The sequence below is a fragment of the Lepidochelys olivacea genome (assembly GCF_965140295.1).
Source record: "Lepidochelys olivacea isolate rLepOli2 genome assembly, chromosome: 24".
Classification (NCBI taxonomy): Eukaryota; Metazoa; Chordata; order Testudines; family Cheloniidae; genus Lepidochelys; species Lepidochelys olivacea.
Window position 1 is genome coordinate 1,863,978 of NC_140434.1, and position 67,800 is coordinate 1,931,777.

Here is a 67,800-nt window from a genome sequence, read left to right on the forward strand (position 1 = left end):
GGACCCCAGAATAGGCTGTGTGCTAGTGGTCTCCATGGGATGCTCTCACTGAGATGTTTTCTAAAGCAGCAACATCTCCTCTGCTCCTGCAGCAACGCTCCTGGGTGGGCTGGCAGCAGGGACTGACCCCCAACCTCTCCATGTGAAGCCCAGGGCGTTACCACCGGAGCTGGGGGATCAAGCCCATTAGCTGCTGGCAGCAGTGGGTGGCTTTCCTCTGAGGCTGGAGGGAGTCGTAATGTGCTCTGCTGGCCTGTGACTCTCCAAGCCCTGCCCCAGAGATAAAGCCGACCCTGAGCCCAGACCTGGGCATCTGACCCCATGCCCTGTCCTGTTGGGCGTGGGGCTGATGTCACAGCTTCCTACCCCGTCCTGTCTCTCACCCATCGGGGGTGGCCAGGTGTTGGTGGACCATGGCTCCTGTATCACAGACTTTGGCTCCTCTGCTCCAGCCCCATCCCTTCCTGCCTCACTGGGAGCTCCCCTGGGGGCTCTGAGGGGACGTAACGGGCAGGAATGGCCTGGAGCTCGCGCTTGTGTGCCCGGGAAAAGGCACCCTAGGAACAGAGCACAGGGAAATGCAAGCACTTCATCTGGAGCCGTGTCCCCGTGGCGAGGCCCATGGCCTAGGGCGGATTCCCTCCTGGAGCAGAGTGCATCGCATGGGGCGTTTGGAGCGAGAGCAGGGCGAAGTGGGGGGAGGCACTGCCAGGAGAGGGCGACCGTGTGCCGGCAGGGAAGAGGCAATGGACTAGCCGCCTTCCTGTGCCCAATTCGTCTGAGCTGGGTCCTGCTCTCGCCGAACCCAGCAAACCCATGGAAGCCAATGGGGTGACAGGGGTGAGGTGTGGGCCCTGGGACGCTAGGGGCAGATCCTCAGCGGGGTCAATCGGCAGGTCTCAGCATGGGATGGCCACATGCCTTTGGCTGGGCAGGGTGCTGCCCGGTGAGCGGGCAGTGCGCTTGGCCGGAGCAGGCCGGCCCCTGGCAGTGGCCGCCTGCGGGCAGGAAAGAGGAAAGGCGAACAATGGGATGCACTTCCCTTCCCGCACATCCTGTGCTGGATGCGGACGCCACGCTGCAAGCCCTGCCTGTCGGCTTGAGTGTGCCGCGCGCCCCGGGCTCCGGGAGCTCCAGAGGAGCGGGGCAGAGCGGAGCTCTCTCCCGAGGGGGCTGGCCTTTCCCCCCAGAGGGATCCAGTCTGAGGCTGGGGTTTTGCAGGCTCGGCTGCAGGTGAAAGGACTAGCTGAGAGCCGCCTGGCAGCAGCAGGTAAAGACCCTCGCGTACTAGACTCTGCGTCCTGCCCAAGGCGCTGGGGACAGAGGCCCCCCTGCACTTCCCGCATAGCAGGACAAACCAGCACAGCCCACTAGGGGCAGGGCGAGCTTCCCCCTGCCTGCATGATCTGCTCCCCCTGGGTGAGCCACTGTCTAGAGAGGAGCTGGGTCTCGGGTGGCCTTCTGCCCCTCGCCCTGCACACGCAGGGGCGGCTCCGCTGGCTGCAATGGGGCCGTGCCAGGGCTGCCATTCCCCGGGCGGCTCCCTCTTCCCCCGTGCAATCAGGGTTGCCTCATCCCTTGCCCTGCCTTGTGCCATGCCGCTGGGCTGGGCCGGGCCGGGCTGGGGGTTCCAGTCGGGAGGGTTTTGGCATGAAGCATCTCCGGTGGGATGTCACCCAGGGCGGTGTGGCAAGACAAGGACTGGTGGGTAATTACAGCCCATTGCATCTTCCCCTCCTCCTCCTTCACCGCCCTCTCTGATCTGCTGGGAACCAGCCTCATTCCTTTCAGATGAGCGCTGGGCAGCAGGTTACGCCAGCCGGGTAATTATTGTTGTCATCGGTAGCTAGGAGCAGGCAGGACCCTGGGGGAAAGGAGGCGGGAGTGGCAGGAAATGGGAGGAGCCAGACAGCGGCAGGGGTTGGGAGCTGTACGTTCGCTCCAAAGGGGTCAGGGTGTTGTTCCCATCGCAGCCTGAGGAGGTGCTGTAGCACAGAGGAGTTCATAGATTCATGCACAAGGGTGAGGCCAGAGGGGAGTATTGGATTATCCCGTGTGACCTGCACGACCCCGGCCAGAGAACCCCAGTCACAGATCCTGGCATCAAATGCTAAACCCCAAAGGGACGGCTAACAAAATCCAGCCTGAGCGCCTGTGTAACCCAGGCCGGAGAATTCCCCCAGCCTGCCAACTGGAAACATCCCAAAACCATGGGATTGCCTTAAAAATGCTGAGATTAAAATCCCGCCCCCGGCAACATTTGGGTTTTTTTTTCTTCATTGTCCAGTGTCGGAGCCTTTGGGGCACCCCCGGGGCACACTGTCCCACTCTCCCGTACAGCCCCAAGAGCTAAAAACGGCTGGAATTGTCACTGATTATAGACTCCTGGCGAGGCCACTAGTCCGGCCCCCCACCCCGAGGCAGGACCAAGGACCCGCGATAAACTTGCAAGTGTTGGCAACAGTGATTTCACCCTGGGCTGCTGGCTCTGTCCCCAGCGGCTCGCTTGGGGCCCTGTTGTCAGCCCAGCCTTGTTGCCAAGTTCCCAGGCTGGAGCCGCCCCCAACTCTGTTTCTCCCTGGGTGTTTCTTTGTGCTCCGCACCATGGACATGATCCTCCAGGCCTGACTCCCGGATGTGCCCCATCTTGTCCCTTTCCCCTTTGGCTGAGCCCTGGGCTGCTCCAGGGTGAAGAGATCAACGCACAGGAGCCAGACGGCGCTCCCCACCCGCTCCCAGGGAGAGGGCAGCAGCTGGGGTGGGGGGCCTGTCAGGCTGGGATCTCTCCCTTAAGGAGAACCAGACTCACTGGGAAAGGGGACAAGCCCCCTCTGCTCTTGCTGCCCCCTGGTTTGGGGAGGGGCTCGCACACTAGCCTCCGGCATGGGGCTGGTTGGACATAAGGCAAGGGGACGGTACGGGGGTGAAAGGACCCCCTCTTGTTGCTCCCATTTGAGCATTTGGCTGCATCTGCCGGGTGGCGCAGAGGGAGACAAAGGCAGTGACCCGAGAGAGGCTCTGCTCCAAGGCCAAGCAGCTGTCCTGACATCGGCGATGCCGGATTTACCGGGGTTTCACTGGGAGCAGCAGCATGACGGTGGGGGCCTGCACTTTCTCCTGCTGCTTGGACCCGGCTTCTCTGCTTCCCTCTCCCTGCCCCATTCTCCCCTTCAAACCTCCACCTGGCTCAGAGCCTCCCACCCCCTGCCTCCTCCGAGCGTCTCCCATGTCCCCTGATCGCTCCCCACCAGAGCCTCCAGCAGCCTCCCCACTAACATCTGTACAGTCCATCCCTGCACCCCCTTTTGAAATCCCCGAGTCCGTTTTCCACCTGTAATGACCGGGTCACACGCTGGGCTTGTCCTGCCAGGCGTGCTTGGCACAGCGCCCTGCTGCCCAGCTTCTGGGCACACATCCTGTATACGGCCCATAGAATAACGAGCCCTGCAGCACTGAGAGGTGCAGGCAGGTTATACTATGGGCCGTATTCAGAGGGATATTGACCAGGGATGGGCCAGGGTGAACCAAGATCAGAGACGGCCCAGATCAGGTGAACTCTCACGGGGACACCCTGGAAAGGAGAGCCCTGCGTCCATTGCCCCATAGAACTGGGGTCACTGCCAGAGTCTGCGGCACTCGGCCTTTCCCAGCAGGTGACCGATGCCCACCAGGCAGCGCGGACTGGTGCTAATGCCCGGCTGCACCGGTGCTGGGACAATGAGCCCCCCGCTGCCCTGCTCAGGCATCGGCTCCGTTACCGTTGCAGGGACTAAGGAGACAGAGATGTCGGGCAACTCGTCGGAGCTGGAATGGGCCCTCCAGGTGCTGGTGAAGAACTTTGACAAATACGCCAGCGGGTGCTGCAAGAAACCCCGGCGCATCAGCAAGAAGGATTTCCGCAAGATGCTGAGCCGGGAGCTCAACCACATGCTGACGGTGAGACTAGGGGGACACTAGTGTGTCAGTGTGAGCCCACGGGCAGCGCCCAGTCCCGTCACGGGGAACCCTAGTGTGCGAGTGTGAGCCCACGGGCAGCGCCCGGTCCCGTCACGGGGAACCCTAGTGTGTCAGTGTGAGCCCACGGGCAGCGCCCGGTCCCGTCACGGGGAAACTAGTGTGCGAGTGTGAGCCCACGGGCAGCGCCCAGTCCCGTCACGGGGAACCCTAGTGTGCGAGTGTGAGCCCACGGGCAGCACGAGGCCCTGCCACGGGGAACCCTAGTGTGTGAGTGTGAGCCCACGGGCAGCGCCCGGTCCCGTCACGGGGAACCCTAGTGTGTCAGTGTGAGCCCACGGGCAGCACGAGTCCCTGCCACGGGGAACCCTAGTGTGAGTGTGAGCCCACGGGCAGCGCCCGGTCCCGTCACGGGGAACCCTAGTGTGCGAGTGTGAGCCCACGGGCAGCGCCCGGTCCCGTCACGGGGAACCCTAGTGTGCGAGTGTGAGCCCACGGGCAGCGCCCGGTCCCGTCATGGGGAACCCTAGTGTGCGAGTGTGAGCCCACGGGCAGCGCCCGGTCCCGTCACGGGGAACCCTAGTGTGCGAGTGTGAGCCCACGGGCAGCGCCCGGTCCCGTCATGGGGAACCCTAGTGTGCGAGTGTGAGCCCACGGGCAGCGCCCGGTCCCGTCACGGGGAACCCTAGTGTGCGAGTGTGAGCCCACGGGCAGCGCCCGGTCCTGTCACGGGGAACCCTAGTGTGTGAGTGTGAGCCCACGGGCAGCGCCCGGTCCCGTCACGGGGAACCCTAGTGTGCGAGTGTGAGCCCACGGGCAGCGCCCGGTCCCGTCACGGGGAACCCTAGTGTGCGAGTGTGAGCCCACGGGCAGCGCCCGGTCCCGTCACGGGGAACCCTAGTGTGTGAGTGTGAGCCCAACACTACCTCACGCTGTCCCCAACCAGCCTCCTTGCTGGCAGCCTGAGGAGGGACCTCGGTGACCCCCACCCCCAGCTCCAGTGCTGAGCTCCCTGCCCCTCGGGAGGGGGTGCCCCGGCAGCGGCTGACCTAGGTGCCAGGCTGGAGAGTGCCGCCCCCCGGGCTCCCCAGCCCCTCCTGGCGTTCAAACGGCTCTGCGCTCTCTTCCCAGGACACCGGGAACAAGCGCGCGGCCGACAAGCTCATCTGTGACCTGGACGAGAACAAGGATGGGCTGATCAGCTTCGAGGAGTACTGGACCCTGATCGGCGGCATCGCCGGCCCCATCGCCTGCCTCATCCGCCAGCAGGAACACGGCACCAAGTTCGCCAAGTAGCGCGGCCTGAGGGCGCCGGCAGCCCCCCAGATCCCAGCTCGGATCTCCTCCTTTGCTGCTTCTCCCGAGGCCATGAGTGATCCCCTGCCCCCCACGGCGCCTCTGAGGCCGGCTCCTCCCGGGGAGAGCGGATCTCCTGCCAGCTGGGGCTCAGCCCCCACTCCATCAGCAACCCCCCTTAGCCAGCGCTGCCCTGGCTAACACCGATGCCCTGGGAAATAGCCAGCACTGAGGGCAGCTGCCTTCGAGGGGCTCGTTCTTCCCTCCCCCCCACTGCTGGGCTGGCCCACAGGGCAGCAGAGATATCATCCTCCTGGCCTTGTTAGCAAGCCACCTGCTGCGTCACGTGGCAGATCCGTGGCCTCCTGGACCCTCATCCCTGAGCCAGGGCCCGTGCTGCTGGCAGTCACAGAGCCCTAGTTAATGGAGGAGAATCACCTGTGGCTCTCTGCAGTACAGGGCTTATGTGACACACGCTGCAGTGGGTCTGACGTGCCAAGAAAGCAGATTCGCATTGTCCCAGAAAGGAGTGGGGCAGCGGGGACACACGCAGACACGCACATGCCAGTCAGTTACAGCCTGGTCGCTGCTTTTCCCAGGCTCCCCTGTAGCTCGCTGATGCTGGATTGACCTTTGCCGCCCTCCCGCCAAACGCCCTGGGGTGGCTCTGGGGCTGGGCTAACCCCTCGGGGGGAGGATTCAGGGTGCTGGTGTACCGGGGTCCTGCAGGGCTGGGATGGGGCCCTTTTGTTCTGCTCTTCGGAGGCTGTGCTGGTTTTAACCCTTCCTGATCTGCAGCTGAGTGCTGAGCCTTGCCTGGCTCCAGGCTGGAGAGATCTGTGCTGGCAGGGAGGGGTAAAATTCCCCCCCACCCCCAGCAACCCGCCAAGGCCCCAAGTGGGACAATCCAAGTTCCCAGCCATGCCTGTCTCCTGCCGTGTCACTCTGTGTAGAAGTCCCGCGGGACTGGCTGGGGGTCTAGGCCCATACCGGGGCGAGGGAGGGATGCAGCCCCTTGGTGACTCTCCTTCTTGGATCCATTGTGCCAAACTCTGCCCTCAGTGCCTTTCCTGCAGCCCCCCCTGGGCTGCCCCCCAGGTGGGGGTTCCAGGGCATTGTCCCCCATCTACGACTTGAATGGTTCCCGTTCTCAAACCTCTGTCTGGCTCGGGATTCCAACCCCCATGCTGGTTAGAAAGCAACCCGTCCGAGCTGGTAAGAAATCTGTCCTTCCCCTTTGCTGACCATTGCAACAGTTCTGTGGGGCCCATGCGGCTCGCCTGACCTTCCCTAACGCCCTCCAGGGGCTGGCGCTTGAGCCAGACTGTGAAATTCATAACAATAAAGTTTGGAGTGGGATCGGTGTCTGGGTCTGCCTTCCCCCGGGCGGGCGAGGAGCTCATAGCGCCGTGCCAGGGCTCATTAGCTGAGCCCGCGAGGTTGGAGAATATCACCGTCAGCCCGGGGCCTGTGTCCCTGACCATGCTGTGCCGGAGAACCCCCTCAGCTGGTAGCAGGGCGAGACCCCAGAGTCCCCTGCTCCAAAAGGGCCTCCATGGCCTGCCCCACGGGGCCATTGGGACTGGCTCGTCTGACCAGCCGCATAGGCCAGGCCCGAGAACGGCCAGACCCCAATTCCCAGTGCAGAGCTGCTAAAAACCAGCCCATCTCGATTGAAACACGGGCAGCGATGGAGAATTGACCATAAACGTCGGTAAATTGTAACCACCTCCCTCCGAAAACCGTACGTCTTGTTTCCAGTCTGGAGTCGCCTCACTTCCACTTCCAGCCACTGGGTCGGCTTAGACCTTCCTCTCCTGGACTGAAGAGGCCTTGGTCAAATATTTGTTCCCTCTGTGGGTACTTGTGAGCAAGTCACCCTGGCCCTTCCCTGCGTGCAGCGAAATACACTGAGCTCCTTGAGTCTGTCGCTGTAGGGCCGGTTTTCTGATCCTTTCATTGTTCTCCTGGCACGTCGCTGAACCTTCTCCAAGGTACACACCTGCCCTCTGACACACAGGTAAGCAGTTCTCGCCCCATGCAGCAGGAGGCAGCGGTGCACACACGTGTGCACACACAAACACACACACTGTAGCCCTGGTCATTATCGTGTGTTACCCCCATTGTACAGAGGGGGACACTGAGGCAATATGGGACGCGGTTTCCTGAGTGTCACACAGTGAGTCAGGGGCAGAGCTGGGGATGGAACCCAGGAGTCCTGGTTCCCCAGCCCTCCACTCTAACTGCTAGACACCAGCTTCTTCCCAGGGCTGGGCACAGAACCCTTCAATCCTGACTCCCATTCCCTCTAGCTATTAGTCCATCCCCCTCCCCACACAGACCCCACAAGTCCTGGCTCACTCCCCTGCTCTAACCCACTCAACCCCACTGCCCTCCCAGAACTGGGAATGGAACCCAGGAGTCCTGGCTCCCAGCCCTTCCCCACCCCCCTCACTAACGGTAATAAAGGCTCCGGTCCCTTCATGGGGGGCCTGATGAGCGATGGGTCATTTCCCTTCTGGACAGGTGGAAATGCAGAGTCTGAGGGGGCTGGATCCCCAGGGTGCAGCATGCCCCCTGGCTCCCACCCGCAGAGGGGGCCTGGGATGGGCGGGACCTGGCGCCTGGGGGAGGGATCTGAACAGGAGCGTCTGATTCAGGGGGGCTTGTGCTCTGTCCCCCCAGGGAAGGATGTGGGGTCTCCAGCACAGAGGGGGACCCCAAGAGATGTGTGTGTGTGTGTGTGTGGGGGGGTCACAACCAGGCCAGGGACAGCCAGGGCCTAAATATCTCCTGCCAGGAGAGACGGGCCTGGTCTTGGAGCTTTCTATTGGCCTGGCCCATGGGGCTGAGTTGGGAGCTGGGGGAGGCTGGGCGCAGGCAGGGCCTGTGATCCCCTCTGCCCCCCAGCCTGCAGCGCCTGAGGTGTGACCCGACTCCTGGCCTGGACTCAGCTATTCCAGCCGCACTGTAGCTCTACACCTCCAGGGGGCGCTCTGCAGGCGTGGCCCCGGCTCCTCTCTATCGGCAGGACTCAGCCCTCCGGGGCCTCGCGAAGCCACGGAGACGCCGCAGTCCGCTGGGCTGTCGCTGCGTGGTGCAGATGGGGCACCCCTGGGAACCGAGCCCACAACCCCAGCTCTAAAAGCCAGGGCCCTGCCGCGTGAGCTAATGGAGAATCTCCATCTGTTGTTTGCGACGTAGGGGCTATGACACAGGGATGGGCAGTTGTGATCCCATCCAGCAGAAGGCAGCAGTGGGTCTCTCTCTCACCCCCCCCCCATGCACTATTAAACGGAGCTCCTGCCATGCTTCAGTGCCTCCACTAGGTGTCAGCAAACACTAGCAGCAGCCGTGAGCTCGGCAGGCCAGTCCCCATCACACGTGGGGGCTCAGAGCGGGTGCCGCTGCCCCCCAAGTCCCTGTGCACTGACCCCCCCGCTCCGAGCACCTGTAATAAACCCGGGCCCCCGATGCCAACTGGAGTCAACAGAGAGACGCCCAGGCCCGTGGGCTTTGACTAATAGGGAGAGGCCGAGCTGGGGCAGTCTGGACCTGTGGGGGTGGGGGGAAGTGTTGCAAAGCAGGCCCGGGGTCTGCCTCTCTCTGCTAATTCATCTTCACAACCTCCCCCTGTCCACACAGTATTGTCACCCCCTTTTGTCCAGATGGGGAAACTGAGGCTCAGAGGGAGCACATGAGTGGCAGAGCTGGCATTAGGGTTGGGGCCCCGGGGCCTCTCCTGTCCCGGTATGGAGCAGCCCCAAGGATATTCCTGCTGACCTTGGTGCTGGGGCTAAGCCCCTCAGGTTGTGTGGGGACGAGATACTGACAAACAAGCCACTGCTTGGCTGCAGTGGGAGCAGAGGCCCGGAGGCTCACTGCTTTGGGTCCAGTGGCTGACAGGCAGCATTCCCTGTGGCTCTGGGGGGTGCGATGTCTCAGGGGGGGTCCAGTGTGTTTTAGGAGTTTCCCAGTGTGTTTTAGGAGCAAACAACACAGAGGAATCTGCTGCACAGGGAGGAGATGCTGCCCTGATGCCAGCTCACGCATGGGTCCCTGGGAACGGGCAGCACCAGCCGGGCTGCAGAGCGTCCCCCAGGACATAGGCAGCCGCGGGTCCTTAGAATCACAGAATATCAGGGTTGGAAGGGACCTCAGGAGGCATCTAGTCCAACCCCCTGCTCAAAGCAGGACCAACCCCAAATAAATCATCCCAGCCAGGGTTCTGCCAAGCTGGGCCTTAAAAACCTCTAAGGATGGAGATTCCACCACCTCCCTAGGGGACCCATTCCAGGGCTTCACCACCCTCTGAGTGAAATAGCATTTCCTAATATCCAACCTAGACCTCCCCCTCTGCAACTTGAGACCATTGCTCCTTGTTCTGTCATCTGGCACCACTGAGAACAGCCGAGCTCCATCCTCTCTGGAGCCCCCTTCAGGTAGCTGAAGGCTGCTGTCAAATCCCCCCTCGCTCTTCTCTTCCGCAGACTAAATAACCCCAGTTCCTGCAGCCTCTTCTCGTAAGTCACGTGCCCCAGCCCCCTAATCATTTTCTTTCCCCTCCACTGGACTCTCTCCAATTTGTCCACATCCCTCCTTAGTGGGGAGCCCAAAACTGGACACAACACTCCAGGTGAGGCCTCACCGGTGCCGAATACAGGGGAATAATCACGTCCCTCGATCTGCTGGCAACGCTCCTACTGGTACAGCCCAATGTGCCGTTGGCCTTCTTGGCAGCGAGGGCACACTGCTGACTCGTATCCGGCTTCTCGTCCTTCTCCCCAAGCACTGGGCATTAAACGTCTCTGCTGGGCTGGGGCCAGGGATGCTCAGGGTGGGAGGTGGGCGAACGCCTAGTGCTGGGGGGGGCTGGCTGTTCCCGGGCGTTTGTCTGTCCCCGTGGTGTACGGTGCGGTGGACTCCAGCAAGCTGAGTTCAAATCTCGGTTGGTCCCACATAGCCCACCTGCCCCCAGCTGGGGTGCCAGGACCTCACCCCGAGAGCAGAGCGGGGTGTCCCTGCAGTTGTCCCCTCAGGCCTCAGTGGAAAAACTGGCTGAAAAGCTTTAATCCCTTGGGATCGCGGGGGGCTGCGGGGAAGGATTGAGGGGCAACACAGGGGATGTTTGCAGGCTCCGTTGTTGCTTTAATCCCATCTGGGGTTGACAGTTCCTTTGTTGCGAACCCCACCCAGTGGGCTCACCCCCCCCGGCACTGGTACGACACCCCCAATTTCACCCTGGGTAACCAGAGCCTGTTGGGCACCTCCCCTGTGCCCCCCTCCATCCGGTGCCTGGGAAGCTGCCCCCCAGACACAGACACACCCTCCCTCCTGCTTGCCTCCTCCCACGCACTGCAGAGTGCTCAGAGCCAAGTGAAGGCAGGTGCCCAGGGTGGGGCCAGGTGACTCATCTGGCTACTCCCGGGCGTCTTTGAGAGAAAAAAGACACATGGGAACTCCCGGCTGGTGGGCAGCGCCCCAGGTGCATGTGTGTGTGTGTGGGGGGGGCCTGTAGTGGGGTCAAAGCACCAGGGGTGTGGAGGACAAAGATCTTGGGTGTGTTTGGGGGGGTGTATCAGGGGCCAGAGCCCCAGGGGTGTGGGTGGGACACCCCCATTTTCTTTTCTTACATTCCCCTGGGGGAACGGGCCCTACCCTGCTGCCAGTGACGGCAGCGTCCCAGCTCCCCCTGACTTCAGCGGCTGGAGGATCCGGCCCAGATTGTCTGCGTGTGAAACCAGAGCTGGGAAAAGCACCGGCTGAGTGACACAGAGACTTTCGGTGCGAGCGAGGTGCTGAGGCAAGGGGTGACGTGTGAGCCCTGCCGCAGATGGGGGGCACCAGTCGGCTGATTCTGCAGCCCCCCAGGCCCAGCGAGAACACAAAGGGCTTTGCAAAGGGGCAGCCACATCTATGTCGTTAATCAGTTTTACTCTTCACTGCTGCAATGCAGCCACCTCTGGGGAGGGGAGGGCAGGGCAGGGGCAGCTGTTTGACAGGCCCACAGCAACACCGCGCGAGAGTCCAGGCCAGGGCTCAGCGCAGGGGGTGGCGTCCCGCTGACACTGCAGGCAGGGCTGAGGGGCAGAATGGACTGAGCGGAGCTGGGACGTGGCCAGGACACCGGGGTTCAGAACCCAGCTCTTGGGAACAGAGCCAAAGACCGGGGATGAGCAGGAGGGGGCAGGACGTCCACTGTAAAGCTCATCGGACGCCCCCGACTGAGCCCCTAATTCAGTGCCTCGTGTGTCTGCAGCCCCCTGCAGTGCGGACACGTGGGGGGGTTCATACGCACACAGGGACGGGGGTCTGCGGCGGCCCCCTGTGCTGGTGCCCTTCCCACAGGGGGTGCCCTGGACGGGGGGTGGATTTCCCTTTGCATCCCATTGGCGGACGTGGAGAACCCGACTTGGCCTCTCGCTGCCAGAGGCTCTGGGGCAGGAAAATCCGCCCCGTGCTCCTGGATCTGGCCCGGTGGCCCTGCCCGGATCCAGCCGGGGCCCCCCTCCCGTCCTGCGTGTCTGGCTCCCCAGAGACCCAACTCCAAGGGCTTTTCCTGCCATCGCACTTCCCTCCTTGGGGGAAAATCCTCCCCGAAAGGCGGCTCGGAGAGACAGCGGGGCCTTTGTCTCCCCAGCCCCAGGTGCCTGCCTGGACCCCAGGCCTCAGCTCTACAATGGGTCCTCCCCCCAGCGGCGCGAGTTGGTTGCATGGGGTGGGATACATGCTAATCGCCCTGCACCCCCTGCTAGCCCAGCCCTGGGCTCCCCCAGCTCTGCTGTGACCCTCCATCCTGACCCACAGCCCCCTGCTAGCCCAGCCCTGCGCTCCCCCCAGCTCGGCCAGTGCCCCTCCAGCCTGACCTGTGAGTCTAGGTGTGCCCCCCATAAGTACGACCCGTGCATCTTGGCCCAGCCCTGCAGGGCCCCTCTCTCTGGCAGCAAGAGGGGACCCAAGGCAGCCCTCGGTCTCTGTGCTGAGGCTGCCAGAAATCGGGCCCAGGGGTGTGTGTGTGAAGCTGCCAGAAATCGGGCCCAGGGGTGTGTGTGTGTGTGTCTGAGGCTGCCAGAAATCAGGCCCAGGGGTGTGTGTGTGTGTGTGTCTGAGGCTGCCAGAAATCAGGCCCAGGGGGGTGTGTGTGTGTGTGTGGAGGAAGCCGATCCTGGATCTGGCTTGGGGGACTGGGCCCTCTCTGGGTGGGGGGGTTCCCGGATCTCCTCTCTCAGAGCCCAGCAGCGAGAGCAGCAGCCCCCGCTTCCGGCCCCAGGTTGGGGCCCCGCCCGCGGCGCTGGCCGGGGGCCTGGGAGAGCCTGGCTGTCCTGCTGGGGATTTTCCACTGGTGGGGGAGGTGTGGGGGGAGCAGATCGCAGTCTGCCTGGGCTAGAGCCAGGGCCTGAGCTGCCCCTGGGGTGCAGACGCTGCCCCCCCAGCTGTCCCCTATCCCCCCCCTCACCCCCCGTGCCCCCACGACGGATCCTGCTGGGAGCAGAGCGCAGGCCTCGTGGGGAAGGAGCTTCCCCTGCAGACCAGGGGCCCTGCCCCACCCTGAGCATGACCCCCCCGGGCCGAGCCCGGCATCACCGCCCTGGGCAGGCACCTGGAAGAGCAGCAGCCCCCAGGCCGCCCCACAGGGCCCTGGCACAGCTGCACCCGCTACCCTCCAGGCGCGTCCGTGGGCACCCGCTCGCCCCCAGCCCCGGTGCCCCGTGGGCGCCCCTGGCTCCGGGGCACTCATGAGCTGGGGGGGGCCGTGCAGAGAGCGAGGGGGCTGGGCACGGCACGGCCCCTCTCCTGGCAGCGGGGCCAGGGCGGCTGAGTCACTGCCCTGGAATCTGCCTGGGAAACCACAAGGCCGGGGCAGGGGCCACCACTTCTGCTGCTAACCGAGCCCAGCGGCCTGGCTGGGCGCTGTGGGGGGAGGGGGAATCCAGCGCTTGGGGGGGGATACAGGACTGGGGGGGTGAAATCAGGCACACAGCAATGGGGGGGGGAATCTAGCACCAGGGGGGGAATCCAGCACACAGCACGGGGGGGGGGGGGGATCCAGCACGAGGGGCGGGGAAATCCAGCACACAGCACTGGGGGGCAGGGGGAAATTGAGCACACAGCAGAGGGGGAGGGCAGGGTAGGGGACCCAGGGCACACGGCATGGGGAGGGCAGACCAGGGAGGAGGGGCAGGGGCAGGGGATCCAGCGTGATGGGGGGGGGATCCAGTACTCATGGTGGGCTCTGGGGGGGGGGAGATGCGGGGGATCCAGCAGACCGGAGAGGAGGGGCAGGGGCAGGGGATCCAGCACACACCAGGCGGGATGGAGGGTCTGAGCCGTGGGGGCAGCTTGGACGGTGACACTGCCCAGAACTGCCTTAGCGCTGGGGCTGGTGCCAAGGGGGGCGGGTGGCCCCCCAGACCCCAGAAATGCTCACACCTGACCTCGGAGGGGAGGTAAAAGTCCGCGGCAGGCTGGGGGGGACCCGAGACCAGTCTGTAAGCCCGGGCAGGGCTGGTCCAGCGAGCCGGGCCCGTGCCCTGCAGGTAGCACCAGGGGCAGGGCCGCACCTGCAGCCCGGGGGACGGAGGTCGGAAAAGCTCCATTTCGCTCTGGAGCAGGCGGCCGAGGGTCCCCGGCCCTGGAGGTTTCCGAGACTGGGCCAGACAAGCCACCATGAGGGCTGGGCTGGGCTCACCTGGCCCTGTCTCAGCACTGGGGGCTGGTGACCTCTCCAGGTCCCAACCAGCTGCACCTTGCCAAGATCCTACGCAGTACGTGATACATCGGGCAGGGCGGGCAGGGCGGGCAGGGCGGGCTACCTTTCCCTACCAACCCACCCCTTTTTCTGGGGTGGGAGGGCAGTGAAGGGGGACCTGCTCCCCCTGCTGGGTGACGGGTTCCACCAACCAGCCCCCACGGTTGTGAGACACCATTTGTAAGAGTCGCAGGAGACACCTCCCGCTGCCTTCTCAGTGGGACCCAGGCATCCGGGCCGGTGCTGTGAGCAATGTGCTCCCGAGCTGGGTTTATCATCCCACGCCCCAGGGACCATCGCTCAGCACAAAGCGCCCGGAGCCAAGAGACAGCGCCAGAGCCCCCGGCCGGCACGGGACCTAGCGGGGGAGACACAGGGCAGACGGGGTTGCGTGGCCATGGTGTGTTTCATGCATGTGCTGTGCGTGTGGCTCTCTGTGTGTCCGCACCGCAGGCTCTTTGTGGGGCGTGAGTTGTGGATCCCCGGTGTGTTGCGTGCAGGAGCTAGGTGATATGGTGTTGTGCATGGCGGGGGGGTGGGGGGGTTGCATGCAGGAGAATGGAGCCTGCTAGAGCCCTGCCAGAGCGGTGCACACGCGTTCACACACACACACAAGCACACACACTCTTGCTCTCTCACCCAGCACTCGGGCAGGGGCACCCTGGGGGGCAGACAGCCTCAGCGGCTCAGAGCTGCTGGGAGCCCAGGGAGTGAGAGTCCCCCGCCCCCCAGGGGCACCGCGTCCTGGCACATGGGGGGAGACGCCAGAGAGGCTGGGAGCTGGGTGTTGGCTGAGGGGGAGGCGTTTGCAATGGGGGAGCCCCCGGAGAGACCCACACAGCTAATATTGGGTCGGCGCTTTGGCCCTGGAGGGGCCTGGGTTTTCAAACCCCTCCAGCACCCCACCACTTCTCCAGCTGTCCTCGGCGCAAGAGTCTGCGTCTCTGCAGTCCCCTCCTTTAGGGGAGCCCCCTTCTGTCTTCTCCAGCCTCCCTCTCCATCCCGGCACCACCTCCCTGCTGCGGCTGCAAGGACCGCTCCTGCCAGCTGGCTCATGCCCTGCGTCCTCCTCTCTCTGCTCATCCAGCACCGTCCCCCCCCCTCTGGCCCCTGTAAAAGCGAGAGCCTTCCCCGACGCAGTTTCTGCTGCCTGGAGCAGCTCTGAGTGGGGACACGGCTCATGGACAGGGCCCGGGGAGGTTAACCTGGGGTCTTGTTGATTGGGGCCCCCCCTCTTGTGCCTGCTTTTGGGCTGGGCTGGAGCCACCCTGCACCCCAACAGCCCAGGGGGAGGATGGGTAGGATGCAGCGGAAGCCCTCGTGCAAAGTAGTGTCGCTCACCCGCCTGCCGTGGGAACCTCAGTGCACCGGGCAAAAGGGGGTGTGTGGAGTGGGGGGGCAGGAGCTGGCAGGCTCGGGCTGGGCCAGCTAGCGTGGCTTAAAGCACGTAGGAGAGCACAATGTGTGAGCACCCCAGTCGCACGGCTCATCACGCCATGGCTGCGCCGCAGTTGACCTGCCTTGGTGATGATCACCCTCGTTCGCTCCTGCCCCGGACTCCGGGCTCCCACAGCCCTTCCCCCCTGCGATCCCCTCCGTCCGCGCCAGGGGAATTCACGAGTCCTGACCTCCCGGCGTTTCCTTCCCAGCCGCCCTGGCGTGGGCAGAGGCCGGGAGCCCACGTCATGGACGCAGAGGCCAGGAGCCCGTGGGCAGCTGTGTTCGTGGAGTCCCGCGGTGCGGGGCACGGCCCGGAGGCCAGGCCTGTGCGGCTAGGGTAACCTGGCTGGGTTTTCTCACCCCCCTGCGGAGTGCTGCCGTGCCCTTCCTGTTTGCTCTCAGAGCAGCCGTGCTCGCAGAGGGGCACAGAGGCTCCTAGTGCTGCTGCTTACAGCAGAGAAGAGCCAGTTGCCTCTAGGCCACAGGTTCAAATCCAGCCCAGGGTGGTAACGACCATGGGCCTGAGTCTCCGCTCCTCGGAGCTCTCTCGACTTTGCTCCTGGGTTGGGGGGCCCGGGCCGGGGCTTTGTTGCCAGTTTGGTGGCCTGAATGAAATGGGTCTGGGCAGGGAAGGGAAGAGTGGGAATTGAGCCCTATGGGGGACAGGTTGGAACTGACCCTCTTGGTCGCAGTCTCATGGCGGCTAGAGCCTGGGGCCCTGTTGTGCTGGGGTCTAGAGGGAGACAGGCCCTGCTCCATAGCGCTCACGCTCCCAATACACCAGCCACAGGGGGAGCATCCTGTCCAGTGCCATAACCCCTGGGCACCTCGTCTGCCGGACTCCCAGGCTCCCCTCTCACTTAGCCAGCCCCATTATGGCAGGGCTGGTTTGGGTCCTGTGGCTAGCGGCCTCGCTCCTGAGGGCCGTCAGTCGCCTTGCCGCAGGGCTCAGCGGGGTTGAGAAGTGCAGGGGCTCGAAGCTAGGCCCCCTGCTCTGTCCCCTGTGAATGCTGGGTGTGCAGGAGGCAGGGGCAGATGCTGGGGGTCGGTGGCCCACCCTGGCTGCATGCGGAAAGCAGTGTGTGTGGGGGGCAGCTGGTCATGTGTCTGGGGGCCAATTTAAACCGCAGGATTTGTCCCAGCCACACAAGCGCATCCCCTAGGTGGGGAGCAGAGATTGCCGAGGCTCTGGGAGGAAGCGTCTCCGCCTGGATTTGAACGAAAAGCCCCCGGCGCCGTGTGCGTGCGAGGGAACGTGGCTCTAGCGATGGGATCTCTGGGTCCCATTGGGTGGGAGTCGGTTGTTACCCCCAGGATGAAAGGGCAGGAGACTGCATGGGGGCGCCTGGGCCCAGGTGGCATGCAGGAGCAGCTGGGGACAGGGGGCACCACACCCAGACCCAGAGCCTGTCATGCAAAGCATCTGGGAGCAATTTGTGCAGCTTGGCAGCACCGATGCGGTGATCAGCATCAGAGAGGAAGGCCGGGGGGGCCGGGCTGCCAGGGGCACCTCCCGTTTACATGTAAGCTAGAGAAGGGCTCCCCACACTTTGCAATTGGCAGAACCAGGACCCGTGACCCAGCCACCCCTGCGCCTTGGGAAGGTGCAGATCCTGCTGGGAACTCCCCAGCGGAGGCCATTTCTGATGTCCCGGTCCCCCGTCCCCATCCCAGTGCTGTGTGAGAGTGGATGGGGTGCCGTTGGGCACAGAGGCAGTGTTTGCTGTCGGGACTGGATGTCTGGAGGAGAACTTGCTGCACTGGGTCAGTCCCTACGATGCCATCTGGCCCCATGTCCCCGGTGTAAGCGCCAGGCTCCCTGCAGAGCAGCGTGAGATTCCAGCCCCCTCACGTAGCTGCAAAGCCAAGGTGCTGTGTGGATCCCAGCTTCCGCCTCTCTGCCAAGCAGACCCCCCAGGAAGGGCTGAAACAGGGCCCCTGTGGTTCTCCTGGCCCCCACACCGCCCCCACTGCCCATGTCCAGCGGTGAATTTCACCCAGCACACCGACAGCATAACCCGCCCCGAGCACACCCAGCTTGGATGCAAATTGCAATTTTTGTGGCTTCCCGCCCCATCCCTGTGAAATCAAACCACCACTGGAGCATGCAAACCAAGCATGCAAATTCCTGCCCACTCCGTGCCCCCGGCCTCCAGAGTCACGGTGAGGTGAAGATGATTGCACCGCCCCCCCCCCCGGCCCCCGTACAAGGGCCTGGAGTCAGGAGCAGCTTGGGCGGAAGCCATGCCTAAGCCTTTGCATTAAGGAGGGATTTCACGTCTAGTGAATTTCAGGGCTGATGGCTGCTGCACATCACGGCTGCCGTCCCAAGCCCTTTCTTTAACATGAGTGCAGGCGGAGCATGAGCGATGCTCTGGCTAGCTCGCCCCAGCCCCAGGCCAGACCGTATGTCTGGTGGCCTCTCTCTCTGAAGGCCAGTCGTCCACCCTGCGCTCGTGAGATTTCACAAAATAACAAGCTCGGGCTCCGTTTATTCACCTGGGGGCTTCTGCGCCTTTCAGGGTTGCGTTTCCCACCCGTTCGCTGCAAATGACTCAAGCTAGAAAGTTATGGATCGTTTTACAACGAGACACGAGCTGCTGCTGTAGTGATCGGACTGTGGGAGCCGGGCCTTTCTGGGGAAAACCACCAACTGTTTGTGAGACGCCCCGACCGCGAGGGTGGCTTTTGTTACCCGGGCCCGTGTCGCTCAGAACCGGCCTGGGGTGAAACCAAGCTCGCCAGCTCTCTGGAGCAAGGGCTGTCTGCTTTGTCCAGCGCCAAGCCCCCTGAGTTGAGAGCTTGGAAAAAATGCCTGGAAGTGAGAGACGGGAGGAGTTCCAGCTGTTTAGCCGATCACAGGATCTAAAGAAGACGCCAGGTACTAAAGGGCCCATGAGCCAAGTGGAGAAGGTGGCACAAAGGTTCCTAAATGTCATTTTGGAACAAGGCACCAGTTTTTAACAGCCGGGGGGATTCACGGCTGGAACTAGCTCCTGTGGGCAGGGATGGAGAGTTTCCATTGCTTGAGGCCAGATCCAGGCTGTTGGCCTCTCTGGCAGAGATCGGAGTTGAGTACCCGGGCGAGCAGGTGAAATGCTCTGGCTGGGACGGTGTGTTAGATGGGCTCATGGTTCCTTCTGCTCTGAAAATCTAGGAAACACTGATCCTTGAAGGGGTTTCCCAGGCTCTGACATGACACCACGAGGAATTAGCTCAGCTCGCTACCCAGCATAAATTGGCTTCAAACCAGTGTCGGAGAGGTGAGAAAGAAAGCGACCGTGGGCCCAGCCCTCGAACCATCACCTGACCTGCCCCAGAGACGCCCCGGCCATGACTCAGCCCCCACGCCCTGCCCTGTGGCAGAACTGTGGAGGCCCAGCTCACGTTTCAGGATCCAGGCGGCTGCCACCTTCTAATCAAACAGCCTCTTGCTATTGTGGGGCTGGGTAAACAGGAGTGGGAGCTCGGCTGACAATACAGCCACCCAGCCCAGCAAACACTGCTGCTCCCAGAGCCAAGCGACTGGAATCAGCAGCAAACAGGGCACAGCTGCCCCAGGGCACCCCAGCCCTGTCACCCAGCCTGCCAGGGGCCTGGGAACTGGGGGCTAGCTGCGCCTTGAAGAGCAAGCAGAATTAGCCCCATTCTGCGGAGCCCGTGAGGTTTGATAGGGGCTGTTTGAAGTGCTGGTCACATGTCGGGCCACGTTCCTCCCTGGTGACAGGTGACAAGAGGGGCTGCGACCAGGAGACTGGGGCGGTAGCGCCCCCCCATCTGCCCCAGGTGCGATCGATATTTGAGCGGGGGGTCCCCACGTCCGATCTGACAGCCCCAGCGCACTGATGGTGGAGACCTTGCCTGCCTGTCTGGGCTGCTGGGAGCTCGCTGTGCTGGGGAGAGTCCCCCGGGCCAGTGGGATCCGGCTCCCTTGCCTGTAAGCACGGCCTCGTCTGTCAGCCACAGCTAACGAGCTCCCTGCAGGCCTCCGCGCCGGCGGGGGATCACCTGGCCTGCCGCGAAACGCTGGGGCGAGTCCTGTTCTAGTCAGGCCCAGGAACTCTGCAGCTCAGCGGGACACAAGCTGCACATCCTGCCCTGTCTGCAGACGCTCCAGGAGGGCTTCGGAGCTGGGGCTGTGCTTGCCGGAAGAAGCCACACGGGGCAAACCACGTGTGGGGCAAACCACGTGGCTCCTGCACCATGGCAGCTTGACCCGTTTCTGACCCCAGCGAGCTGGCAAGCCGGGCCTGAACCAAAGCTGTGATCGGAGACAAGCTGGGCTCTTGCTCCCCCGCAGCCTTCTACGGGCCTAAAGGGGAAACCGCAGCCAGAGCGATCGGGGAGGGAAGGTCACTTTGTGGCTAATCGACTCTCCCGGCCCCTTCCCGCCACGCCCGCCGGGCCCCTCACAGTCAGCCCGAGATTTTACTCTCTGATGTAGAGAAACCCCCCTCCCCCACCATTTTGCAGAGGGGGAATTAAGGCACAGGGAGGAGCAGAGACTGGTCCAAGGTCACCCTCAGAGTCTGTGGCAGCCCAGGGAACTGAGCCCGGGTGTCCCACGTCCCAGGTTAGACCCCGTCTGCTAGACCCTCCTTCCCCTGCCCCCGTGGTGGGTCGGTGACTAGCGAGGGAGGGAGGGTAAGGAAGGCACTGGCTGGCCCAAGCTGACCTTGGCCTCCGCAGAGACTGTGCCCAGGTGTCAGCTTGAGTCTCAGCCCAGTCAGTTCCACATCCTCACCTGCCAGCACAGGAGCCCAATGACCTGAGGGAAGAGCCAGCCACCCCCGGTAATGAGATCACATGGCTCGTTAGGCAAAACCGGGGCGTGGGTGAAACTGGCAGGGAGCGAATCTCCTTTACTCACTAGCTGCAGATCAGGGCTGGTTGGGAGGAGGCTGCTGTGGGATGAGATCCCGTGTTACTGGCTGTTGTGAAAGCTGCAGGGGATTTGGGTGGCAGGGCTCAGAGAGTATAAATGGCAAGTTCCCGCTGTGCACCAGCATCTCTGCTCCTTGGCGGCCAGCCCCTGCACTGATCTCAGTAAGCTGCTCCCCCCGGGGCTCCCTATCGATGGCCACTTGGGCAGATGGCTCTAGATTTAGGCCAGAGCTGCGCGTTACTACCTGCTGCGGCCTTCACCCAGATGTTGTCCCCAGCTGTGCTGCCAGGCCTCTCGCCAGCTGTGGAGATCTCGCTCCAGAACGTACAGCTGTGTGCAGCTGGGCCAATCCCTCGCCAGCTGCAGAGGCCCTTCCCCAGCCCTGAGTCGGAGACGGGCTCCAGCTGTGGTCATTCCTCTCCGGCACGGAGGACATTGCAGCCGGTGGTGAAAATCCCTTTCCAAGATGGTGGAGCTAGTTTGAGACACCCCCGGCACCATCTTCCCTCCTATTCTGTGAGCCTGGGCGAGGGGCAGTCAGCGCATGAGGACAACTCTGTTCCCATTGTCACCACCTTCCCTTCGCTCCCCTCTCCGGCTCGAAGCCTCGCCTCCTACTTCCGCTTCTCAGGTTCACGCGCGGTCCGTGATGGCAGGTCCCCTGGAGCAGTCTCTGGCCGTGATGGTCTTGACAAGTACTTGGCAAAGCAAGGTGACCAATGCAAACTCAGCAAGGCTGAGCTCAAGGAGCTGCTGACCAAGGAGCTTCCGAGCTTCGAGAGCCTAAGTGCCGTAGTGCAGGGAAAGACTGAAACGCTGAGACGTGTTGGGTGATGTCTCAAAGGGGCCAGGGGAATGCGCCACCTGTCCATGAAGGGTGTCAATCAAGGAGCGGGGAGGAATTATTTACCAGTGGTGGGTTGGTCTAAGGCTCAAGGCTCCATCTGCTTTGTGCTCTGGTTTCCAGATGGAGAGGTGGGCTCTGGTCCACTCTCCTCTGCGTAGAGGTCTGTGGTTATGCAGGAGGCCAGGCCAGATGGTCATAGTCCCGTCTGCCCTTAGCGTGGCACATAGAAGAGTAACTTGAATGGGAAGAGAAGCCGCAGACGCCACGAAGGTCCGTGCTATTGTCCTATTTCATGTGCAAAGTGCCCAGATACTGTGGGGATGGGCTCCACTACAAAGCCCTCAGGGAGATCGACAGACAATTGCAGCAGGAAGAAATTAAGAGAAGAAATAGTCGGGGTGAATATTAGGGGAAAGAATCAAAATGGTCACAAGTTTTTGGTTGAACTAGTATTTATGGTGAAACCTGACCATCTTTCAGAACCCGACATTTTCACAAAAATGTACTTATCTTCCTTCCTTCCTTCCTTCCTTCCTTTCCAACTCTGATTGGTCAGTTTAAACAATGTTTTTTTTTTTATTATAGAAGGACTTTTTTTCATTGTCAAAATGTTCATTTTGGAAATCCCCCCCCCCCCAAAGAAATCCCCTTGATTTTGGAAATAAAACAATTTGCATTTTCAAAAATTACCAAATTTAAAGAACAAAAACAAAATTTCAATAATAATAATAATAATAAAAAAGCTCCATGGGAAGACATTCAATACACAAAATCCGCCTGTTTCAAGGACTAATCAAATTACGATGCTTTCCAAATTGCCATAAAGGTTGGTCTTTTCCCGCAATCAGAACTATTCAGTGAGTTCTCCAGAAATGCCGGACGCACTCCCACATGAAGAACTGGGCCCCCTAGTCTGCGATTAACAAGGCCCCCGCACTGGTTACGTGTGGGAACAGAGCCTGGGGACTTTCAGCTCATGCTCCCAGATTCAGACTAAGCCCGTTAACCCAGAGGCAGTAGCAGACTTAGCCTTCCAGGTGTGGTGCTCCACTAAAGTGGGACAAAGAGCCAAACACGGTTAGCTCGGGTTACGTGAAGACGTACCATGATTTAATGTTTGGAGGGTGAGAACACCCCAAGGTCTCCACCAGATCAGGGGCTTGTTGTGTTGGGTGCTGCCCAGACATGAGTGATGGTCCCAGAGCCAACGTGCTCCTAGTTTAACTAGACTACAATCAATTCGTGATGGTGAATATTTTGGAAGGGCTAGCGAACCACGTGCTTCCGGACTTACACTAGTTAGACTGTAAAACAGCCTTTTGGGTGGACTGTCCCAGATCGGCCAGCTGGGGGTTTCCTGCACCCTCTTGTGAAGCTGCTGGTAACAGCCACTGTCAGAGGCGGGATACTGGCTGGTCTGATCCAGGCTGCCATGCTCCTAGACAAGACATGCCCAGCAGCTGAACCACCCAAGCGAGTGGTTAGGCGGAGGGAGGGAGATAGCCAGGATATTGGGATGCTCTACCATTGACCGGCTGAGCGTCCGATGGGCAGCCTGGTGGTGGCAGGGACTCCACGTCGAAGCAGGCCGCTGAGCTCACCCGGCTCAGTGCCGCCACCCCCTGCTTCTCACAGAAGCTCCCCCTGCTTCTCACAGAAACAAATGGACGACGCTGAATTCCAGAAGATCATGAACGACCTGGATGTCAACAAGAACAACGAGGTGGATTTCCAGGAGTTCGCCTGCTTCTTAGCCTGCGTGGCCATGGGCTTCAATGACTTCTTCAAGGATCATCGCCAGAAGCAGCTGCATAAGAAGTGAACCCAGATGCCTGCGGAGCCGGGATTCCCGTGCCTTAGCCCCCCCCCATGGCCCCCTTGTTTCCAGTGTAGTCACCTGGGCTTTCAATAAAAGTCTTTCTAAAGATGCTTATGCCAAGATTTTCTGTGCTGGTCTCCAGGGCTCTGTGATCCCAGAGTCTCATCTGAGCCTTTCAGAATCCATCTGATAACGAGGGAAGGGAGCAGTGGCCATGGTAGAGAAGGCTCAGGTCTAACCTCCTGGCTAATTAGCCTTTTAAAATTACTCATCAATTCCCCCTGCCAATTCCTTTCGGGCTAGGATTTCCCATGCTGCATCCCAGCCCGGGGGCGATTGTTTTGGAAACTTTGAGCCGTTTCTGAGTGACGCAAGCAGAAAAGGAAAAAAAAAGGACCCCACACACTTGGCTCTGTGTGCTCTGAGCAGAGCCTCGGCACGCTGGTAACTTGAACCATATGGCCCAATCTCGGGTCGACTCAGCTTGCAAAGCTCTTGGGGCCTGAGCTTTGGTGGCCCACATGCACGAGCAGTGAAGGGCTGTACAAGGCCAGCTTGGAACGATAATCTCGAATCCCCCAAGCTGGGCTGCATTCTCGGTGGGTTCTGAGGCCCCGGTCAGCCGCATAGCCCTGCGGCTAAAGCCTCCCTGCACTGGTCAGTTCCCTGTAGGTTCTTGTGCCGCCCTCTCCCGTGGAGGAGCTGAGCACCTTCCCACTGTGCAGTAAGCCACGGGACTAATGTTTGGAGGTCGCCTTCCACCGATGAGCCGGGTCGTTTCGCTTCCACATGATCTGTATCGAGAGAGCAGAAGCAGCAGGCTCATGCAGGGCTTTGAGTTTCTTCATTCACCCGTAGCTTCGCTCACACCGAGCGTCGGTTAATACACACATTGAACCTTCCTGGAGCCACGATTTAGAGCAGGGGGGCCCAAGGCAGGCGGACATGAACCCACGGGGCAACCCTGCCCATAAGGCGGGCATCCGGGCCATGCTGAGAAGGTGAGTGACTGAAGTGACCAGAGTGACCCCTGGATCTGCCATTTCCAAGATGCTGAAACTCTGAAGGCTGATGTGGGACCCAAGGCCAGGGCTGTTTGCAGCAGAGAAGCAGATGAAGGCTTGGAGAGGAGGTGTCCCCTAAGTCACTAGAGGGACTAGACCCCCTGGGAGAATCTCAGAGGCTGAAGAGGCAGGAATCATAGAAATGTCGGGCTGGAAGGGGCCTCGTGAGGTCATCTGGTCCAGTCCCCTGCACTCAGGCAGGACTAAGTGTTATCTAGACCATCCCTGACAGGGGTTTGTCCAACCTGCTCCTAAAACCCTCCAGTGACAAAGATTCCACAGCCTCCTTCAGTGATTAGATCCAGCGCTTAACGACCCTGACAGGCTGTTTTTCCTAATGTCTGATCTAAGTCTCCCTTGCTTCAATTTCAACCTGTTACTTCTAGTCCTGGTCCTAATGGTTCAGGAGAACAATTTATCACGCTCCTCTTTATAACAAGCCTTTACATGTCTGAAGACCGTTCTGTTCCCCCCTCAGTCTTCTCTTCTCTACACGAAACAAACCCAATGTTCCTTGTAGGCCGTGTTTTCTAGACGCTCTCCTCTGGGCTTTCTCCAGCATGCCCTCACCTTCCCTGAAGCGCAGTGTTCAGAACTGGACACCGCTCCAGGTGAGGCCCGATCAGCGCTCAGAAGAGCGGAAGAATTACTTCCTATGTCCCGCTTATAACACTCCTGCTGGTCCAGCCCGGAGTGACGCTCACTTTCTTTGCAATGGTATCATGTGGACTCATAGCCTGAGACCCACTATAACCCCCAGATCCTTTTCTGCAATATCCCTGGCTTGGCAGTCCATTTCCCATTCTGTATTTGTGCAACTGATTATTCTGGGAATTGATTCTGGGGTTGGTCTGAATTCCTGCCCCGTAACGTTTTGCACCCAAGCTCCTGGCACATGGAGCAGCCCAGCTGACATGGCTGGGTCTGTGCTCAGGTGTGTGGGTGTGGCTGCAGTTACCCAGGTGTGCCTCAGCTCTGCAATACCTGCTCAACAGGTCTCAGCTCGCACGCCCAGGGCCTCGTTAGCGGGCGGCAGGTCTATGCTGGTTAACAGGAAAAGCTGCTGTTAATATTCATGGTTTAAACAACAGCCACAGAGCCCAAAGGGGAAAATGCCTTTTAATTTTGTGGGGTGATACCCGGGGGTCTTGCTAGGCCTGGGAGTCAGTTGGGGGGGGAAGGATCCACCCCCGAATGAGGCTTTATCCCTGCATTTTCCACTGACAATTCTCGATCCAAACCACAAACGACTTGCAGTATTTATCCAGCTCCAAAGCACTCGATGGACATTAATTAACCCCGTCCAAGCCACCCAGCTTCCCTTCCCAGGGACAGGACACAACTGAAATAGAGACGCTGGGTGCTGAAGATTGAAATGCAGCTGGCAGAGCCAGCAGGAGGCATGAGAGCAGGGAGGCTGCAGGCTGGCGGGGGGGGGAGGGTGTCTTCGAAGGGGAATGCAGGTTCTTACAGGTCGGCTCTTCCCAGAGCTGCTGGAGAAAGCAGGCTGCATCCTATTGGGTGTAGAGCTGCATTTCCCCTGCCTTCATTCCCCTCCCTCGCTGCTTGGATCCCCTTTCCGCTTGGCTTGGTAAGTTTTCTGGGGATTATTTGGTTTCATTGCACGGCCTTGCTTCGTAGTTGGCTGCAGAGGGCACTTTGTGAGGCGTTGGGACTCCCTGGCAGGTGCAGAGTGAGAAGGCTGGGTCCAGCTGTGCAAAACCCACTCCGGACGGGCAACCGGGGCTGGGCCCAGAGCTGCAGACACGGGCTACACAGCCGCGCCCCGGAGCCCGTGGCGGAGTTCAAAGGGGGAGGGGTGTGGCCATTGGGCTGGGGATGGTTCTGACCCATCAGCTCAAGCTCTGCTTCCTTGTGTGTGTGCAGCAGAAATCCACGCCTGCATCTCTCACACCTGGCGCTGGCCAGTAGAAAGAGGCACAGTGGGGCAGCCTGACCCAGGATGCCTGGGTTCTAATCCCTGCTTTGCCACTGATTTGTTGCGTAACCCAGAGCCTGTCTTTCACCATTCTGCTTCCCCACAGGCCTCTCCTTCCCAGGGGCGCTGGGGGACGCCACTCTGCTAATGAAGGCACGAAGCAGGCAGGGGAATTACACAGGTTTTTCCAGCCCCATTGCTACTTTGCACTCTCCCTGTGCGGAGCAGAGACTGAGCACCGAGCCTTGCCATGGGGCCCTAGCTCAGCCATGGGGCCCTGACTGCCAGGCAGAGCCCTGCGCAGGACTCGCGGAGAGCCCTGCAGCAGAACTGGGATCCCGCGGGTTGTGCAGGACCCACTGCCGTAATAGCAGGAGTGAGATTAAACCCGTGCAGGGCCCAAGCTGCTAACCCATAACCACGGAGCCAGCCCCAGAGAATTCAGGTCAATGAGACTCGATGGGCAGGACAAAGCCTGTCAGAGCACCAGGAAAAGCCAGATCTGCTCTGGTATCGTCAGTCGCAGGCCCGGTTAGTCGATTTCCTGGCAGAGGGGCAGGGAAAAAAACCAGTCACGGCAAGGTCACCAGATAATGTAGCTTTTGCTCCATCAACGTGCCCCAGAGCACAGTGGGGGTGCTGCAAGGTGAGACCTTGCGGGGGGAGGCTGGAGAGTCAGGCCCCCCCCATGCAGCGCCATGGCCTCTCCCCCAAGCCCTGCACTCTGCGGTCCATAGAGTCATAGATTCTCTGGCCAGAAGGGACCAGCTAGTCCTGGATCACGTGGCCCCAGAACCTCACCCAGGGATTTTGGCATCCAGCCCAGCACTGCTGGCTGAGCTTCAGCTGCAGTTTGAGACAGGCACCCAGTCTTGATTCAGTGACTCCAGGGGACAGAGACCCCATCATAGTGGGTTAAAAGTTTGTGCCTTATTTCTAGGCTGAATGTATCGAGCCTTGGCTCCAGCCATTGGATCCTGTGATGCCTTGTTGTATTAAAGCAGTGCCCGCCTGCTCTCAGAAATCTCTTCCCCATGCGTGTACTCGCAGAGCGGGATCACCTCACCTCCGAACCAGCTCTTGGCTAAAGGGACGGAGCGCCATTCAGCTCCCACTGCGAGGCGGGTTTTACATCATTCTGGTAGCTCTTTTCTGCCCCCTCTCAGATCTGCTGGTGGCGGGATGGCGTCTCTGCTGGAACAGGCCCTCGCGGTGCTGGTGGGCACCTTCCACAAGTATTCTGGCAAGGTTGGGGACAAGTACAAGCTCAGCAAGGCAGAGATGAAGGAGTTGCTCCTCACGGAGCTGCCCAGCTTTGTTGGGGTAAGTTGAGGGAGATGCGGGTGGGGGGCTGGACCACGGCTGGACCACGGAGGCTGCGCCTGACACTCTCAGAGCCGACAGGCGTCAAGCAGCCAACCGAGGTAACAACAGTCACAGCTGATGTGGCACGTAGATCCATAGCTCTTCACAAAGGAAGTATGATATGGGGAAACTGAGTCGGGGCAGTGATTTCCTTAAGAGCATGCAGCAGGTCAGTGATAGAGCCCGGAATAGAACCCAGGAGTCCTGGCTCCCAGCTCTGTGCTGTAACCTCGACGCGATCCTTCCTCCTCCCCATCTATCAGCCCATGGAGCCCGGCTTCATATCTGACCAGGGTCCGGGGGCCTAGCTGCTCAGGTTTCACATTCGGTGCCCATGTTTCTCTCCTCCCCCTGCTGCAGGACCTGGTGGACGGAAGTGACCTGAAGAAGCTGATGGGGAATCTGGATGCCAACGGGGACGAGGAGCTGGATTTCCAGGAGTACGTGGTGTTCCTGGCCCTCACCGCCGAGCTGTGCGACGAGTTCTTCCGGGAGTGTGCCGACGAGAGGAACCGGAAGATCTGAACCTGGAGCTGCCTGCCTGGCCGCTGTGTGTGTACGCATGTGTTGGGGTCAGCACACAGTAAAGATGCTTCAGCCAGAGGTTTCCCTTGTGTCTTGTGAGCAGGGGCTGGGATCGGGCCCCCAGTAGGCTTCCCTTTCCCCCTCATGACGCCCCTGGCTTCCCGCCTGACCCAGAGGCTGCTGACACAGAGATGAAACCCAGGGCCTTCCGGCAAACAGTCCGCCATGCCTATGAAACCTCCGTGGCAGGAGGAAAAAGGAGGGGGTTAAACCATGTGCTGGGCAGAAAATCCAAGTCTGATCCGACTCACAGGGATCTCACACGCCAGGCTGATCCTCACACTCCCTCCCTTCCCAGCAGGCACTCAGATACCCCAGTGACGGGCAGGGTATTGGGACCTGGCTAGAACAGCCGGTGTCAACCCCCCTGAACCCGCCTCCCCCACCCCCGCTGGGAACCTCAGCCCGGCCCCACGAATGGGTGACTGGCTTGGCTTCGCAGACACGTGGGGGGAGTAGGCGCCTGCTTGCCTGGGGTTAGGCTCGGGGCTTTGCTTGGCGGGGGCCATAGATTCATTGATGCCAAGGCCAGAAGGGACCGCTGGGATCCTCTGGTCTGTGAAACCACTTCCTGCGTAGCTCCAGCCAGAGAACGGCCCCACAGAACTCCTAGAGCAGAGCGTTTTGGAAAACATCCCATCAGGATTCTTAAATTGTCAGTGATGGAGAATCACCCCCAGCCCCGGCCCCTGCCCCTTAGGAAATCGCCCCTCTGGGTAATTACTCTCTCTCTGAAAAATGTACCCCTTATTCCCACTCTGAATGCGGCCAGCTTCAGACTCCAGCCCCGGGCTAGCGTTGGACCTTCCCTGTGCCTTTGCTCTCCTGGGGATGCAGCCGGGGCCCAAGAACTCACAAGGCCGAGCTCCACGTCCCCCGGCTGCTCTGTTGGGTTCTGGGGCTGTTTGCAGCAGGACACGGTGAGCAGCGCTGGAGGGCTCCCAGACTGTTTAAAGGGACACTGCCCACTTCCGACCCGCCCCAGCCAGGGGTAGGGAATCTATTGCTCTTACACAACACCCTTCACCCCCCCGAGGAGCTCTGAGTGCTGCAGGACACACAGCTTTCAGAGTAGCAGCCGTGTTAGTCTGTATTCGCAAAAAGAAAAGGAGGACTTGTGGCACCTTAGAGACGAACCAATTTATTTGAGCATGAGCATCACTGGCAGCAACCCCACCTCGCTGCACAATTGAGCGTGGGATTTTACGAGCCATGGAAAACAGGCAGAGCATTTCCCTGATTGTGCTAGGTGGGACTCACTGATTGATCTCAGCAGGGGGGAGTCTGCACAGAGAGGGAGGGTTTCAAACTTCAGACCATGAGCCCCCCTCTCTGGCTTGGTGGAGTTATTATTATACAGAGCCAGGAACTTAGTTTTCTTGACCACTGGTCCCTTGCTGTAATAACCACTAGACCCTACTCTCGCCAAGTGCTGGAATGGATCCGAGTTCTCCAAACACCCCCTCCCCTTCCGCAGCATCAGAGCTGGGACAGGAGCCTCGCTGCGCTGAGGAGGGGCTAGAAGGCGAGAAAGCTGGGAAGAAGTGCCAAGGGCCTTTTAGGGGAGGGGACATGCACCTGCTGCTGAAACCTGCCGGGAACCGAGGATGGGAAGAGGACATGGGGGGCGGAATCTAGGGATGGAAGGTGAAGATGACATGTAGGGAACGGAGCTCCAGGGATAAGCTGCCCCTGGCAAACGTCTGCATCACTGTATAGCCATAACCCATCGCCTTCCCTGTCCCCCTGGGATCCGTTACAGCCTTGTCTATCCAGCCCATCATTCAGCTCATGAGCTACTCAGGGCTTAGCCTGCACACTCCCTGCAGGCCCCGTGTGTACAGGTACCCAGCAAGAACAAGAAAAGCAGAAGCAGAGAGAAAGTCCGGCTCCGCAGAGCTGCCGAGAGGGGCTTTTAATTCAGGAGAAGAGCCTTCAAAACAGTTAAGTCTGGTGCTTAATTTGTGCCAGACCTAAGCCCAGCGCCTCTGGGCCTGGTGGGTCAGAGCCCCGGTGCTTCTTTCATTGCAAATTGAGCCCTGGTTAAGGCCCTGCGCAGCATCAGGTGCCCTGACTGCAATGGGGCTAAGTTACAGGCTCCACCCGGCGCCTAGGACCTCCTCTTCCAACATTAGCAACCCCCCCACAAAGGAAAAAGGAGGCCCCCCATAAGTCAGTTGATCATTTAAATCTCCTACAAGATGAGAAACTGACCCCCCCCTTCCTTCAGTCCTGCCCTATGGGGCTGCCTGCTCTGAATTAGCCAAGCTCCCCTGTCCTCACCTGCCAGTGCCCAGCCTCAGCTGAAAACCAGAGTAATTTACCACAGTCCTAGGTCCATGGTAAATTCACTCATCTACCTTGAGCAAGATCCTGCATGCAGTGAGAGAACCAGCTTTAAAGTCCTTCATTGAAATGCTGCACCACAGAGACATCCGCCCAGGCTATTAATAAAGGCCTAAACCACAAACAAAGCCAGCTCTTCTCCCCCCCACCCTTTAAAACAGCCCTTCTCACTTTTGCTACAACTTCCCCAGCTCTGAAAATACTCAGATTTCTCAGTGCCTTTCCCTACCCCCTGAGCTGGTCTTTTATAACACAGCTGGCCTGTCCACGCCCCTGGGGGGACCAATCAGCTTCCCACATCAGGTAAGGAAATTGACAACAGATTTAACCTATTTCTTAATTGGGAGACTAGATTCAAACTGGGGGGGGGGGGGGGAAGGGGAGAGAGAGTTGCTCTGCTAAAGTGATCTTTCAATCAATTATTTAAAGGTAAAACTGCAGACAAGATCCTCTCCCAGTGCAAGAAGCAGCTACATTTCCAGAGAGGGCTGTACACAGCGGCAGGAATTTGTGCTGGTTTTCTGTTTATTTATGATGCATCATTTAAAGAGCTGGGGATTTTATTTGATGTTATTTTTTGTTTGACAAGGGAGGGGGTAGTTTCATGGCCCTGCGTTCTCCTGGTAATACACCAAGCCTCTGAAGGTTTAATGACACTTCATTATCCAGCCCTGAACTGCCCTCTCAAAAGATGTAAAAAGCTCAGAAATCGCCAATGAGCTTTTTCCATATCGCGATAACGTCTCTCTTAGCTTCCCAGTGTCTGCCTGCTGTTACCAGAGTAGCTGAACATCTCACAAGTTTTTGAAACTATTTATCTGGGAAGTTTTAACAAGTTTACAAATCCTTGGGGGTAAACACCAGAAACAAAACCATCACTGCCCCGGTGAGCTTTGTTATACAGGAATATAGTCGTGGGCTCTTCCGGTCTAATATGGCATTGCCCTATTGCAGAATGAGTGGCATACGACACTTGGAACAGGCTGTTTGTTGTATCTCACAGTGGTTGATGTGTTTATCCGCACCCCCCTGGGCAGCAGGGAAGTGCTGGTCACACCCGAAACGAGGCACAGAAAGTGGGGTCAGGAAGGTGCTTAGGCATGCAAGTTTCAGGTTTAGGGGCCTAAATCCAAGTCTTGGCTCCACTATGATCCACAAAACTCCCGCTGAGCCTTGTAGGCACCTAAACCTACCCGGGCACCTAGGTTACTGCCTCTGGACCCCAGCCCCACCGCCTCTGTCTAGGAGTCTGGGCGCCCACGCCCAGAAAGGCCCCTGGATCGGGAGCAGACAGGTGGTTGGCTGTCCCAGTTGTGTGCGGGGCCTGAGCTGGTAGGCGGGCTCCGGGCGCACCGCCTCGGTCAGGTCCTGTTCAGAAGAGGGCTGGAGGCACAGCAGCCTGTGCCCATCTTATAACTTTTTGCCCTGTGGCAAGAGCACTCAAGTGGGATATGGGAGACACAGGTTCGATTCCCTCCTCCCCGCTAGAGGGAGAGAAAGGATTTGAATGGAGGGGAAGGGAGAGAAGAGCTTTTACGCAGTAAATAAAGGAGTCCAGGACCCTCTTGGGAGCTCCTTGGGCCGAGGGATTCATAGAGTCACAGATGGCCAGAGAGGACCATTGTGGAGATCTTGTCTGACCTCCGGGATAACACGGGACGGAGAACTCCCCCACCCCTTAATTCCCAGAGCGGAGCGTTTAGACAGACGCCCAGCCTGGATTTCAAAACGGTCCAGGACGCTGCTCCAACAAGTGCGGCTCAGGGCATGGATTCGAAGGCAATTTGATGCAACTCTTGGGTGGATCTGGCTCGGGGCCATTTCCCAGACCTGCCTGCGATATTAACACCGATGCCTGGGAGAGCCCGTCTGAGTCTGAACCGGGAGCTGGTAAAGCAGGTGGCTTCAGGACGGCTGTAAATACAGGCTGGCTCCTACCCACCCTACACACCTGCTCACGCTTGGCTCTCCCGGACCCTTAACCTCTTTGTTCGTATTGGTGAGTTTTGATCCTAAATGCTGCCATCTTTCCCAGAGGGGTTGGGCTTGGCTCCAGAGGTTGCTCCGATGTTCCAGCTATGGGGCTGTGGCTCCCAGGAAGCGATGATGGTGGAGGTTTCGGGCGCGATGGGCCTCCGCGTCTGCCCGCGTGTGCAGCAGCAGAGGGTGGTGCATAGACAGCAGGGGAGAGGGGGAATGGGGAAGCCCTGGCAGAGGAGGGGAAGGAGGGCAGGGAGCCGCCGCACCCCTTGCCATGTGCCTTTGGATGGTCGCTCAGTCTGTCTCTCCGGCTGGCTCCCAGCGCCGGGCGCGTCATTTTCAAGGCAAATGGGGATTTACTCAGCAGCCGCCCTGCCAAAGCGCTGCCTGGCCTGGCCCGGCCCGGGACCACTCTAGGAGCGATGTATTTTAACCTGCGGGTGGGCAGCTCGGGCCCACCTGCCCCTGCGGGTGGGAGATGAGAAGAGCTTTGGAAAGAGCAGGGTTGTGTCTGTGGCCAGCGTCATCCCTTTGATCCCTGCAGCCTCCATCTTGTCTCCCGTGACCTCTGCCATTCCCCCGGCTGTTCAGAGCAACCAGCTGGTGGCTCCCCCCGAGGCGGGCCGGGCTGAGCTGGGCATTTTCCTGCCTTTGCCCTGCCAGGGTGGGTGTGTTTATCCACCTGCCCGGGGAGGACTGGGGTCTGGCTCTCTGCACAGGAGGGGAGAACTGGCAATAGGGCCCCTCACTCCTGCAGGTCCCCATAAACCCATGTCCCCTTTGGAGCAGCCAGGAAACACTGCCAGGAAAATGTCCTGGCCTTGGCCCATGCTGCTTGGCCATCCTCACCATGAAGATTATCTATCTATCTATCTATCTATCCTTCCTTGCACAATGTCTCTTTCTCTCTCTCTCATGTATTCTACTGACCACCAAACTGCCCAAAGCTATCTGAGGGGATTTTCCCTGCAGGACACCCCCCGGCCCTGGCCCTTCACAGTTCAGCTCGTTCGCCTCCTCCGAGCTGGGCGGGCCAGAGCAGGGACGCTGGAGGAGCTGGCGGAAAACCAGATGCTCCTGCCACAGGCCGGAGTGACTCAGTGTGTGGGTGTGCGGAGGGGAAGGAAACACGCCTCTGTGATTCAGCTCCCTATGATTCAAATCCTTTTCTAAAGCCAGGCATCTCCTGGGCTACCAGGTTTGGTTTTGCAGCCGATGCGGGACCCAGGGGCCGTACACAGCTCGATATTCCCAGTGGAAATTCCTTCCTGGGTGGGTGTGTCTCTGTCCCCAGACTGTCCCCCAGGGGACGTATCAGCTGTAGAACATGGCGCCTCTCCCGTGTTTCTGTGTCACAGGGGGAAGGGAGCCTAAACACTCCAGGGCCTGGTCCAAAGCCCGTTGAAATCAAGGGGAAGACTGCAATGGACTCTGGAGCCATGCTGGCCCATCTGAGCCACCTCCGAGCTGAGCTTGCGGCTGGGTTTCCATTCAAAGGCCAATGCTGGGTTCCCCTCTAGACTCCACAAAGAGAGACGGGTTGGCCTCAGAACCGGTAGGCTGGCCTGGGGGACAATGTTGAATGTTTCTGCTGAGTTTGAAACGACTTGGACAGTGGGCGTCCGATTTAGAGACCTCTGAAAACACAGGTGTCGAGTGAGAGCGAGTGCGCGAGCCTCCTCTGAGGTGCTGGTAATGCCCCCGCCACACAGCCCGGCTTAGCCCTGGCTTGGCTGTCAAAAGGCTCCCCCGCGGTCACAGGGCAAGCTCCTCCGAGCCGCTGTCTCCTCTCCAGCTCGGTGTTCCCTGGCTGTTGCGGCTTCTGTTCCCCTCCGAAGCTCACATCTCTGCTGTGGCAGCAGCCCTCAAGGGCTGGGGACGCTAGAAGGCCCCATCAGGGTTTGGCAGAACAATAACCAGCCTGGGCATGAGTTGTCTAAAGCTGGGAGGGGCTGGGCCTTCCCTAGGGCTCCTGGTTTGGGTGGGGCTCAGGGCTGGGGCAGGGGGTTGGGGTGCGGGATGGGGTGAGGGCTCCGGCTGGGGGTGCAGGCTCTGGAGTGGGGCTGGGGATGAGGGGTTTGGGGTGCAGGAGTGGGGTCGAGGTTTGGGGGGGGGCTCAGGGCTGGGGCAGAGGGTTGGGGTGCGGGCTTATCTCTGGCGGCTCCCAGTCAGTGGCACAGTGCGGGGGCTAAGGCAGGGTTCCTGCCTATCCTGACTCTGAACTGCGCCCCGGAAGCGGCCAGCAGATCCGTCTCCTAGGCAGAGGCATGGCAGGTGGCTCTACGCACTCCTCTCACCTGCAGGCACTGCCCCCGCAGCTCCTATTGGCCGTGGTTCCCAGCCAATGGGAGTGTGGAGCTGGTGCTCAGGGTGGCAGCAGCTTGAGGAGCCCCCTGGCCCCGCCCCCACGTAGGAGCCAGACCTGCTGGCCACTTCCGGGGCGCAGCGCGGTGCCAGGGCAGGTAGGGACTAGCCTGCCTTAGCCCTGCAGCACTGCTGGCTGGACTTTTAATGGCCTGGTTGGCGGTGCTGACCAGAGCCGCCAGGGTCCCTTTTCAACTGGGTGTTCCTGTCGAAAACCAGACACCTTATCACCCTGAGCTCCCCGGGTTGGTTCCTCTACACGCCCCTCCCAAAGGGCCCCCCACGTTCTCTGTCTCCCCAGTGCGGGCGTGGTCTCTGCTAAGCCTACTGCTCTGCTCCTGCCTTTCAGCCCCACCAGGCGTCAGCTATGGCAGGTCTGCAGACCCTGCAGGAGGCGCTGGCTGTGCTGGTTTGCACTTTCCAGCGCTATTCCAAACAGGAAGGTGACAGATTCATGCTCAGCAGAGGGGAGCTGAAGAAGCTGCTGGAGAAGGAGCTGCCCAGCCTGGGAGATGTGAGTAAGCATGCGGAGGAAGAGGGTGCCGAAGCAGGCTGGAACGGAGCCGTTGGGATGAGACGAGAGCAGTCTCCACCCCGAGCTGGTTCCAAACCATGAATGACAATAATTCCCCGCACCTAGAGGCCTTAGCTGCACAGATCCAGCAGGAGAGACAGTCCTGTAGCTCACAGACTAATAGACCCAGGGTGGGAGGGGAAACAGGCATGGAGAGGGGAAGTGAGGTGACCAAGGTCGCCCAGCAAGTCAGTGCCAGAGCCAGGAAAGAGCCCAGTTCTCTAGCCAGAGCCCTATCCACTAGGTCATGCTGCCTCTTGACTTTTTTATTTGTTTTCAACATCTCTTTCCTTGTCACCTGTATGAATCCCCACCAGCTCCGTCTGAGCTCCGGGTCTCCAGGACCAAAGCCTGGACTATCTGCCATTTGAGCGAGAAGAGTAGCCCTGGTAGCAGATGACAGTAGTAGGCTGTTATCCTCTGTGAGGACCAGGCTCTGGAATGGGACATGATGATTTACACCTGCTCCCCGGGGTTCTGGCTTGGACTGGAAGCAGACCCTGCGCCTCGCTGTATCAATGCTGCCCAGCGGCCATGCGCCGGCGCCAGGCTGTCACCCGGGGTTACGCCAGCTCTGAGGATAGTTTGGTCTCATTTCAGTGTCTTCTGAGCCAAGTTTGTGGGATGTGATCAGCCCCTTCAGAATCTGGCCTGGCCTGTGAAAACCAGGCAGGGGGAGCGGGGTACCAGCCAACTATCCCAGCATTTCGTCGCAGGGCAGACCAATGATAACCAGGGAAAGTGTCGAACTTCCGCAACACGCTCGGGACGGACATTTCTTCCTCAGCTCATTATTACCTAGGTTCCGGTAGCACCGTGCGGCCCCATGTGCGATCCAGGCCCATTGAACCAGTGCTGTACAAATGCATCGGGAGAGACAGTTCCTGTCCCGAAGAGCTTAGAACGTAAATAGACTAATTATTGGTCCCTTCTTACCCCTGGGGAGTAAAGCTCGGAGCGGTTTGCCCACGGTCCGCCACAGAATTTGTGGCAAAGACAGGACTTGAAGGCGGGTCTCCTGAACCCTAGCCTATTGTTCTAACCACTAGGCGATCTGTCCCGTCTGGCCATCACCAAGCTTGGAAGACTCCTGCCGGGGTTTCACTTGCCCCGTTACTGACCTTCACTCTTGCCCCTAGGTACAAGTGAAGGAAGGCGCCTTTGAGGAACTGCTGAGCATCCTGGATGTGAACAGAGACGGGGAAGTTGACTTCCAAGAGTACATCCGCTTCGTGGCGGTGGCCTGCACCTTATGCCACGAGTTTTTCTTGGACTCCCCTGTAGTTCTGCCACGTGGACAATAAACCCACCCAGCTGGCTCTGTACAGGGCATGAATACAAAGCAGGAGAGCAAAATTATAGGTCTGGCAGCAACCATGCAGCTACCTGGGAAACTCACGCTGGGAAAGGTCGTGGTGTGTCAGGGATTGAACTCACGTCTCCCTGACCCAAATAGCACAGAGCCACTCCCTTGAGCTAAAGGAGACTTTCCATCAACTCGCAGCAGTAGAGCACTGTTTCTCAGTCCTGGAGAGGAGGGTCATGAAAGGCAACCAGGGGGTTCGTGAGGCTTTGAAAAATTTATTACAGTCTAAAGCAAAGCAAATCTCCTTTCCCCACTCCCAGCAGGCCCTGGTCCATCCAGTGAAGTGCGCTCTGTCAACCTCTCGATACACACCCACACGAATCAGTTATTGGCTTAACTTATACACTGTTGTACTCTTGCTTTCATAGTGAATGTGTTGTGTGCTGGGGAGGGGGGCGTCACATACGTTTCTGACCGAATGAGGGATTGCCAGCCTGAAAAGGTTGAGCAACGCTGCAGTACGGGGTTTATGACACACGGTTGAACTGAGCTGATTGCATCCAGCAGAGGGCAGCTGCACTCCAACCCCCATACGAGTTCATGACAAGAAATTCCCAAACAGGATTAAGTTACACAACCCTGAATTCCACTGCACAGTCCTTGCAGTTATGAAATATTAATAAGTTGCATCTCAGTTTAGTTAAATAATATCATGAGCAGGGCTCCGGAGATGCACCAGTGTTTCCAATTTCAGAGGGGTTTTTTGGCCATATTTGCCCTGTTCAAAATTGACTGCCATGAGCATGGAACGTGTCCAGGGATAACAGCTTAGTCAGGACCAGTTCCTTCCGCCACGGCAGGGTCATCTCCACTGCAGCCGTGGTCGAGACGTCTCTGGGTTTTCTCTCCTGATTGTGGATTTTCTTCGCTTGTCCTGTCAGGCTGGCTGGTTTGAAATATGAATAAAGACTTCGTATGAACCCGGGCGTGGTGACTGTTCAATACATGGCTGGCCAGGTCCCCCCAGAATGAACGTGTGGGACGACAAGACAGACCTGGCGTGCTGGGCGCTGTGACACTAGGGTGAAGGAGGCCTATATAAATGCTTAGGCAGAGAGCTGGCAGGTGCATTTAGCTCGAAGCTGCAAAGTCATGCAGGTCTCCGACATCTCTGTCACCACGCAGAGGCGTAGTGTGGAAAGGGCTTTGAAGATGCTAGTCTCCCGAATTCCCCCATGCACCCTTTGTCCAGCCCTACTGAGTCTCCATCCCATCTAGGCAACTCTTACCCCTACTGCCACTCCCTGGTCTAGCTAAGGCCAGGAATCAGGATTTCATGGCCTGTGTGGCTGGCGGCTCCCCCTCCCCCCTCCCCAGCCTTCCTCTCTCCTAACCAAGGATGAAAGTTCCTCTTTGCCAAACAGCTGGAGAGCATCATCAAAGGGCAGGGGCGGGTGTGTGTGTGTGATGGCCTGGGGGTACACGTGTTCTCCTGCCAGCTGTCTGCAAAGGGACGCACACTTTTGTTGGCCTCTTTTTACTTCTAACCCCCCAAGCGGGTGTCCCTTAAAGCTCTCACTAGGGCTATAAATACTGAGCCCTGTTACTCAGACTCCACGCCGGCCCTGCCTTCCCTTGCTTTTCTTCCTGTTTGGTTGCCTGGGTAAGTTTGTTTTCTTCTAAGATGTTCTGGTGGCTAATTTATTCTTTGATGCCAGCAGTTTGCATTTCGGGTCTGCCTCAATGTTGGTGGGGGGAGGGGGGCTCCCCTGGGCAATCGGGGTGGGGGTCTGGCTTTGAGGGCAGCCGAGCCAACGGTTTCTGTGAGTCCGCAGGGAAAGCCAGTCACTAACTTTCTGCAGCTGCTGAGCCGTCAGACTTTACTGCTCTTTGCATCTGGCTTCTTCTGAGACCTCTGTGCTGCTCCCGTCTGTGGGGAGGCAGAGTCACTCCAGGCCCAGCTCTGTGCGGGCTCTAGCAACGGCCACTAACCATCCCCTTCGTTCCAGGCAGGAGCCAGGAATCAGTTCTTGCAGCTGAACTCAGCCAATGCACATGGTGCGGCTGGAGAGTCCCTTCTTCTCAATGGGGTTTTTTTCCTCCATCCCCTGCTGCCACCGCTCCAAGTTTTTCCCCTCCTCGCCTCAGGGCTGGTATTCGGCCCCAGGGCCAGGAGCCCACACCTGACCTGTGCTGTCAGTAGGAGAGCAGTGGAGGCTGGAGGCATCGGAAGGCAGGCAGGAGTGACGCATCCCTGCGCCCTGCCCGGGGGGTGCATCACCAGGACGGAGCCTGCTCTGGGGCAGACCCTGGGATGGTCGGTGGAGTCACTCTGGATTGAGTCCAGTGTGATGGAGGTCAGGAGCTGCCCCGCCGAGTGGCTGACATGCTCCTGAGTTAGTTCTAGCCCATCCTCCGAAGGAGGGCATGACTCTCTCTGCTGGGACCTGTGGGACACTGCACGGGCCAGCTAATGGAGGCAGATGGCACCCACATGGACGTATAATTAGCCACGTTTCTGCACCTTTGTGGGCTGAGCTCTCAGGTCACCGCATGGGCTGTTGTTGTTTAAGTGATCATAGACTCGTAGGACTGGAAGGGACCTCGAGAGGTCATCTAGTGCAGTCCCCTGCATTTGTGGCAGGACTAAGTATTATCTAGACCATTCCTGACCAGTGACTGTCTGTGAGGCATAATGCTTGTAGTCTGCAGGAAGAGGGTTATCATTAATATGGGGCTTCTGATTGGCCATAAACACCTCTTGGCCAGGCCGGAGTTCTATATGTGGACTTTGGAAAGTCATTGGAAAGGCAAGACCCTAGCTGTGCGACGGGGCAACAGATCCCTGTGTCTAGCTACCTTGTCTTTCTGCACCCCATTACCACTGGGTCCGAGAGGCTCCCAGTTATGAAAACAGAAGCCCCTCGCCCCATTGTCTGTCTTGGTGTCTCTTTCCTCGCTGGCAATGCACAAGTAAACCCACACAGGCCGTACTCAGCTCACTCAGCAGAGCTCATTCCTTCCTAAAATGTAACTTCTTTGTCCTGGCCTGGCTGGTTTGTGCTCCCAGGTGGGGTGGACCTGCCCTCTAACCAGCATCCCTTGTCTGCCTGTCAGATTTGCTAGCAGAGCACGATGGCCCGGCCACTGGAGTGGACTCTGGACACGATGGTCTCCACGTTCCAGAAGTACGGTGGGAAAGAAGGCGATAAATTCAAGCTCAAGAGGGCTGAGCTCAAGGAGCTGGTCAGGAAGGAGCTGCCCTGCTACCTCAGCGTAAGGGCAATGGAGGCTCGGCTGGGAGTCTGGGACCATCTCCGCCGGGCCGAGCAGCGACTTGGGAATCCGGTCTGGGCGCGGTAGTGACGGTCACCTGTGGTGGGATGGGACCAGCCTGGGCCAGGCTGCAGACACATTTCTCAAGCCCCAGCTGGGCGACCAGCTGGCTAGTGATGTTCACAGGACACAGCAGCTGGACTGGGGGAGTCAGTCAGTGCCATGTTCTCGGCCAATCCGTCCTGGCCCACTGCTGTGGCCCAGGGTGCGTGCTACCGTATCTTTCAGATACGCTGGGAAAATGGAGGCCCTGATCATGCCATTGGGCCCATGTGGGTGGCTCCTTGCAGGGAGGCACTGATGAAGGGGAGGGATAGCTCAGTGGTTTGAGCATTGGCCTGCTAAACTCGGGGTTGTGAGTTCAATCCCTGAGGAGGCCTTTTAGGGATCTGGGCAAAAATTGGGGATTGGTCCTGCTTTGAGCTGGGGGTTGGACTAGATGACCTCCTGAGGACTCTTCCAACCCTGAGAGTCTATGATTCTATGACAGTGCGGCCTAGTGGACAGAGACTGTGGGCGAGTCATTTCATCTGTCTTTGCCTCAGTTTCCCTGTCTGTAGAGTGGAGCTAAAGATGCCAACCTCCTTGGCACAGCACTCAGAGAGCTGGGGATTGTTACTGGGGTGTGTCAGGGTCCTTCCCACCCAGATGGACTTGCAGGGGGTTGGTATTAAAGGTCCCCTGGCACCTGCCCCAAGGGCCAGGGGGTTAGCTGGCTGGGCCATTGGGTATTTATGTTCTGCCTCTTTAAATACCCTTCCTAGTTTTGGCTGGATGTGGGATTCTCTGTGTCCCAAGCTACTCTGTGCGCGATGCACAATGAGAAGCTGCTGATGCCGAGCGAGAGAGGGAGGCTGCTTCAGGCAGTGGCTCTGTAGAGAAGGAGGTTGCTGTGTTGGGCGAGAGGACTTGTCCCTCTGGGTACCAGCTCAGGAACAAAGCTTTTTAATGCAAAACTCTCTTTTTATCTTCCCCTCCCCTTGGCAGAAACAAACCGAAGAAGCCAGCTTCCAAAGGCTCATGAACAACCTGGATAGCAACTGGGACGGGGAAACGGTCCAGGAGTACATGACCTTCTTGGGCTGCATCATCCTGATGTGCAATGAGGACTTCCAGGACCGCCCTGACAAGATGCCATGGAAGATGTGAAGCCCGGCCCTGGAGGCAGCGGGGAACAGACATCTAGAAACTCAGCTCCGGGGGCTATATCTGGGTTGTATCCCTGCCGTTCCCTGATGATAGCCCCCTGCCTTATTGTCCGTCACCTCCCATAGCCCCTGCATTATGCGTCTCTTGTTCTTTCAATAAAGGTTGCTTTAAAGAAGGTCCCTGGTGGATTTTGTAAGCAGACTTTTTTCTTGGTGCCCAGATGCTGATGGGCAATTTCTTTGTTGCCCTGGGTCACAGGCATGGGTAAAAATAGAACCATGTCTGATCCCCGCCCTCTGAGTCTGGTCTGGTCTGATGATAAAAAATGAATCCTGCAAAACCCCAGGTATTTCCCCTCCCCCCGTTGCTTTTCCTGCTGAGTCTCAAAGGGTTAACAGCACAAAGAGCTAACAGTCCTAGAGCCTGGGGGTACATAGAGGATAACAACCTACTACTGCTGCCAGCTAAGAGAATTACTCCTTTAGCTCGTGTGGTAGAGGTCTCTGCTAAAGGTCTGGGACTAAAACCCTCTGGGTGACCCATTATAAATGCAAACCCTCATTTTTCAGGAATATTTGGTGTGGGGGGTTAAATTGAGGTGTGATCTGAAGCTCACTGCCGTCCATGGGCCTCTCCCCCTGGGTGACCTTAGAGAATATGGAATAAGCAGCAGCAACCCAGGCCCTGAAGCCCCAAGAAGATGCAGACAACCCCAGTGGTGGGTGGGTAGCCAGGCAGAGCTGCCCCTGGGGCTGATGGACCTCAGAGTTTGGCCATGCAGAGTGAACAGCAAATGGGCAGGGATGGGCTGAGCTGGGGAGGGCCGAGCTGGGATAAAACAGAATTTGCTGCACTTTCAGTGGGTTGCAATGGCGCTGAGCACGGGGCATTCCCCACCTGTTCCCGCCCCCAGCCCCTGCAGGCCTTTCGACCAGGACCCTTTCAGCAGAGCCTCCTGGGGCCGGCTTTTGTGCAATGTGAGGCCGCTGTTCTCTGAGCACCCTGAGCCATATCGGCTTCAAAGGCTGGAGCAGCAGCCCAGGGTGCATGGGGGGTGCAGGACCCCCTTCAGATTCTGCTGCTCCAGGAGCCGGGACAGGCAGCCTGGTGGGACGGGCCGACCCACCTCAGCACCCAGGGTTCTGGGGGGAGGGAGGAGCGCTTACAGCACGGCCAGGCCGGGGCTTCAAAAGTCGTGAGATTTTTTGTTCAAATAATAAACGCAGGAATCTTTATTTGTCTTCTGGTCTCAGAGATGTGAGCAGCCACATTTCCAGCTGGTCTCCGCAGCCATGCGGCCTAGACACCTGATTGTGTTGTAGGTGGAAGCTGGGATTCGCAGGTGATCAGATGATTCCAGCAGCTCATGGCTTTAAGAAACCCTGCCCCAAATCACAAGACTCCCGGTCAGGTTGCAGGAACTGGCAACGCAGCACAGATGTGTCTTGTCTGAGCCAGACGGCAGGACCAGACGCCCCTCGTGACTGCTGTGTATTTGCAATGCATGCCAAGCACAAAAGCTTGGTTATTCTATCCAGAGCCATCCGCCCACCTCCCAGATCACAATGCACCCCTTTGAGTCCTGTTGCAGTCAGGAGACGCTGGGAGCCCCCCCCTCCCGTTACACACCCAGGGCAGGCTCACCATTGTCCTGTGCCTCCAGCCGTCATTTGCACCAGTGCACACAAGTGGGCATGCAAGGCACTGTGCCAACCTGGCAGCCTCACGCCCACTGCTGCAAATGACGGCAGCTGCAGGACAGCAGTGAACTGAGCCCTGAGGGTCTGTCTTCACGGCAGAGTTACCCCAAGTTCTCACCCTGTTCTCCTGTCCCCTCGCCCCTCTCTTTCTTGGGGCTTGCAGTCTGGACTAGCTGGCCTGGCTGGGGGCTGCGGGTGGGTTCCACTCGGGGTGGCAACTGCAGGCTAAGCCACTGGACTGCTGATAGTCCCCCAATACCTGTCCACAAGTCCTCCTGTACCGCGCCCAGCAGGACAGACAACTTCTCCCACAATCCCTTGGGAAAGAATCAGAGTGGCTCCGTTTAGCACGGGCTACGGCCCCTGAGGTCCCAGCCGGGCTGACAGCACACACTGGAGAGCGCAGGCCCCGTGGGGACACGGCCACTGGGGCAGGGCCTGGCACTGAGGCGTCTTGCCCCCGGGGGCTGATCACCCGGGCTGACTCTGCGGCGTAGACCTGTCCTGAGCGTGGCGGGAGCAGAGAGAGGACACGGGAACCGTGCGTGACAGAACAGCCTCCTCCCCAGAAGCCCCCACTTTAGTAGGTCTTCCCCATGCAACACGTCTTGCTCCTCCCTAGCGATCGGAGGACCACGAATTCTCTGAGCTCAACTCTGCACTGAGCACCTGCCCTCCAGATCTGTTATTGCCCCCCCTTATTTCTTCCCCTGACCTTTCAATTCTCTCTCTGCTCTTCCCTTCTTGCCATGGCCCTTTGCATCGTCCAGCTACCTTCACCGCAGGAGCTCTCCCAAACTTGCTCCCCAGCCTCTGGCTGCTAAGCAACAGGTCCCCCGCCCTCCTGTGCATCGTGTTCACTGGGAATCCCCTGTCACCACCCTGCTGATTGCTGCTGTGGAAGCGGGCGATAGTGCCCTTGTTGTTTCCTTTAACTCTAGGCCCAGCCTCTGCCCATAAAATTGGGCCTGGGTAGAACCATCTCCCCAAGCGCTGTTAGCGAGAGGCATTGCCCAAGTCACTGCACACAAGGGGCTGGCTTCTGCTGAGTGAATCTGGAGTCACTCCTTTGACTTCAGTGGAGTCACTCTGGATTGACACCGGTGTAACTGAGAACAGGACACGTCAGAGGCTCATCTGGACAGCGGGTGTGGGGTTTGCCCATCTGACCTGCATGCCTGGTGCATCACAGGAGAAGGTGCAGGAGAATTCAGATCTGAGTCCAGGCAACACCTGAAAACATCTGGAGAGCAATGGGCAGGGAGGTGGCAGGCAACCAGGATCCTGGCAACAAGATCAGCTTTCCATTGCGCCTCTCCCAGGCTAGAAACCAGGGCTCCCCCAGGGAGCTCAGAGCATATAAGAGGGAGCTTCCCAGCCTACCATGCCCCGGACTCTCCGCTTTTCCTTTTGCTCTCGTCTTGGTAAGTTCGTTCTGTTTTATAACATTGGCTGTTGTGGCCTTTAACAAGCTGACTCTCCAGAGCGCAGTCTCCCTCCCCTCTCCAGATGTGCCACACCCTTGGCAGCATGCCCAGGGTTAGCGGAGCCTCTCCTCAGCTGCGCATGCCCCTCCCTGGCACACAGCGTTAAGCGTCCCTCTCGCCAGATGTGCATGTCCCTTTCCAGATGTGCACCCCCCTCCCTTGCAGGCACAGTACCGGGGAACCCCACGCCACACCTGTGCAGCCCCATGTGCACCCCACATGTGCACCATATGTGCACCCCCCGCCCCCCAGCCGTTATTCACAGAGCCAGAGGGCGGCACTCTCCAGGAGGCGCGGGCTGAGCTGCGGGGCACACTGGCTGTGAGACGCTTCTGGGCGTTGGCCCAGTGTCCTCCGCGCAGTTCTCCCCTGGCTGGCTGATCTCACCTGCTTTCTGGCTGGTGCAGGCCCGGCTCCGGCTCTTGAGCTGGGAGATACTGGTGCCACACCGGTTATGTCGCTAACACCTGGGGGTCCCAGGGAAGGTTGCTTGGCTCCCTCCTTTGCATGCTCAGTAGCAGCCCTGGCCTCACCCGGCGGTGCTGTGCAGGCTCCATTCCCGGGACCCTGGTTCCTGTGGCCCCTTTGGACTCCTAACCGGCTCTAAGGGAAGCTACTTTTCTGAGAGGAACCAGAATTTTTTAAACTCGTCGTGGGACTGTTGGCTTGAGATTCCCAGGGGGATTCCTGGCCTGCTATAGCAGCAGTTTTCCTGTTTGCCTGGATGCTCTGTGGCTCATTTTCCAGAGGCTGGGTTGGCACTGAAGGCTGGGGGCACGGTGGCATTTCCCTCCCCTCCCCGTCAGGTTTTGGATATGCTCCCGACTCACCCCCCTCGTTGGAGATTCCTGCCTTGTTAACTCATCCTGAGCTTGGCTGCTTCCCCCTGCAGGATCTTTGCTGGTGCCCTTAGTTCCCTCTGTCCTGGAGAGATTTTCAACATCTGAGCTGGTGGGATTATAATTGGAAGGGGACGGGGACTGAGAGACTGAAGAACGCAGATTTGATTGGAAAATAACAAAATTTGACCCCAAATTCCCTTAAATGCCTTTGAAATTCCCAGGCAGTAAGACCCACCTACTCTGGTTGCTAGTGTGAGTCAAGAGAACAGCTCTGCATCTCTGGGCAGGGCCGTAGCCCCGAGATGCCCAGCTGCACCCTCCCTGTGGCTAACTCCTATTGCTGGTGTTTACTCATTTTATGGCTTAATGGCTTTGCAATGCTCTGAGGCACTAAGCCCTGTATTTTACAGCTCCTGACTTCCTATGAGCCAGGCTGTGATAAGAGAAATGGATGATCCAGCATGTGCAACTGCCCTGTGGCCCTGGACAGGACCTTCCCCATAATCCTCACTCTTAATTGTTAACCACCCGTCTGCCAGGCAGCTTCCCATTTTGTTATGGTAGCACTTAGAAGCCCTCTCCAAAGAGCCTCCAGTCTGAATAGACAAGACAGGCAAAGGATGGGCTATAACGGAGACCCAGAGAGATGAGGGGATGTGCCCAGGGTCATGCAGGGAGGCAGTGACAGAGCAGGGAATTGAAGCCTGCTTTACCTGGGCCGTAACCAGTGAGCTAGACGAGAAACGGGCCACGGCAAGGCATGGACAGCGCCACCTGAGCAGCTAAGGGCCATCCCCCGGGGGGATATGAACGAGGGGCCCACGTTTCCCATCTGTCCCTGCAACGAGACACAGCTGCATCTAACAGGTCTGCTGGCCTCTTCCTTCCTGGGCTCTGTTCATGGCAGCCCAGGCAGCCGGCAGCCCCGAATGCAACAGGCTTAACCACCTTGCGGCCGCTTCCTCAAATGCAGCATGTGGTTGGCCACCGAGGCTCCACTTCACCCTGGCTCCCCGTGCCATGATTCAGACCTCCTTCTGGAGCCAGCTTGCAGCTCACACACTCCCGGAAGCGGGCGATTTGCTCTACCCAGGTACTGAGCACAGCCAGGCAGACGGTGCAAGCACTGGGCAGAAAGGAGGAGGCTCGATGACAGGAGAGTACGCAGTGGTGGTGTAGCCATGTCTGTCCCAGGGTACTCGTGAGGTCCCAGCTTTTACTGGACCAACTTCTTGTCTCTCTCATGATGTTGGTCCAAGAAAAGCTATTCCCCCTCCCCACCTGCAGCCTGTCTCTTGAACAGGACAATATGGCTTTTCACGGCTTCTTCTTAGCATATGTGCAATGTGCTGTTGGTGGCCCATGACTGGGATTCATCACCAAGTTTGGTCCGATCGGATCATTAGCATCCCTGGCTTGGGCTGGGTACTGACAGGGAGTGCGACGTGAACGCTGATCCGCGCCCCCAGGAACTCTCAAAGGGACCTCCCTTCCAGGGGCTGGGTGCGCAGCCACAGGTGTGCACATCTGGCTTGTTGGGGGTACGTGGGGTTACATTCCTGAGCCAGCATCTGGGACTTGGGGGTGTGTGTGAGAATTCTCTCCAGAGACCAAACCGTGGCCTGTCAGCAATAATCGGCTCATCTCCCAGCGTAACCGGCGCAGATGCCTGTTAACTAACATTAGCCAGAGGGCACTAGAAACGTGCAAAGCGCCGTGGAAGGTTACTGCTGCTCCGGACTGTGCATTCACCTTCAGCCCAACAGCATCGGCGGAAGGGTGGGCTCGTGGTCAGGGCACTGGGCTGGGACACGGGTTTGATTCCCGGCTCTGCCGCCTATGACCTGGGGCAAACCACTGACTCTCTCCGGGCCTCCGGCTCCCACCTGTGACATGGTCTGGTGTCTGTTTAGACCCAGCCCCCAGGGTCCCTGATCTTGGTGGGTACCACTGTCCTACCCTGAAGAATGAAGCTATTGGCTGGAGAGCACTTTGAAAAAGGAAAGTGCTGTGTTGAAAGCTAAGTATTAGAGCTGCAGGGCTGGTATCTGACCGCCACAGCCTGTCTGCTCCTAGCCTTGCTCACGGGGGCTTGTCTGCACAGTTCTTCCTGTGGCGGGCCCCGTTTCACCGCAAGACCGTGCCAGGCCCTGTTCTCTCTTTCAGACTGATGTGGACGTGCACCATGGAAACACCTCTGGAAAAGGCCTTGGCAACCTTAGTCTGCACCTTCCACAAGTACTCGGGGAAGGAAGGCAGCAAGCTGACCCTGAGCAAGGGGGAACTGAAGGAGCTGGTGAAGAACGAGCTGGGGCTGGGGGACGTGAGTGCTTCGGAAAAAATTTTGGGGGTTGAAAAAAGAGCAACTTTTTGGATCAAAATGAGCATTTTGGTTCTGATCAAACTCTCCTAGCTTTCTCCCCAAACTGATCCGATCTGAGATTTTTGCAAAACTGAATTCTGAATAAAATTTGGGGTTTTTTTTCACCCAAAACATGAAAAAAAAATCCACAGGAAATTTAGGACGAAAAAATGAACATTTTTCAAAGCCCCCCCCCAGTTTTTTGGCCCAACCAACTGGTCAGTTTGATCTTGTGAAATCAGACCCCCGAGGTCTGATTCGCAGATCCCTGTCCCTGTGCTTGGGGGATGGATGCCTTCCCCAGGGTTGGATTTGGCCTGGTATCTTTGCCCACCGTGCTCATTTCAGGCCTGGGGTTTGTATTCCTCCCAAGGAAGCTTTGCTCCAATTTAGCAGCTGCCCCTCCCAATTCAGCCCGCTGCCCGAGTGGGAGGGAAAGTAACATTAATGTCTCCTCCCTGTTCTGTAGCATGGTTAGCAGTGGCCCAGGAGCCAAGGCTCCAGGTTTCACTGCATCATTAACGAGCCAGATTACAATAAAGGGAAAGAAAAACCAGCACCTGGGGCCAGTGCAGATCCCTGGAGGTTTTATCTAGTCTGTTTGGCTTCTCTCACCCTTTCCTGCAGAGAATGAAGGAGGGAGGCATTGAGCAGCTCATGAAAAGCCTAGACCGGAACAGCGACCAGGAAATCGACTTCAAGGAATACTCGGTTTTCCTGTCCACCTTGTGCATGGCCTACAATGACTTCTTCCGGGGAGGGAGCAAGTAGCTGGGGGGAAGAAGGGGGCTTAGACCAGGAGGCAAAGCCCCTGGCTCTGGATACTGTCCGGCTGCTTTCAATAAAAATAGTTCTGTCCACAGTTCTCCCAGTGTTCTGTGTTTCCTCCTGTCCAGCATTCCTTCCGTCCACCGTTCTGTACCATCTATCCAGGCTAGAATATCTCGTGCCAGACAGATCTCTTTTCTCTTTGCCTGTCTGTCCCTACATTCCCCATGCACCTCTATCCAGCCGTCTAGACTGCGGGGGCAGGGGCTGTTTCTCTGCGTCTCTGCAGGCCCTCGCACAACGGCCGAGAGCCTCGAGTTAGTTCGGTGCCTAACTCCCAATGGATCCCTTTGAGAATATGGGTGGGGCCCTAATCTCAGTCATGGCTCCCAGGGGCACCTGTACCTGTAACAACAACACACCTGGGCCTAGGCTGTGTCCAGGCTCTCGGGAGGGAGCTGGGCTGGGAGGTGACTCCCAAGGTGAAGGCCGACCTGCGGCTGGATGGGCGGCGCTCTGGGGTCTGGGGAGGGTCTGTGTGTCTGGGGGAATTCCCAGCGCTCTTCATCGGGGTCCCGTGGGTCACTGAGGGCAGCCCCCCGGGCTATCCTGCCTCACTGGTGCCCCTGGCTTCTTGCCCCGGCGGGAACCTGCCTGCATTGCAGACCACACCGGAGCCTTGGCACCCGCCTGCTGCAGCCCAGCTGGGCTAAGCCGGGGGCAGGGAGCTGGGTGAGGCGGGGAACAGGGAGAAGGGGCCCGGGCACGTCCAGGACAGGGCATACTGGGGGCAGCCACATGAGTGGGCGGGGCTACGGGGACAGAGGGGGCGTGGCCTCCCCCGCCACACCCAGCCCCCCTCTCCCCGGGGCAGTGGGGCGGGCGGCGGGGCTGGGCTCCGGTCCGCTATATAACAACCGCCCTCGGGCGGCTCCCGCACCCCAGCCCCGCGCCGCCTTCGCTCTCGCAGCCCGCTCCGTCGTCTTGGGTGAGTCCGGTTCGGTCCTCTCCTCCCGCCCCGGACCGGGCGGGGGGCGTGGGGCTCCCCTCCCTGCCCGCAGCTGAGCCCCACACCCCAGGGTCCGGGTCCGGACCCGTTCCCTGGGGCTCTGGACCCCCGCAGCTCCGGGAGCTCCGCGCCCGCCGGGCTTGCCCGATCCGCCGCTGCGGGCAGCCCGAATCCGGCTCCGCTCCGCGCCGGGCGCCTCGCAAAGCCACAAGCGGCTGCGGCCCGGGGTCTGCGCCCCGCCGGCCCGGCTCGGTGCAGAGGGAGGAAATCTCCGCCAGAGCCGGGCGGGGCCGGGCGACTCCCAGTCTGCGGCCAAGTCACTTACGCAACAGCCCGTCGCCTCGGGTCTGGTTTTCCTGGAAGACCTGGCGACCGCCTGTGGAAACGGGGAGAAAGGACCCGCCCCCGCTTTATACCGAGACTCGCTGTACAAGTGGGTGCCCCGTTGCGTGGAAAGAGGCTGGGGGGGGGGCTGCAAGAATCCCCTCTGCCCCCTGCTGGGCCTCGGGGCTGCCGGAAAATGACGGGGGGCAGACGGGTGGGGCAGGTTGGTCCCCCATGGAAGGAAGGACACAGACCCGAGACCAAATTCGGCCCTTGGTCGCCCTCCTTTGGTCTCTCTGGTTGTGCCATAGAGCCCCTCACCCTGGGGTCTGGTCACCTACAGTCTCTGCTGTGAGCCCCTGGAGCCTTTCCTCTCCATCCGGCATCTGACCTTCCCCCGGCTCTGGGCTGAGCTCACCCCGGGGCTAACGCACCAGTGGGGAGGGGGTGGCGTTGGGGTGAGACACAACGACAAGAGAACCTAACCAGCTGTCTCACCCAATGCCCACGGAGGAGCTTGGGAATCTGTCTGCTGAATTCAGTGCCTAGCGGACCAAGGCCAAGATCTGTGTAAATTTGAGACAATCCCTCAATCTGGACATTCACTCTGTGCAGGTCCCTTCCCCCAGGCCTGCTGTCTGTTGGCTCCCTCCCCGGGCACTGAAGGGCATAAATTCCTCTCCCTCCATTTTCTGGGAATGCTAAATTTATGCCGCTCTCCTGAGAGATGCTGGGCGGGAAGCCAGGTGAAAGAGCCCCCGGTGCCTTGGAGTGCTTCCTGGATGGGGAGCAGAATCCTTTGGGGCTGAGTTAGGGGGAGTTCCTCAAACTTCCCAGCTCCTTGGGCTTGCCCGCTTGTCCTGTTCATTCGGGCTTGTCTCTGCCCCCCAGGGCACGGATTCCGGGGATGGCTTTACTCTTCCAGTTCTAGTGCTTCTGTTTCCAGAATGGGTCCTCTGTTCCCCTGTGGCTCCGTGTCCTGGCCTCACTCACCAACTGTCTTCTCCCCTCAGATCTACCCACCACAGACCTGCAGAGATGGCATGCCCTCTGGACCAGGCCATCGGGCTCTTGGTTTGCACTTTCCACAAGTACTCGGAAAAGGAAGGGGACAAGAACACGCTGAGCAAGAAGGAGCTGAAAGAGCTAATCAAGAAGGAGTTGACCCTCGGGGCGGTGAGTGTGGCTGGAGATGGGGGTCACAGGTGTTTTAGGATTTGCAAGTTGGACTTGGTGAAAATCAGCCCCCAGAAAAAGACATCCTCTGTTATCGTCGTAAGCACATTAGTGACCTAGGCCAGCTCCCTGACTGCAGCTGGTTCTGCTGTGAGTGAAGGAGACGAGTTAGGTTTGGCTGCATTACATTAGTGCAGAGAGGCCCCGGCCAGAGCTGTACAAACGGGAGAGCCCCTGCCCACAAATGCTTACAACCTAAATAGACAAAGCGTAAGAGGGGTGAGAGGCGGGAAGTGAGCTGCGCAAAGTTGCAGAGCTGGGACCAGACCCTGCGTCCCCACGTCCCATTCCAGAGCCCTTACCCACAGCCCATCCTGGAGATCTTTGCAGCTCTCTGTGAAGGCAGAAATACTGCAGCCTGGGGCCAGAGCCACCTCTTGTTCCACCCCCTCTGCATCACTGTGGCAGCTACAAAGCTGGCAAATCTCCTCAGGTAAGAATTCCCCAGGATAGTCTGCTCCTTCACCACCCGCTCCGGGGACGAGCAGGGTGAAGAGGGGTGTGTGGGGGCAGAGTGCCCCCTAGGAGCCATAGGTAACTGCCCCCAGGATCGGAGCTCTCAGGGCTGCCTGCTCGGTGACACCCAAAGTTGTTTGGGCGTCTTTTGCACTTTACACAGCAAAAAAAAACACGTGAAGAAACTATGTGGGGTCCCAAGTCACCACCAGCCCCCTTCCCCCCGCCCCAGCACCTGCATGCTAAACCAAACCATCAAACTCTCTCCTCTCATAGCAGTGATTGTGGGCTGGGAAAGGAGGCTTCTGGGAAATGTTAAACCCTGCACCAATGACCACCCCCGCCCCCCCCATTGCACCTGGCCCTTGGAACCCAAACCTTCCCCTCCATGGGTTGAGTGGCTTCTGTGCTTTCCTCTGGCTCTAGAAACTGAACGATGCTGAAATTGTTGGGCTCATGGAGGATCTGGACCGGAACAAGGACCAGGAAGTCAACTTCCAGGAGTACCTCACTTTCCTGGGTGCCCTGTCCATGATTTACAACGATGCTTTGAAGGGATATAAGAAGTAGACAGGCCGAAGCAGCAGGCCCAGCATGCTGGGGAATGGGCCCCGATAGGTCACGGCGTATCCAATAAAATTTTGTTTTGTACGATTGTTGCTGGGGTCTGTTTTTGTAAAGCTCAATAAATGTTGTTGGATTTTGAGAGGGTTTCAGGAGCTGGGCTCCAGGCGGGGCTGGGACAAACGGAACGAGCCAAATGAACGAGGTGTGGAGGGTTTATCGGTTTAGTGGGTGAGGGCGGAAAGTCCGGAGAGGGGGATGAGCACCAGGGAGATGCTGCATCACTTCACCTGACTGGGAGGGGTCTGTGTCTCGCATACTCCAAGTCAGGGAGAGAAAGGGCTTGTCTAGACTGGCAATCTGGGGTGGGAATCCACCCCGAGCGAGCCCGGTGCAGACTAGGGGCAGCGAGCGAGGACTAGACCAGCTGCGCTAACAAACTGTTCACACGCAGCAGCTGGGCGCTCACAGACACTCTGACTGTGGCAGGCTACATTCACGCCCTGCCTCGGTGTGGTCTGATGGCTCACACGCCCTGAGCCTCAGAACGAGCTGGTGTCCACAGCCGGGCCTGGGAGACGCAGGGGCCTTTCTGGGGTGGGTCAATCAGAGCTGCCCCGCCCTTTTGGCCAAGGACAGGGAGATGCCGACCCAGCCTTCTGCCTCGCCGCAGCGCTCAGGTGAGCCGTGGGAGCGGCGGGGGGGGCTGCCGCTGTGTCACCATGGCAACACCTGCGTGGCAGGGCTTGGCTCACACGCCTGGGGCCTTGTCCGCGTGTGTCAGGTGAGGGGAAGAGCTAGCTGCCGTCTCAGCAGGAGTCTCCCAGCCAGAGAGAAATCCAGCACCATCCCAGGGCGAGAAAAGCCACCGGGGGCCGTTGACAAATCTGCCTTTAAAGGGGCCCTGCGCCCCCTTGGCCCTAGGGTCATGACTGCGCAGGATGCGGTCCCATCCTGGGCAGATCTGGGTGTCACGCTGGCAATGCTTGGCCCCAGCGGGCTCTTCAAACAAAGGAGTGACTCGTTCCTCCCTGGAATGCCGTGGTGACAGGCGACGCCTGCTACCATGATGGTACATGGCACTCGCGTAGAGCGAATGTCTGTCTAGTGCCATAAACTATTGATCTGCCTCCAGACACCCCCATCTAGCCAGTGAGCAATATTGTGTCTCCCCCCCCACACTGTAGCTCTCTGGGCCAATCCCCAGCGACCCCTAGGGCTGTGTATTTATCCAGCCCCTGTTGGCTGGGCTGGAGCTTTCTGTACTGGGCAGAGAGTAAACCTCGCAGAGGGAGGGGGGCGGTCCCAGCATAACGTCACTCGACCCAGGGCAGAGGAGTCATTACGAATAGGGATATTAGGGCTGCACAGCAAGGGAATGCTTCCTGCTTGTGAGATGGATGGTTCTTGTTTGTACGGCAGGAGAACCGACCAAACTCAGGGCCCCGTCAGGCCTGCTGATGTGTATGTAGGCCCAGTCCTGCCCCACAGAGCTTCCAGTGTAACGGACGAGACAGACGTGGGGTGGTGGAAAAGGAGATGGAGGTACAGAGACTCGAGCAAGGGGCAGAGCCAGGCGTAAAACCCAGGAGCCCCGTTTCCCACGCTGGACCAAGGGCTGCGGGACACGCTAGGGGGAATGCACCTGCTCCAGCCATCCAGTGGTTGACCTCGACTGTCTCTGACTGATCCCGCGCTGCAGCACCAGGCAGGTGAAAGCAGGCTGGAGCTGTGCTCGGACTCCCAGGCGAACAATGTAGCTTGGACGGGGCTCAGCTCCTGGCCGGAGATTCCAGGAGCACTCTAGGGTGTATTTCTTGTCAACTGCTGGAAATGACCCACCTTGATTATCACTACAAAAGGTTTTTTTTCTCTCCTGCTGGTAATAGCTCACCTTACCTGATCACTCTCATTAGAGTGTGTATCCTAACACCCATTGTTTCATGTTCTCTGTGTATATAAAATCTCCCTACTGTATTTGCCACTGAATGCATCCGATGAAGTGAGCTGTAGCCCACGAAAGCTTGTGCTCAAATAAATGGGTTAGTCTCTAAGGGGCCACACGTCCTCCTGTTCTTTTAACCAGGGGCACGCGTACCCCTGGCAGGGGCGTGGAACAATGTGTGCAGAGCAGGTGCTGAGAGCCACTGAACCAAACTGTAAACCCTGCATTTGATGGAAACCACTTCAAGCCAGGGGGTGTGGCAGCCCCCCCCCGTTCCAGCACCTATGACCCCTGGCGTACGCAGAGATCTTCCAGGGGGTACGTCACCTCAGCTAGAGACTCGCCTAGTTTTACAACAGGATACAGAAAAGCCCGAGCGAAGTCAGTACAAACTAACATTTCATACAGACAATGACTTGTTTAGACTGCTCTGGGTGCTATACACTGAAATGTAAGTACAAGATCTATAGTCCAATCGATTTATTTGATAATTAGATGGTAACAAGGAGGAAGTCAGCAGTTTGTCAGTACTAGTGAGCTATGACCCTCCTGTAATTTTATGTCTGATTTTGTAAGCAAGTTGTTTTCAAGTGAGGTGAAACTTGGGGGTACGCAGGACTGATCAGACTCTGAAAGGGGGACTGTCATCCGGAAAGGTTGAGCCGCTGGTGTAGATAACAGAACTCAGCAGCGGCACCTGGAGGACAAACCGGCTCACTACAGAGATGGCTGTCAAACTTTGCCAGGATGCACTTGCTCGATTGCCCCTTAGGAGTTAATTTTAACACCACAGGGGCTTCCCTGGAGCTCTTTGGGCCTGATCCTCTGCTCCACTGAAGTCAATGCAGCTGCTCTGGTTTACGCCAGCCAAGGGGCTAGCCTTTTGCCATTGTGGTCTGGCCGGAATAAGCGTGTTTGTGGTATTCAGGTTTCGGTTGCCCCGTGAAGAGAGTTACCAGACAAAAGGCACCAGAGCAAAGATGGCAAAGGTGACCGCTAAACATCTGGGGCCCGCTGCCCTGCTGGTGTAAATCAAGGCAGCTCTATTGGGGCAGCGAATTCTCAAGATCGCTGCGTGAATGCCCGGTTGCCATGCGAACCAGCCTTGTGCCAAGCCTTGCCAACATCTCAGGATGTGGTTAGGAGAAGGCCAGCATTGCCATGCTCAGATGCGCCACATAGCAATGAAAGCCAAGAGCACAACACGCATTCTTGCAGGACTGTCCTACTTGTGAGGGTATTGGCCCTGCTAAATGATCCCTGGAATCCCTCAGCCGAATATCCAGGACGGTGATCAAGCAGGTTCTCAGCCTCTCTCACCGCTCATTTTGCGCAGTTAGGGCTTCAGCAGTGACCCAAATGGGCCTCTCTGGTATTGTTGTTCCAGCGGGAAGCCTCCTTCGCTGACATCAGACCCAGGGGTTCCAGGCACTCAACGTTACCAATCAGCCAGCCAGGGTCAGAGATCCCAGAGTGACACGTTCAGCACACACCAGGGTTTGTTTGTTCTTTGAAATCGGCCAGCAGAGCCGATTGCTCACGTACCCGGCACCATGCACAGGGAAGAGCAGCGTGGTCAGACCAGCTAACCGGAGCAGGAATGCATGAAACACACTGACGCTAACTCAGGCCAGCGTGATAACTCGGGCGTTTAAGTGATGCACACATAGTACTCTCGGCTAGAGCCTCAGCTGAAATCCATGGAGCTCCCCCCAGCTGAAGAGCCGGGCCTCTGAAACAGGAGACTTGGCCCCAAAAGTGACAAGCACCACTGGGCCAGAGAGATAGAGCTAGGCTGTTGCTGAGGATCTGGTCCAGTAGCTCTGCTAACCCCAACCGGCATCCCATAAAATGTTACACTGTTGCCAAGTTTTGTGATATTTGGTGTTTTTCTTTTAAAGCAGCAGCTCCTGGAGTCCTGTGATTACATGAGAACCGTCTTCTTCTTCTAGCCCTAGTCCCAACTATATGGGAGTGGGTCTTCCGGCCCTTCTTTGCCATTCCAGTTGGTCTTGAAGTGGTCCCTCGTAAATTCTGTAGTTAATCACATTTTTTTATATGACATCCACCCATCTAGTTTTGGATCTTCCAACCCTTCTCTTACCCTCCACTTCTAAGTGTAACACCCTGTTTCCTATATGTTCTTCCACCCTTCTTGTCACAGGCCCAGACCATCGAAGCCTGGATTCCTGGAGCTTTTCTATAATTGGGGCCACCTTCCCCCTTCCCTGGATTCTTTTGCTCTGAACATGGTCCAGCCTTGTAACTCCAAGCATCCGTCTTAACATTTTCCTTTCGTGCTCTGTTCTTCTCTCTTCCTCAGTGCCCAGAGTTCAGAGCCACACCAAAGGCAGGCCTAATTACATGAGAACCTCAGCTTTAATTAAAAAGAAAGAGGTTTCTAGTCCTTATTGTTTCAGAGAAAAGCCTGAAAACATGACCCAAGTTCACCTGAAAGCTCAAAATCCAAAGGCACCCCCCCAAGATGTTTTTTAAAATCTCATGGTTTTGAAGCCAGTGCGATATTTTGGGTGCCTCATTCATGATTTTAAATGTTTTGGGTTGGCAATATTATAAACAAATTATCCATCCATCCTCCTGGATCCTTATCTATCTATCCGTCCGTCCTTCTTCCTGCAATCTCTCTCTCTCCCTCCATAGACACCCCGCGTCCATCCATCCATCTCCTCACCACCTGCAATATGTCCTTTCTCTGCAATAAATCAGCTACCCCAGCACAACCAGGACTCAGAAACGGCAGGCTCAGAGGGATACAGGCTTCGGGGGAGACATGCTTGCTGAAGTGGAGAGGGATTCCACGCTGCGGGCAGAGCACAGCTGCGTGGAGGATCGTACAGCCTGGCCCGTGTGTAAAAAAGCAGGCCGAATTATTGAAATTCATTAAACCCGGCCTGCTGCATTTAAAGAAGAGCAACAACCTGAAGTGCCACCAGGTGGCAGGCGGGAGACCGAGCTCCCTGTGTCTACAGGCATGTGTGGGGAGCGGGTTGTGTTAGCCGTGGGGTGTGTTTACGGGACAGGCTGCGAGATGGCAGCGAAGCTATGGACGGCGTGCGCTTGGCGTTTACCAGGTCGATGGAGATTCACATGCTCTTGTGTGTTAGGGCCGATGGGGGGACTGGTTTCTTTGCTCCAGGTCGCATCCCGTGTTGGGCCGGTGTAACCCTCTGAACCCTGCCGGTCTCCGAGTGGGGGCATGGCTTCTGGGCCCCCAGAAGAGGCACCGACAGCGTCCCAGAAGCTGGCGGGCTCCACGGCATTAGCCGGCAGGGTAAATGATTCTCCCTTGGTTCCGTGCGGCGGGGTGGCTCTGGGCTTTGCTTCCGCAGCCTCTCCAGGGAGCGGTCACCTGTGTCCTAATGCCCCACTCACGAAAATAGGCTGCAGCGTTGCCGGGTGCGTTGGCAGGGCCAAGCCAGATGCCGCCGGCCGGGAAAAATAATTAAAACCCACGGGAGGTGGAAGGAACTGACCTCTGGATCCCGGCACCTCAGTGGGGAGAGAAGCAAAGTACCCGAGGGATTGCCTAATGAGGGGAGATAAAGGAGCTAATTAAGGCCTCATTGTTTTTAGAAGCAGCAAGGTCCTGAAACCCCAAAAGGAGTCAATGCGTGTCAAGTGCTGGGTGCTGGGTAATTCCCTAGTGTAGACAAGGCCCAGGAGTGGGTGGATGATGGTCTATACATCCAAGCAGGAAGGAGAGAGAGGTGTTATAAATGATCAGCTGCCTCCTGAGCACCCCTTTGTGGCCTGGGGTGGCGCTGCAGGGCCCTGCCTCAGTTTCCCCTCGCTTGTGGGGATCTTCCAAAACTTCACCCAGCCTGTCTCATTTTAAAACATTCCCCTTCAGGAAGAGGATCAAATTTATTTAGTCCCTACAAACATTGGTCTTCCAGGCCCCTTCAAGCACCAGTTCCATGGTTTGAATAGTTCTCTCAGCATTGAAGCAGGAGACCCCCGCCCTCCTTCCTGGAGCTGGGTTATCATCCAAGCCCCCCTCAAGCCAGCTGTGGCTTCACGCCGGTCACACGCTCCGCATTCTCCCCACCTGGGGAGGTGAGCGAAGCTGGTCGCAGGTGGGCTGGGGCCCGTCTCCCCTGACTGCAGAGACACGTGGCAGGAGACAGCCCCTGCCTCAGAGAGCTCCCGGCCTAGGTGGACCAGGCAGACAAAGGAAGGATCATCCCATTTTACAGGTGGGGAACTAAGTGACTGGTCCAGGTCACGCAAGGGTCTGTGGCGGAGCGGGGCTTGAAGCCAGCTCTCCCGAGGCTTTGCCCACGAGCAGGTCTTTCTTCCCTTCCCATAGGTCCCTTCTCCCACTCACCCCTAGGATCCACAGCTCCCGGCGTTGCCTCTGTCCTGCCACGCTGCCCTCCACTGAAGGAGGATTTTCCTCGCCCCGCCCCTGGAATTCACCAGGAGGGCGCAAGACGCATCTGTGTAGCCATCTCGACTTGACTGCGTCCTCTCTTCTGTCGGTCCCTTGTCTCCCTAGGCTGTGAGCTCCCTGGGTGGGGGTCCTGCTTTCTTGGCTAGCAAACCACAGCCACTCTATAAACAGTAGCCATCTGACTGCCTGGCCTGCCCCGAGGGTTGCCAACTTTCTACTCACACAAAACCGAACACCTCTGCCCTGCCCCGCCCCCTCCTCTGAGACCCCTCCTGTGCCCCGCCCCTTCTCTGAGGCACCGCCCCTGCTCACTCCATCCCCTCCCTCCCCGTCGCTCGCTCTCCTCACCCTCACTCACTCGCTCATTGTCACCGGGCTGACTCGGGGCTGGGGTATTGGAGGGGGTGAGGGCTCCAGCTGTGAGTGAGGGCTCTGGGGTGGGGCCAGGGATGAGGAATTTGGGGTGCCAGAAATGAGGGGTTCAGGGTGTGGGAGGGAGCTCTGTGCTGAGGCAGGGGGTTGCAATGCGGGTGTGTGTGAGGGCTCTGTTTGGGGTTGCAGGCTCTGGGGTGGGGATGGGGATGGGCATGAGAGGTTTGAGGTGTGGGAGGAGGCTCCGGGCTGGGATTGAGGGGTTTGGAGGGCAGGAGGGGGATCAGGTCTGGGGCAGGGGGTTGGGGTGTGTGTGTGGGGGGGTCTCAGGGGTGCAGGCCTCAAGCAGCTCCTGAAAGCAGCCGGCATATCCCCTCTCCGGCTCCTACACGGAGGTGCGGCCAGGTGGCACTGTGTGCTGCCCCATCTTCAGGCACTGCTGCCGCAGTTCCCGGCCAATGGGAGCTGCAGTGGCAGCGCTTGGGGCGGGGGCAGCCTGTGGAGCCCCCTGGCTGCCCCTACGCCTAAGAGCTGGAGTGGGGACATGCCAGCCGCTTCCTGGGAGCCGCGTGGTGTGGAGGCTAGCACGGAGCCTGCCTGCCCTGTGGTGAGGCGCCACCAACCGGACAGTCATCAGCGCTGACCGGAGCCGCCAGGTTCTGTTTTCGACCTGCACCACAATGGCCATTTGCAAGCCAGGCGCCATGCCCGGCACCCCACGTCGATGATTCTTTGCCGTGGAGGCTGAGGGCTCCTCTTCCGGGCTGCTGCCGTCCGCTCTTGCTTTAGCTAGTTAGCTGAGATCCCAACCACAGCGTGCCTTCCTTTTGCCGCGCCTCGTGTCCTTACCCCGGGGAACTGAGCAAAGGGCGGTTTTGAGATCCGCTGGCAGATCCCGCTCCAGAGGGCACCGTGGTGTGCGCAGAGCCAACCGCACGGCAGATCTTCTCTTGCCAGCTGCACTGAGCCAACAGGCCCTGGCAAGGCCAGGGGTTGAAGAGGAGGGAGCAGGGAGAGGCTGGAGCCCGGGGCAGGCCTGGGTCCATAGCTCTCCTCCCTCATGCGTCTCATTTGGCCAGGCGGGATGCAAGTGGGCAGCAGCACAAGGTGCCGTGGTTTGAAATCGGCTCTTCTCTGATGCCGGCTGTGAGAGGAGAAGGGAACCTGCCCATCCTGAGGGCAGGGGTGGGGTCACAGTCACACGCTGGAGCGCCGCCTTGGGGGGACGTCCACGCGTGGTTTTTTCGGACACCCAGTAAACGTGCTGTGCACGTCATCCCACTGTTATGGAAATGCGAAAGGGAAGAGGACATCTTGCAGGGCAGGCTGGTGCCTGGTTGCCACATTAACTATTGCTGCTGTTATTAAAACAACGGAAGAGGGAAACCCCAAACCCTGAGACATGGGGAAATCACACGTGCTGAGAGGCAGCATGGGATAAGGCACTGGACGGGGAGTCAGGAGATTGGGGTAAACCCCATTTGTCATTTGTTACCATCAGCCGTGTCCTGCAGTCCACGTAAGGTCCGGTCTCCACCCAAAGGGTGTCAGACGTTAACCACTGTGGTCTGATTAAAGCAGTATCACTCCCTATGCGTCGGTGGGGTTACACTGGTACAACGGTGTTTATACTTCCTGGGAGGGAAGGGGAATCAGGCGCAGGCGCTCCCTGACTTACAGAATCGTTCAGTCCCGGAACGCCTTGCACAACTCGAATTTTGCGTCGGTCGGAAACGTATACCCGACCATTACGCAAAACACAACCAAACAAAAAACCCCCAACCACCTTCTATTGCTAGTTTACGGAACCTTTTCCATAAGTGCGGATACGTGTAGGTCGGGTCTCGCGTAACCTGGGGAGCATCTGTACACTGGTCAAAGCAGCCTTCATACTGGTGTAACTGCATCCACATTACAGGCGGTACCGGTCTATGTTGGTAAAAAAAAATCCACCCTCCCTGCCCCGCCCAAACTCACAGAGCTACATGGGTACAGAAAAGACGTGTCGATCAAGACTAAGGGCTTGTCTGCACTGGCAAGTTTTGTCACCGAAACCGGCCTTTTGGCGATGAAACAGCAAGAGCGTATGCACTGCAATGGGACTTTTGTCGCGAAAAACGTGCAGTTTTGGCGACAAAAAACTTCCACCCCACGAGAGACTTTTGTCTGTTCCCCCCCTTTATTGTCGACAAGGAGCCAGTGTAGACACTGCTTCCGCCAGTATCCCACAATGCCTGCCCTGGGTGCTCTGCTCAGAGTTTTGATCTCTGCTGCCCTGCAGGCATGCGCCCCTCCCCTTTCAAAGCTCCGGGAAGTATCTGTGTGCTGTTCCTTTGGGGAACAAACCAAGAGCAAATCATTGGCATGCTCCTGTTCTGCCCTGCGCTAGGGACACAGCAGCAGGCAGACAGCCGGTGAGGGGGAGCGGGACAGACTGCTGGGCTGCTTTGCCATTCCTCAGCAGGGAGAGCTCACGAAGCTACTCACGATTACTCACGATGCTGCTCGAGGCTGTGGGAGAACTCGGAGAGAATCCCAAGATGCGCAGCCATCAGCTCTTCCTTCCCACAACAAGGCACTCTGGGATACATACTCCCGGTGCATTGCTCACCCTGTCGATGACGGTGTCCCCAGTGTGGACATGATCTGTCGACAGAGGGAGCACGGGTGAACACCCTTTGGTGATTTTTGTTTTGTCGACTTTTGAGTGTCGACATAAGTTTTGTTAGCTTAACTTGGTAGTGTAGACAAGCCCTAAGAATCAAAGACAGGGAGCCGAGTTCTGCTGTTAATTACACTGATGTAAACCAGGAGTAACTTTGCTGCTGTGAAACTGCTGCTATGTGAGATCAGAACCAGGCCAGTGATGGGCCTGTATCAAACAAAGCCAGCGGTACTTAACCATGGGCTTTGCTGATCCAGGCCCCTAAGCACTCAGACAACGAATTCAAGTGTATTAGGCTCAGGGTTGTAAAACAAAGGTGTCTTGGGTTCATCCGTTTATCTCAGTTTATTGTTTGAAGGCATTAGGTGTGTCCCTCTCCGCTCATTAAGTCAAAAGGTTCCTAGAACTGGAGAAATTCAGACTTACTCATTTTATTAATTTACCTAATCTATTTGCTTGTATTTTGCAATAGACAGAACTGCAGTGATCAATTTTTAAATGATCTTAGTAGCCAAGGAAGGCACAAAAGGCTATTAGTCCTAAATCCAAACGAGTTTCCTTGTTACAGCCCAAGATGGTGTATTGAAACTGGATCCCCTGGAATGTGGCTCACTTGTTCTTTTACACCGAAACGAAGCTGAACTTAATCATTCATGTCAGTGGGTCACCAAAGTTATGGTGACTTCATTTCTATTAACAGTGAAAAGATCTGGATTCTTACTCTGGTTTATTAGGGAGACAGCATGGTCCAGAGGCCAATGCACTAGACTGGGACTGTTGTATTAATATAAATGGATACAGGGGTCTAAAGAACCAAAGATGTAAACGTGACCCTGAAACTGTCCAACCCTAAACAGCTTGAACCGAGGTTTGGGGTTTGGTATCCAGAGATGACACCTGCTGAATACCAGGGCACGCCCGCCAATAGGCATCTTTTAAACCTCATATTAAAGATACAGAAAAGAAGGAAAAACCTTTGAAATGTAAGGTATTAAGTGAGGCCTTTGTCTTCACAACATCCCTTGTTTTCTTTTTCCAGAATCTCAGTATAGATGCTTATGCAACTGTGACATTCCTAAGCCCTATATTCTGTGCTACAGGCCAGGAAGCCTGGAGGAATGGAACAAGCTATGTCTCTCCTCCAAATCATCTTTTTGGTTCTGGCTTTGTACAGCCCTTAGCATAATGGGGGCCTGGTCTCGGGCTGGGGATCCTCAGGGCTACTGCAATCCAAATAACTAATAATAATTTTTCCAATCGTGAACAATCTCCAGGAACCTGAGAGAAGCCCCCAAAAACTATAGGGAACTTAATGAAACAGAACCAGCCATAGCAAACAAGGCTATCACCTTTTCCATCATTACAACAGAAACAGTCAACCCCTCTTCCCATCTAGTCATAAAGGAAGAGAGGGTGGCCATGACCCCCTTGAAGCCGATTTGAGACCTCTGGAGGTTGAGAATTCATGATTTAGTCTATAGCATTACTGATAGACAGGTTTATACCATCAATAAAAACCTATCTACACAGGAAGTCAATTTAGCACGATTCTAGCAATGGCTTGGTTTTGGCGAGTGACTATAGACAGATGTTATAGAAAGAGAAGTGAGGTGTAGGGGAGCGAAAGCCCTTAATTAACCTTAATTGGGGAGGGTTCAGAAGAGAGACACAAGAATGATGTTTTTAGAAGACTGGGAAACCTGCTTGAAAGACTTGAGACGTCCAATCTGTTTAGTTTATCAAAACTAGGTTAAGAGGTGACTTGATCATGGTCTATAAGTATCTACCTAGGGAAAAGATGTCTGATACTAGAGGTCATTTTTGCTTTAGCAGACAAAAGCATAGCAAGATCCAATGGCTGGATGTTGAAGCTAGACAAATTCAAACAGGAAATAAGATGCAATTTCTTGACAGTGAGGGTAATGAACCATTGGGACATCTTCTAAAGAGACACGGTGGTTTCTCCATCACTTGAAGTCTCTAAATCACGACTGGAGATTCATAGATTCATAGATTCATAGATATTTAGGTCAGAAGGGGCCACTATGATCATCTAGTCTGACCTCCTGCACAACGCAGGCCACAGAACTTCACTCACCCACTCCTGCGAAAAAACCCTCTCACCTATGTCTGAGCTATTGAAGTCCTCAAATCGTGGTTTAAAGACTTCAAGGAGCAGAGAATCCTCCAGCAAGTGACCCGTGCCCCATGCTACAGAGGAAGGCGAAAAACCTCCAGGGCCTCTTCCAATCTGCCCTGGAGGAAAATTCCTTCCCGACCCCAAATATGGCGATCCGCTAAATCCTGAGCATATGGGCAAGATTCACCAGCCAGATACTACAGAAAATTCTTTCCTGGGTAACTCAGATCCCACCCCATCTAATATCCCATCACAGGCCATTGGGCCTATTTACCATGAATATTTAATTACCAAAACCATGTTATCCTATCATACCATCTCCTCCATAAATTTATCGAGTTTAATCTTAAAGCCAGATAGATCTTTTGCCCCCACTGCTTCCCTTGGAAGGCTATTCCAAAAATTCACTCCTCTGATGGTTAGAAACCTTCGTCTAATTTCAAGTCTAAACTTCCTGGTGGCCAGTTTATATCCATTTGTTTTTGTGTCCACATTGGTACTGAGCTTAAATAATTCCTCTCCCTCTCCGATATTTTTATCCCTCTGATATATTTATAGAGAGCAATCATATCTCCCCTCAGCCTTCTTTTGGTTAGGCTAAACAAGCCAAGCTCCTTGAGTCTCCTTTCATAAGACAAATTTTCCATTCCTCGGATCATCGTAGTAGCCCTTCTCTGTACCTGTTCCAGTTTGAATTCATCCTTCTTAAACATGGGAGACCAGAATTGCACACAGTATTCCAGATGAGGTCTCACCAGTGCCTTGTACAACGGTACTAAAATCTCCTTATCCCTAATGGAAATACCTCTCCTGATGCATCCCAAGACTGGATTAGCTTTTTTCATGGCCATATCACATTGGCGGCACATAGTCATCCTATGATCAACCAATACTCCAAGGTCCTTCTCCTCCTCCGTTACTTCTAATTGATGCGTCCCCAGCTTATAACTGAAATTCTTGTTATTAATCCCTAAATGCATAACCTTACACTTCTCACTATTAAATTTCATCCTATTACTATTACTCCAGTTTACAAGGTCATCCAGATCCTCCTGTAGAATATCCCTGTCCTTCTCTAAATTGGCAATACCTCCCAGCTTTGTATCATCCGCAAACTTTATTAGCAAACTCCCACTTTTTGTGCCGAGGTCAGTAATAAAAAGATTAAATAAGATTGGTCCCAAAACCGATCCTTGAGGAACTCCACTGGTAACCTCCTTCCAGCTTGACAGTTCACCTTTCAGTAGGACCCATTGTAGTCTCCCCTTTAACCAATTCCTTATCCACCTTTCAATTTTCCTATTGATCCCCATCTTATCCAATTTAACTAATAATTCCCTATGTGGCATGGTATCAAACGCCTTACTGAAATCTAGGTAAATTAGATCCACTGCGTTTCCTTTGTCTAAAAAATCTGTTACTTTCTCAAAGAAGGAGATCAGGTTGGATTGGCATGATCTACCTTTTGTAAAACCATGTTGTATTTTGTCCCATTTACCATTGACTTCAATGTTCTTAACTACCTTCTCCTTCAAAATTTTTTCCAAGACCTTGCATACAGATGTCAAACTAACAGGCCTATAGTTACCTGGATCACTTTTTTTCCCTTTCTTAAAAATAGGAACTATGGTAGCAATTCTCCAATCATACGGCACAACCCCTGAGTTTACAGATTCATTAAAAATTCTTGCTAATGGGTTTGCAATTTCATATGCCAGTTCCTTTAATATTCTTGGATGAAGATTATCTGGGCCCCCCGATTTAGTCCCATTAAGCTGTTTGAGTTTCACTTCTACCTCAGATATGGTAATCATAGAATCATAGAATCATAGAATCATAGAACATCAGGGTTGGAAGGGACCCCAGAAGGTCATCTAGTCCAACCCCCTGCTCAAAGCAGGACCAATTCCCAGTTAAATCATCCCAGCCAGGGCTTTGTCAAGCCTGACCTTAAAAACCTCTAAGGAAGGAGATTCTACCACCTCCCTAGGTAACGCATTCCAGTGTTTCACCACCCTCTTAGTGAAAAAGTTTTTCCTAATATCCAATCTAAACCTCCCCCACTGCAACTTGAGACCATTACTCCTCGTTCTGTCATCTGCTACCATTGAGAACAGTCTAGAGCCATCCTCTTTGGAACCCCCTTTCAGGTAGTTGAAAGCAGCTATCAAATCCCCCCTCATTCTTCTCTTCTGCAGGCTAATATCTACCTCCATAGCCTCATTCCCATTTGTCATGCTACCATTATCCCTAAGATCCTTTTTAGTCTTATTAAAGACAGAGGCAAAGTATTTGTTTAGATATTGGGCCATGCCTAGATTATCCCTGACCTCCACTCCATCCTCAGTGTTTTGTGGTCCCACTTCTTCTTTCTTTGTTTTCTTCTTATTTATATGGCTATAGAACCTTTTACTATTGGTTTTAATTCCCTTTGCAAGGTCCAACTCTACTTGACTTTTAACCTGTCTCACTTTATCCCTACATGTTCTGACCTCAATAAGGTAGCTTTCCTTGCTGATCCCTCCCATCTTCCACTCCTTGTAGGCTTTCTGCTTTTTCTTAATCACCTCCCTGAGATGCTTGCTCATCCAGCTTGGTCTACAACTCCTGCCTATGAATTTTTTCCCCTTTCTTGGGATGCAGGCTTCCGATAGCTTCTGCAGCTTTGATTTAAAATAATCCCAGGCCTCCTCTGCCTTTAGATCCATAAATTCTTCAGTCCAATCCACTTCCTTAACTAATTTCCTTAATTTTTGAAAGTCAGCCCTTTTGAAATCAAAAACCCTAGTTGCAGATTTATTTTTGTTAATCCTTCCGTTCAGTTTGAACTGAATTAGCTCATGATCACTTGAGCCAAGATTATCCCCTACAACCATTTCTTCTATGAGGTCCTCACTACTCACCAAAACCAAATCATTTCTTCTATGAGGTCCTCACTACTCACCAAAATGGCACCCCCTCTAGTCGGTTCAGCAACTACTTGATGAAGGAATCCATCAGCTATCGCACCTAGGAAAATCTGAGCCTGATTATTATTACTAGCACTCATCCTCCAGTCTGTATCTGGGAAGTTAAAGTCTCCCATGATCACACAGTTTCCATGAGTATTTACTTTATTAAAAACCTTAAAGAGGGCTCTATCCATATCCAAATTAGATCCCGGCGGTCTATAGCTCACCCCAAGCACTATCCCAGGGGAGGCTCGAGTAGTTTTCTTCCCCAATGTCATTTTTGCCCAGACGGACTCTGTCTTATCCATTCCATCGCTTCTTCTTGCTTTACATTCTACCTCCTCAGTGATAGACAATGCTACTCCACCACCTTTACCTTTATTTCGGTCTTTCCTAAACAGCACAGACCCTTCAACACCCGGAGTCCAGTCATGACGACTATTCCACCCTGTTTCTGGTCTCCCTAGAATATCTGCTTTCACTTCCTGCACCAGTACCTCTAGTTCCTCCATTTTGTTACCCAGGCTCCTCGCGTTCGTGTACAAACATCTTCATTTTTGCTGTTTGGCCTCGCTCACATTCTGTACCCTATGAGGCACGGTCATTCTACAGCCAGTATGACCTATTAGACTGGTATCCACGCTGCCCTTCCTCCTTATAGCCATTCTCCTACCCATTGCTGTATCCTCTCTTACTTTGTTTTCTTTCCTCTCAATGCTAAAATCTGGTGTGGAGATTACCTGGACATCTCCCAACCATCTCCCCCAAATTCCTAGTTTAAAGCTCTCTTAATCAGTTGTGCCAGCCTCCATCCTAGAAGTCTGTTTCCTTCCCTACTCAGATGAAGTCCATCCCGAGAGAACTGTCCTCTGTCCATGAATGCCTCCCAGTGGCCACACATCCCAAAGCCCTCCTTATAGCACCACTGCCTAAGCCATCTGTTGATAGCCATAATCTTGTCACGCCTTTGTTGCCCTTCTCTAGGAACAGGCAGAATCCCACTAAAGATCACCTGAGCCTCAATTTCCTTAAGCATGTTCCCCAGCCTAGCATAGTCTCCCTTAATACTTTCCAGCGAGAATCTAGCCGTATCATTTGTTCCCACATGAAGGATAATTAGGGGGTTCTTTCCTGCTCCCTTTAGGATCCTTTTCAACCTCAGGTCTACATCCCGTATCGTAGCACCTGGAAGACAGCACACCCTCCTATTCTCTGGATCAGCTCTGGTTACAGGCCTGTCTATTCTTCTCAGTAAAGAGTCCCCAATCACATAAACCTGCCTTTTCCTGGTGACGGTGCTATTCTCCAGTATATCCCCTGTTCCCTCTGGCTGCAAGTTCTTTCCATTCCTATTCTCCCTTGTAATCCTCTTCAACCCATCCTCTATCCTCCTGGGGCTCATATTTGGTATAGTCTCCATTAACTCTTCCCCTTTTCCTATAGGACTAGCCACTCTTCTCTTCTTCCTTGCCCTTCCATCTTCAGTGATTACCTGCTGAGCCCCTTCTTCATTTTCCAACTCTGCAAACCTGTTCTTGAGCTCTATTTCTCCTCCACTAGCCCGTCT

General features: G+C 57.0%; 5 protein-coding genes across 7 annotated transcripts in view; all 5 read left to right on the plus strand.

The window, feature by feature from the left end:
- Window positions 1-6,609, plus strand: part of S100A16 (S100 calcium binding protein A16) — a 10,141-nt gene extending 3,532 nt beyond the window's left edge. The window contains exons 1-3 of one of the 2 annotated variants that reach the window (XM_084613132.1): window positions 895-1,270; window positions 3,767-3,936; window positions 5,086-6,609. In XM_084613132.1, the coding sequence (XP_084469258.1) occupies window positions 910-1,270; window positions 3,767-3,936; window positions 5,086-5,250 (696 nt within the window). In that variant the 5' untranslated portion in view covers window positions 895-909 and the 3' untranslated portion in view covers window positions 5,251-6,609. Of the gene's footprint in view, window positions 1-894; window positions 1,271-3,766; window positions 3,937-5,085 lie in introns of those variants that run through there. The other variant, XM_084613133.1, reaches the window with a different exon arrangement.
- An 18,910-nt stretch (window positions 6,610-25,519) lies between these two features.
- On the plus strand, window positions 25,520-41,173 carry LOC311512299 (uncharacterized protein). The gene is made up of 5 exons (XM_084613443.1): window positions 25,520-25,645; window positions 27,160-27,316; window positions 27,719-27,880; window positions 39,640-39,789; window positions 40,837-41,173. The coding sequence occupies exons 2-5, from the start codon at window positions 27,176-27,178 to the stop codon at window positions 40,996-40,998; spliced, it is 615 nt and encodes a 204-aa protein (XP_084469569.1). The 5' UTR covers window positions 25,520-25,645; window positions 27,160-27,175; the 3' UTR covers window positions 40,999-41,173.
- Window positions 32,163-37,477, plus strand: LOC311512217 (protein S100-A2-like). Of its 2 annotated transcripts, XM_084613314.1 has the most exons (4): window positions 32,163-32,288; window positions 33,628-33,824; window positions 34,983-35,147; window positions 36,347-37,477. In XM_084613314.1, the coding sequence occupies exons 2-4, from the start codon at window positions 33,771-33,773 to the stop codon at window positions 36,509-36,511; spliced, it is 384 nt and encodes a 127-aa protein (XP_084469440.1). In that variant the 5' UTR covers window positions 32,163-32,288; window positions 33,628-33,770; the 3' UTR covers window positions 36,512-37,477. The 2 variants fall into 2 exon arrangements, with proteins under 2 accessions (XP_084469440.1, XP_084469441.1); XM_084613315.1 differs by lacking the exon at window positions 33,628-33,824.
- Window positions 41,174-43,802: 2,629 nt separating the features above from the next.
- On the plus strand, window positions 43,803-48,178 carry LOC311512218 (protein S100-A5-like). The gene is made up of 3 exons (XM_084613316.1): window positions 43,803-44,122; window positions 47,194-47,350; window positions 48,017-48,178. Exons 2-3 carry the CDS (start codon window positions 47,198-47,200, stop codon window positions 48,158-48,160), a joined length of 297 nt encoding a protein of 98 aa, XP_084469442.1. The 5' UTR covers window positions 43,803-44,122; window positions 47,194-47,197; the 3' UTR covers window positions 48,161-48,178.
- An 830-nt stretch (window positions 48,179-49,008) lies between these two features.
- Window positions 49,009-51,833, plus strand: LOC311512269 (protein S100-A6). Its single transcript, XM_084613401.1, has 3 exons — window positions 49,009-49,145; window positions 50,504-50,666; window positions 51,609-51,833. Exons 2-3 carry the CDS (start codon window positions 50,529-50,531, stop codon window positions 51,750-51,752), a joined length of 282 nt encoding a protein of 93 aa, XP_084469527.1. The 5' UTR covers window positions 49,009-49,145; window positions 50,504-50,528; the 3' UTR covers window positions 51,753-51,833.
- Window positions 51,834-67,800: the final 15,967 nt, after the last annotated feature.

Coding starts and splice junctions, on each gene's coding strand:
- LOC311512299 (XM_084613443.1), top strand. CDS start 27,176: ATGGCGTCTCTGCTGGAACAGGCCCTCGCGGTGCTGGTGGGCACCTTC. Junction 27,317..27,718: donor AGCTGCCCAGCTTTGTTGGG/GTAAGTTGAGGG, acceptor CCCCTGCTGCAG/GACCTGGTGGACGGAAGTGA. Junction 39,790..40,836: donor AGCTGCCCTGCTACCTCAGC/GTAAGGGCAATG, acceptor TCCCCTTGGCAG/AAACAAACCGAAGAAGCCAG.
- LOC311512217 (XM_084613314.1), top strand. CDS start 33,771: ATGCTGGGTTCCCCTCTAGACTCCACAAAGAGAGACGGGTTGGCCTCA. Junction 33,825..34,982: donor ACGGGTTGGCCTCAGAACCG/GTAGGCTGGCCT, acceptor CCTGCCTTTCAG/CCCCACCAGGCGTCAGCTAT. Junction 35,148..36,346: donor AGCTGCCCAGCCTGGGAGAT/GTGAGTAAGCAT, acceptor TCTTGCCCCTAG/GTACAAGTGAAGGAAGGCGC.
- LOC311512218 (XM_084613316.1), top strand. CDS start 47,198: ATGTGGACGTGCACCATGGAAACACCTCTGGAAAAGGCCTTGGCAACC. Junction 47,351..48,016: donor ACGAGCTGGGGCTGGGGGAC/GTGAGTGCTTCG, acceptor CCTTTCCTGCAG/AGAATGAAGGAGGGAGGCAT.
- LOC311512269 (XM_084613401.1), top strand. CDS start 50,529: ATGGCATGCCCTCTGGACCAGGCCATCGGGCTCTTGGTTTGCACTTTC. Junction 50,667..51,608: donor AGGAGTTGACCCTCGGGGCG/GTGAGTGTGGCT, acceptor CTCTGGCTCTAG/AAACTGAACGATGCTGAAAT.